A 69,434-nucleotide genomic window follows, 5' to 3' on the forward strand; every position below is an offset into this window, starting at 1 on the left:
AGTCTCTGTTACACATGCTAGGTCAAGTCCTCCATCCATGATCAAGTCATGGATGGCAGTAGTCTTATGAATCATTGACCTGGCATTGCACAGCAGCACCTTCAGGTCATGTGGGTATCCCTTGCTGATTCTAGTATCCATCCGGTCAGGACCAGACCCGGAGGCAGGAATAGTCCTCAGACAACGACTAAACCTGCCTCCTCTGTAATGACATGGTCTGGTCTTAGCGTAACTCCTCCTCCTACCCGTGATCACTGAGATCGGTTGTCCCAGTGCATCCCCCCCTGTGGAACATGCCCCAGCCATTTTGTGGGCTGGGGCCCACTCCCCGGCAGCCCTGAACCCTCCCCCTAAGAACAAAATAACACCTTAAACAAACAAAACCAGTAAAACAATACAAACAAAAAATGTAAAAATTACAAAACATAAAAAAAATTAAAAAATAATAATCCCCAAACCCAACCAAACATCCATCCCACCCCCACCCCCCACATGTAAAATTTTTTTTAAAAACATTTTAAAAACACTCTGCCCCTCCGGCAGTAACAACAACTGTCCTAGTGAGGCCTGTCAGGCCCCGCCCTGGGCCAGGTGGTAAGTGGCAGGAAGGAGCAGGACCCTCAGGCACTCAGGGGAGTCCTCCTGGGCAGCAGGCAGCAAGCAGCAAGCAGTCCTTGTGAGGCTTCAGGCCCCGCCCCAGGCCAGATGGTAAGTGGCAGAGAGGAGCAGGGCCCTCGGCACTCACTCAGGGGAGTCCTCCTGGGCAGCAGGCAGCAAGCAGCAAGCAGTCCTTGTGAGGCTTCAGGCCCCGCCCCAGGCCAGATGGTAAGTGGCAGAGAGGAGCAGGGCCCTCGGCACTCACTCAGGGGAGTCCTCCTGGGCAGCAGGCAGCAAGCAGCAAGCAGTCCTTGTGAGGCTTCAGGCCCCGCCCCAGGCCAGATGGTAAGTGGCAAGAGCAGGGCCCTCAAGCACTCACTCAGGGGAGTCGTCCTGGGCAGCAGGCAGCAAGCACCACGCAGTCCTTATGAGGCTTCAGGCCCCGCCCCAGGCCAGATGGTAAGTGGCAAGAGCAGGGCCCTCAAGCACTCACTCAGGGGAGTCCTCCTGGGCAGCTCATTCTTTCCCTTGTGCCACTGCAGCTTGAAGGAGTGTGCCTTTGGGGTGAATGTATGATGCTAAGAAGTTTATAATTTTCATTTATATACATCATATTTTGCCAAGTTTAAACATTTTCAATTTCGACTCCCTCCCCCTCTGCAGTTCCTTTCATTTATTTCGGTCCTTTCCTGCATGCACCAAATTGTCTTAACTTATTCTTTTATATGTCTATTCTAGTATATATCTCATATATATTTTAAAAGCTGCAGGTTTTTAAAATAGTCCTGTCAATGTCTTGATCTGTTTACAGTTTGTTTATAAATATTCAATAAACAACTACCATTCCTTTCTAAAAAAATTGTTGTCTTGATTTCTTATTCTTCCTGTAAGTTTCACGATTTCTGTATGCGCCATTCTTTTCTGTTTCAAATTTTCTTTCATCGGGACCTCTTCATCCTTCTGCTTTGGGGCAAATAGCATTCTTGCAACTGTAGTCGCATGCATAAATCAATTTCTATACTGCTTGGGTAGTTCTAATCCTATAATTCCCAAGAGAAAAGCTTCTTTTTGTTGTTGTTGTTTCTTTATGAATATTAACTTAAACATCTTTTTGAATTAATTATACAGTCGTTCCTTGGTTCTCAAACACCTTGGTACTCATACGTTTTGGCTCCTGAACACCCAAAAAAATGGAAGTAAGTGTTCTGGTTTTCGAACGTTTTTTGGAAGCTGAACGTCCGATTTGGCTTCTGCTTGAGTACAGGAAGCTCCTGCAGCCAATCGGAGGCCACGCCTTGGTTTTTGAATGTTTTCAGAAGTCGAATGGACTGTCAGCATCGCCCTTGAGCCAGTGTCACCAACTGGACTCATGCACTTCAACCCCGACTGGGCTAGGCGAGCTGAGTAGCACTTCCAGAGACCACCAGGTCAAAGTGCTGTGGACTCACAGCTTAGAGTTGTGAGCACCGGATTCACTTCCACAATACCGTCGTCGCACAGCAGAGTATAGCAGAGTCTGGCAGTGTATAAACAACTCGGAGAGCAGCTCTGTAGAATATCTCCTTTTATTCTATAACTACAACTATAACACAAAACTATATACAGAGCTAAATAGGTCTAAGCATAAATGAATGCTGCACTGAGTGTCTGCAGCTGCTCTTAGCAGCAACCTTATCTCTACACATGATCTCTAACACTCAGTCTCTCTCTCTCTCTCCAACACACTGACTGACTGACTGACTGACTTGGTGCTGGAGCTGAATAAGTAGAAAGCAGAACACTGCTCCTCCTCTCTGGAGAATCAGCAGACTCGTCAGGAGATTCTTGGATATGGGAGGGGTGAAATCTCCTCATCCTCCCCCATTTCATCCGACCATTTCAAGAATCTTTAATATAACTGCAATTTACACACACACTCCAAAAGTTGTTCTCTGCTTACAACCTTGGTTTACATATCTGTAGGTATCTCTCTCCCCCTTTATCTAAGACACTTTAGTAATACCATTTAACAGTTACTGCAACCACTCTGTGTCCATTAGGAAAGAGTTAAAACATAAATCTCAATCTGCAGTTTACACAAAATACACATTGTGAACACACAAATGAATAAGCAGCTTCTAGAAAAATCTTCACACACATTTCTTCCTCTCAAATACAAATTGACATTTCTAATTAGGCAGATTTGAACAAACCACTTTCAGTACTCAAACACATGCTTGCTCCTTCAATCCTGATCCTTCAGATGTCAGGTAAGGAAATAAATGAAGCGTTTTGTGCTACTACTCTCAGCACACTTCATGCTAGGTTTTAAAACCCCACCAGAGTTGCATGTGACCGCAGCCTTAGCGAACTCTTCAGAAAACCTTTTCGGTGGTACACCCTTGGTTGTTCTCTCGGATCTGCACAAAATTCTTTGATCCTCTTGTTCTGGTGCTTCCTCCTCTCTGGGAGAATGGGGAGCTAAAGTATATGAAGCTGCTAAGTCTGAATCAGCGTCAGACTCACCTGAGGCTTTTGGGCTCTGATAATCTGTGCCATCATCTGGATCTACATTGGCATCAGGATTATCAATCACATCAGAACTTGCCTCCCTCTTAACTGTCTTTGCCCCTTCTGCATCATCATCACAAATGGGATGGCACTGAAAAATGCCAACTCTGTCCCATTGTGGATTGTCGTCAATCCTCCTGGTCAGCCTTATGGTTTTCGTGTCTCTGATCAGGACACGATAAGACCCTTTCTCATATCCTAGGAAAACACCATGTTCTCCACGCTTGCTCAGTTTGTCACCCTGCAAGGTGTGCACCCAAACCTCCGACCCAAAATTTTTAAAGTGCTTCACACATGGCTTCCTTCCATGAAGCATCTCATATGGGGTGCAATTTACTGCGGACTGGTACCTCCTGTTATACACATGACAGAAAAACGAAAGAGCTTTGGCCCAAAAAGGATTGGGCAGCCCCGAATCATGTAATAGTGTTCTGATTCCTTTCTGCAGGGTCTGGTTTATTTTCTCACATAAACCATTCTGCCAGGGTGATCTGGGCGTGGCCATCCTATGCTCAATGCCCTGTTCAGAAAGAAAAGCCTCAAACTCTTCTGAACAAAACTCTCCACCCCTGTCTGTGAAAATACAACGTACATTCTCATTATGTACATTCCTGAGCCATTTACAAAAATGACAAAACTTAGTAAAGGCTTCAGACTTTTTCTGCAACATATAGACCCAAACATACCTTGAATAGGAGTCTATCAAAACCATGAAAAACCTTGAATTGCCTCTAGAGAGCGCTAGAGGCCCCACTAAGTCTGCATGAATGACTTTGTATGGTTTCTTGGCCTCTCTCCCAGACTCTGTACCTTTGGGAGCTTGCCTTGCCTTACTCTCAGCACAAGAAACACATTTCATGTGGTAGGGACATTCTTTCAACTTCATACCCTGAACCATATCAGGCATTTTTGCCACAGCCTGGAAATTCAAATGACCATAAACACGGGGGTAATAATGAATACATTGGTCATGCATCTTCTCATTCTTATCAATAGACAAATTGCAACACTCTTTCTCAGTTGCTTCAGCAGTACCTGTACCTGAAACAAAAGGCAATTGGTACAAACCATTAACACATTTTGCATATAGAATGAGCTTGCCATCTCGACGAATTTCACAACGAGATTTAGCAAACACCACCTTAAACCCCTGACAATCAAGCTGGGAAACACTCAACAAATTGTCCTGAATATCAGGTGCATACAGGACATTCTTAATTGTTGCATTCAGGCTCTTTAAGAACACAGTTCCCTTAGCCAAACTCGTGAGAACAGTCCCATCTGCTTGATGAATTTCTTTCTCTTGCTTCTCAAGCTGAACAAAGAGATCCTTATCTTTGGCCACGTGGTTGGTACAGCCAGAGTCGATCATGAAGAAACTCCACCCACGCTGATTGGAGCAGCGAGAGATCAAAGCCTTTGAAGTAGCAGGTGCTTGGGATTTCGTCCTCCTCCCCCTCTGCCTCTGAAGTTTCCCTTCTTCTTTGAAGATTTCTTGCAGCACTGAAAACTCAAATGGCCTTGTGCTCCACACGAAAAGCACTGCCTCAACTTTAGTGCTTTAACAGCAGCAGTTTCACTTTCACTTTCCCCTGCTGAAGACTCAGGCACATTTTCAAGCACATTTTCAACAGCACAGTCCCGGCTTTCTCTAACAGCCTGTCTGTGATCCCACTCATTCAAAAGCACGCTAGACACATAATCTTCTGTTAGCCGGTCAGCAGGCATTGTAGAAATCTGGGCAGAATGGATTACATTCGAGAACCAGGCTACAACTGTATATCATTTCCCAGTAAGCTTTAAACTTATCACAATACCATCACATGTGAAAAAGGTGCCTTCTTTCTCTTTACATTTCCAACACTTATTTGACTTTGATTTATACCGTATTTTTCGCCCTATAGGACGCACTTTTTCCCCTCCAAAAATGAAGGGGAAATGTGTGTGCGTCCTATGGGGCGAATGCAGGCTTTCGCTGAAGCCAGGAGAGCGAGAGGGGTCGGTGCGCGCCAGGAAGCTATCAGGAAGCTATCCGCAAGTCTTGCAAGCCCGGCGGGAGGTCCCGCGGGCTCGCAAGGCTTGCGGGCAGCAGCCTGCAGCTCAAAAGCTCGGGGGACAGCGGGGAGGCGCAGCGCTGCCACCCCGCTATTCCTCGACCTGGTCTGGAGGCTGGCGGGCGGGGGGGGGGGAGAAGCAAGCTTGCTTCTCCCCTCTGCCAGCCCCACAAGCTCGGGGGATAGCGGGGAGGTGGAGCGCCGTCAGCCCGCTATTCCCCGACCTGATCTGGAGGCTGGCGGGGGGAGAAGCAAGCTTGCTTCTCCCCCCGCCAGCCCCACAAGCTCGGGGGATAGCGGGGAGGCGGAGCGCTGCCAGCCCGCTATTCCCCGACCTGATCTGGAGGCTGGCAGGGGGGAGAAGCAAGCTTGCTTCTCCCCCCTGCCAGCCCCACAAGCTCGTGGGATAGCGGGGAGGCGGAGCGCCACCACCCCGCTATTCCCCGACCTGATCTGGAGGCTGGTGGGGGGGGGGAGAAGCAAGCTTGCTTCTCCCCCCCGCCAGCCCCACAAACTCGGGGGACAGCGGGGCAAGCCGCTGCCCCACGGAGGCTAGAGAGGCTGTCCCTGAAGGCAGAAGAGAGAGACGGAGCGCTCCGTCTCCCTCTTCTAGCTTGGGGATGGCTGCGCAAACCTGGGGGGGGGGGAAATAAAATTTTTTTCATTGATTTCCCCCCCAAAAAACTAGGTATGTCCTATGGGCCGGTGCGTCCTATAGGGCGAAAAATACGGTACATTTTTTTGCCAACCTACTAGGTGTTAGGTACCGTCTATATAGCATTGTCATATAATTTTCTTTTAAACAATAACATGCTGTAAATGTTATATCCGTATTCCATAATCATTCCCATGCTTCCACTTCTATATTATGACCAACATCTCTTGCCCAGTACATCATTGAAGATTTCACTTGTTCATCCTTTGTCTCCCATCCCAATAACATCTTATACATTTTAGACATTACTTTAACATTACAATTTAACAGGTCTCTCTCTAACTGTGATAATTGTCCCCCAAACCCCCACTTCATATCATTTTTAAATATTTCATGATGCTATTGTAACCATGTTGTTAACATTCCTGGTAAATCCTTAAACTCTTTTAATTTAAATTCTCCACCCTCCACTCTTACTAAATTTCTATAAGTCACCTGACTTTCCATCATGTCCCCCCCACCCATTGCTATGGCTTTCAAAGGTGAAAGTCAAAGTGGTGTTTTAGTTTCCAATAATTTTTTATATCTGTCCCATATTCTATACATTTTTTCCTAATTACAGCGGTACCTCGGATTAAGTACTTAATTTGTTCCGGAGGTCTGTTCTTAACCTGAAGCACCACTTTAGCTAATGGAGCCTCCTCCTGCTGCTGCGCCGCTGAAGCACAATTTCTGTTCTCATCCTGAAGCAAAGTTCTTAACCCGAGGTACTATTTCTGGGTTAGCAGAGTCTGTAACCTGAAGCATATGTAACCTGAAGCGTATGTAACCCGAGGTACATGGTTTGTAAAACCTTTACGTACTTTCACTTTTTCATACCACAGATAAGCATGCCAACCAAAAATATTATCATGACCTTCCAAATCTAAAATATGCAGATTCTTCAATAGCAACCATTTCTTCAACCAGCACAGACAAGATGCTTCATAATATAATCTCATATCCTGCAGGGAAAAACCTCCTCCATCTTTTGTGTCTATCAGTATTTTATATTTTATTCTTGTTTTTTTCCCCTTGCCAGATATATTTAGAAATACCTTTTTGCCATTTTTTGAAGCAATCTGTCTTGCTGATCACTGGTACTGATTGAAAAAAAAAATTCTTGGTAATACATTCATCTTTATGGTCGACTCTCCTCCCAGCAACGAAAGTTTTATTCTACCCCATAGCCTCCCAGGTTTTCAAATAGTTATCTTTATATAGATTTGTATTTTTCACTGTTAACCATACACCGAAATACTTAACCTTCTTTTTGATCTTTGCACCTGATATATTTTGTCATTTATTTTTACTCTCATCATTCATGTTTTTTACCAGGAGCTTGGTTTTATCTTTGTTAATTTTCAGACCTGTTATCTCTCCAAATGATGTTGAACTTAACGACCTCCAAGCAGGGGTGGTGCATCCCATTTCACTGCTTGAGGCAAAACAGCAAGTCCTGCCCTGCTGCCAATACCTGCTGATTATGGTGCCACTTCTCTGCCAGCCCTGCTGCCTCTGCCACTGGCAAAAAAATGGCACTGACATAAGTACGAATTTCAGGGGAGAGTTTGCTTAATTTGGGTGAGATCTCACCAAAATCATACAAAATCTTGTGTGCTCTGCAAGATCTCATCCAATTTTGGTTGAAATTGACACCAATACCAGCACAGTTTCTGTACTAGTGGTGGGGCACTGACCGCCCCCTTGTGCCCAAGGCCACCACTTCAGTCTGCCTAATGGCAGAGCCAGCTCTGCCTTCAAGTCTCTTCCATCTCCATGATTCTCTATGAAAGCTTGAATAATGCAGATAAACTAGGAGAGCTAAACCAGGATACTGTTAAACTAGGAGATCAGCAGTATATTTGGATTACCATGATAATATGGACTCCGATCTGAATTTTAATGTAATAGGAGGGTTAAAATAAAAAAAAAGAGTTTCTGGAATTTTATTTAATCACATGTAATGTGTGGGTTATAATATTAAACAAAATATGAACAAGGAGCTTCTGGAATTGTCTAGTATAATTATAAGATTGTGTAATGTATCATGGCTCAGAAGTGTTACTAAGTGTGTGTTGCAATGATAATATGCAATTAAGGACTTTGAATAGTTATAGGATTACACAATTTATTTTAGTTTCAACAAATTATGGGAAAGTGTGTGGAATTAATGTTATGCAGGTTTTTTAAAAAAGTGCTTAGATAGTGAGTTATGAGCAACTGTATATTTAAGATGCCTGTGCATTTATAAGGCTGAAATACTTGCACAGTGTTGGTGTCTATAGGGTGTTAGTTTTTAGAGGTTTCTGCAATATATTCAAGCCCTTGTCAATTCTGAGAGACTATTTATATTTGGAGTGTTGTTGTTGTTTAGTCATTTAGTCGTGTCCGACTCTTCGTGACCCCATGGACCAGAGCACGCCAGGCACTCCTGTCTTCCACTGCCTCCCGCAGTTTGGTCAAACTCATGCTGGTAGCTTCGAAAACACTATCCAACCACCTCGTCCTCTGCTGTCCCCTTCTCTTTGTGCCCTTCATCTTTCCCAACATCAGGGTCTTTTCCAGGGAGTCTTCTCTTCTCATGAGGTGGCCAAAGTCTTGGAGCCTCAGCTTCACGATCTGTCCTTCCAGTGACCACTCAGGGCTGATTTACTTCAGAATGGAGAGGTTTGATCTTCTTGCAGTCCATGGGACTCTCAAGAGTCTCCTCCAGCACCATATTTGGATTAGATTAGGACAAAATAAGCCTATTATGAATTAATATGTAATGGGCATGTTTGAGTGAACATGTAACAGAATAGAGACAGAATCAATGGGAAGGTTATTTACAAATTATTTCAAAGCATAGTAATACTTTTTTTTTAAAAAAAGGTTTAATAACAAACTTGAGAAAACTAGGAATAGAACAAAAAACTATCTGGGATGGAGTAAGCTTAGCTGATGCTGCTAAATTGTTCAAGCCTGGGTAGTGTGTATGGAGGTCCTGGACTCCCCAGACGACTAGACCTCCCTCTCGGCCTCACTGACGTGGTTTTAAAACGACCAAACCAATACATTTAGCACCAGCCTTGCAGCAGGAGTTGCCAGAAGGAGGCATACAAGACACTATCCAACCACCTTAGGGACTCCACTCCGGATTTATATAAATTGTTCAAAATGTAGTTAAAAGAAAAATAGATTGTGAGTGGCTCCAAAAGGACCTCTCCAAAGTGAGTGAATGGGTGGTAAAATGGGAAATTGGATTCAATGCAAACAAGTGTAAAAGTGATGCATGCTGGGGTAAAACAGTCTTAATTTCACACATACACTCATAGGGTTTGAAATGGTGATGGCTGATCAGGGTCAAGACCTTAGGGTCTCAGTAGATAGCTCAGTGAAGATGTTGACCCAGTGTGCTGCAGCTGTGAAAAGGGCAAATTCTCTATCCTTTTTCTCCATGACATGCAGAAGCTCATAATTACCATCGTCAGATTTTATTGGTCAACCAAATGCAGGTTATAGCACAAACACAAACAAACAAAAAACAGACAAGTCTCAAAAACCTATTATAAAACCTATGGTTTCCTTTCACTTCCTTTCCACAAGGTCTACTGAGCTTCTGGACTGGGTTTCCTTGCAGTGCCCTCTGGTGTCACATGTTAAAGGTAAAGGTACCCCTGCCCGTACGGGCCAGTCTTGACAGACTCTGGGGTTGTGCGCCCATCTCACTTAAGAGGCCAGGGGCCAGCGCTGTCCGGAGACACTTCCGGGTCACGTGGCCAGCGTGACATCGCTGCTCTGACCAGAGCCAGAGCCGCACACGGAAACGCCGTTTACCTTCCCGCTGGTAAGCGGTCCCTATTTATCTACTTGCACCCGGAGGTGCTTTCGAACTGCTAGGTTGGCAGGCGCTGGGACCGAGCAGCGGGAGCGCACCCCGCCGCAGGGATTCGAACCGCCGACCTTTCGATCGGCAAGCCCTAGGTGCTGAGGCTTTAACCCACAGCGCCACCTGCGTCCTGTCACATGTTAATAATGCATTATTAATGTTTCAAAAAGAACATCATATGGCCATATGGTTATCAGAACCATTCCTCAACTCTCTTTTTTAGTGTTAAAAACCATGAGTGTAGATCTACCCACAGTCCATGTAAACTGAGCTGGCTGGACCAATGGTCTGATCTGGCATAAGGCCAAATACTATGTTCAGAATGCTGGGGAGTTCCCCCCCAAAAACCACAATATTAGACACTCAGCTAGAATGTATACGAGAGATCAGGAAAGGTATCACCAGGGCAAAGAAGTTGCCAGCATGCTTAACAAGCGACATCAAAGTGTATGCTTTAGCTGAGATTCCTGCACCCCTGGATCCCTTCCAACTCTACAATTCTATGATTCTGTGATTCAAAGAAGCTATCAGAAAAAAGAAGTCTTCCTTCAGAACATGAAAGCCCCATCCAAATGAGGAGAAGAGATACCTGTGAAGAGATCCAAGATTTAGAACCTCAAAGCCAAAGTGAGAGCATTTGGGTCAAAATTAAGGGAGAGAAGAATAACAGGGACCTCATTGTGGGAGATTACTATAGATCCCCAAGCCAAACGGAGGACATAGATGATGCCTTCCTGGAACAGATGGCCAAGCATGCAAAAGGAAGGGAGATAGTAGTAATGGGGGACTTCAATTACCTGGATATTTGCTGGATGTCAAACTCAGCCAAGAGCATAAGGTCAAACAGATTCCTCACTGGCCTTGCAGACAACTTCGTTGTCCAGAAAGTGGGAGAAGCAACAAGAGGAACAGCCATTTTAGATCTGGTCCTAACCAATGTTGATGACCTGGTTATTGGGGTAGAAGTGGAAGGATCATTAGGTGCGAGTGATCATGCTCTTCTGAAGTTTACTATACAGCGGAAAGGAGCAGCCAAGCATACTAGGACTCAATTTCTTGACTTTAAGAAAGCCAACTTCATAAAACTTAGGGAAGTGCTGGGTGAGATCCCATGGACAGTAATACTAAAAGGAAAGGGAGTTCATGATGGCTGGGAGTTTGTTAAGAGGGAGATAGTAAAAGCACAACTTCAGGCAATACCAATGAGACGGAAACATGGAAGGTGCCTAAAGAAGCCAGGGTGGCTATCTAAAGAACTTTTAACTGAGTTAAGATTAAAAAAGGATGTGTACAAAAAATGGAAAAGGGGGGAAACCACCAAAGAGGAATTCAAACAAATAGCCAGCACGTGTAGACACAAAGTCAGAAAAGCTAAAGCACAGAATGAACTCAGGCTTGCTAGAGAGGTTAAAAGCAACAGAAAAGGCTTTTATGGGTATGTTCATAGCAAAAGGAAGAACAAAGAAACAGTGGGGTCACTCAGAGGAAAAGATGGTGAAATGCAAACAGGGGACACAGAAAGGGCTGAACTCCTCAATGCCTTCTTTGCCTCAGTCTTCTCCGATAAAGAAAACAATGCCCGACCTGAAGAATTTGGAGCAAATGATTCAGCAGAGGAAACACAGCCCAGAATAACTAAGGAGATAGTACAAGAATACTTGGCTAGTTTACATGTATTCAAGTCTCCAGGGCCAGATGAACTGGCAGATGTGATCTCAGAACCACTGGCAGTCATCTTTAAGAATTCCTGGAGAACAGGCGAAGTCCCGGCAGACTGGAGGAGGGCAAATGTTGTCCCTATTTCCAAAAAGGGGAAAAGAGAGGACCCAAATAATTACCACCCAGTCAGTCTGACATCAATACCAGGGAAGATTCTGGAGCAGATCATTAAGCAAACAGTCTGTGAGCACCTAGAAAGGAATACTGTGATCACCAATAGTCAGCATGGATTTCTGAAAAATAAGTCGTGTCAGACTAACCTGATCTCGTTTTTTTGACAGAATTACAAGCCTGGTAGATGAAGGGAACGCAGTGGATGTAGCTTACCTTGATTTCAGCAAGGCATTTGACAAGGTGCCCCATGATATTCTTGTAAAGAAGCTGGTAAAATGCGGACTTGACTATGCTACCACTCAGTGGATTTGTAACTGGCTGACTGACCGAACCCAAAGGGTGCTCATCAATGGTTCCTCTTCATTCTGGAGAAGAGTGACTAGTGGGGTGCCACAGGGTTCTGTCTTGGGCCCCGTCTTATTCAACATCTTTATCAACGACTTGGATGATGGACTCAAGGGCATCCTGATCAAATTTGCAGATGACACCAAACTGGGAGGGGTGGCTAACACCCCAGAGGACAGGATCACACTTCAAAATGACCTTGACAGATTAGAGAACTGGGCCAAAACAAACAAGATGTATTTTAACAGGGAGAAATGTAAAGTATTGCACTTGGGCAAAAAAAAAATGAGAGGCACAAATACAAGATGGGTGACACCTGGCTTGAGAGCAGTACATATGAAAAGGATCTACGAGTCTTGGTTGACCACAAACTTGACATGAGCCAACAGTGTGACGTGGCAGCTAAAAAAGCCAATGCAATTCTGGGCTGCATCAATAGGAGTATAGCATCTAGATGAAGGGAAGTAATAGTGCCACTGTATTCTGCTCTGGTCAGACCTCACCTGGAGTACTGTGTCCAGTTCTGGGCACCACAGTTCAAGAAGGACACTGACAAACTGGAACGTGTCCAGAGGAGGGCAACCAAAATGGTCAAAGGCCTGGAAACAATGCCTTATGAGGAACGGCTAAGGGAGCTGGGCATGTTTAGCCTGGAGAAGAGGAGGTTAAGGGGTGATATGATAGCCATGTTCAAATATATAAAAGGATGTCACATAGAGGAGGGAGAAAGGTTGTTTTCTGCTGCTCCAGAGAAGCGGACACGGAGCAATGGCTCCAAACTACAAGAAAGAAGATTCCATCTAAACATTAGGAAGAACTTCCTGACAGTAAGAGCAGTGGAATTTGCTGCCAAGGAGTGTGGTGGAGTCTCCTTCATTGGAAGTCTTTAAGCAGAGGCTTGACAACCATATGTCAGGAGTGCTCTGATGGTGTTTCCTGCTTGGCAGGGGGTTGGACTCGATGGCCCTTGTGGTCTCTTCCAACTCTACGATTCTATGATTCTATGATTCTATGAAGAAGAAAGGACACAAACTTTGGCAAAATAAATGCAAGCTCCACAATAAGCAATGCTAAAAGCATAAAGACCAGCAACAACATTCTTTGCACATGTAACAGGAGACAGCAAAGGATACTGCAGAAGTGGGGACTGATAAACATGAATTAAGTTGCCTGCAGGCTGAGTTAACAAGTATCCCTTAATGGTTGCCACTCTATAAAGACAGGGTGTTGGAAACTGGCTAACTCAACAGTAGCCCCCAAACCCCTTTGGTTGGTCTTAGACTGCCTCCAATGCAGTAGCACCCCCCTGTGGGCTGATGCCAGGGACTGGACTGCAGAAGAGGCTTGGGAACCGGCCCCTCCTTCTCCTCTGCTTCCCTTGGAGGAGGAGTGGGAGTGGGGGGATCAGCCCCCCTTCCCATGTAGTTTCCAGAGAAGAGGGAGACAGGATTGTTTTACAGCAGAATGCTGAGCTGCCAAGTTTTGAGATCTTAGGCTGTGGGTAGGCAAACTAAGGCCCAGGGGCTGGATCCGGCTCAATCACCTTCTAAATCCGGCCCGCAGATGGTCCGGGAATCAGCGTGTTTTTACATGAGTAGAATGTGTCCTTTTATTTAAAATGCATCTCTGGGCCTCGGTCCAGTATATCTGAAGGAGCATCTCCACCCCCATCGTTCAGCCCGGACATTGAGGTCCAGCACCGAGGGCCTTCTGGCGGTTCCCTCACTGCGAGAAGTGAGGTTACAGGGAACCATGCAGAGGGCCTTCTCGGTAGTGGCACCCACCCTGTGGAATGCCCTCCCACCAGATGTCAAAGAGAACAACAACTACCAGACTTTTAGAAAACATCTGAAGGCAGCCCTGTTTAGGGAAGCTTTTAATGTTTGATGCATTACTGTATTTTAATATTTTGTTGGAAGCTGTCCAGAGTGGCTGGGGAAGCCCAGCCAGATGGGCGGGGTATTAATAATAATAATAATAATAATAATAATAATAATAATAATAATAATTTGTGGGGCATAGGAATTCATTCATTCCCCCCCCCCAAATATATTCGGTCCCCCACAAGGTCTGAGGGACAGTGGAATGGCCCCTTGCTGAAAAAGTTTGCTGACCCCTTTCTTAGGCAAAGGAGGGGGAGTTGGAGAACTGCCAACAGAGAGTTCTTTGGACAGCATAGAAGCTTGCACTCGTCACTGACTCAGAATTCAAGAGCAAAGGGCCCAAGGACAATGGACTCCTGAAGCCTCCTATAGAGCCACAGGCTGTTGCTGGGGAAGAAATGGGAGGGCTCAGAGTGAGCAACGTTACTGTGGAGTTAAGACGGAGCTGTTTGTCTAGCTCTACAATTGCTGAATAAAACGCCCACAAAATACGAACTTTCTTGTTTCTTCTTTGATCCTTGATGCTGCCGGGGGAGGAGAGAACCCTTTGAGTCTGACAGGTGATCACATCTCCAAAAAGCAGTGCCAAAGACATCAGACCTGCAGCTTGCCATCAATTCTCTGGGGCAAAAGGCTCCATAAAATGCCAACAAGGCTGCAGTAGAAATCATAAACTCTCATAACCAGATGAATACAGTTCCTGGAATTGCTGGAGAAGAAGCAATAACCAAGTGAGTGTAATAGGTTTGCACCTGTGGCGTTTGCCTCCTAGGTGGGTCATAAGGAAAGGGTTAAATGAGTGTGATGTGATTGGCCAGAGAGAAACTGATAGGAGGGGTTAGAGTTAGAGTGGGAGTTGTGTGAAAGTCAGTTGAGAGTTGGGAGTTGAAGAAGGAGGAGGGAGAATAGTCTGTGGGTTGGTTGAGTTGTGTGGTGAGAGAATGAGAGGTGGAGTCAGATAGATAGTTGGAATAATCAGTTTGAAGTTGTTAGGAACGCATAGGACAGTTAAGGAACTAAGATTAAGAAACTGCCAAGAAAAATTAACTGAAACCATAAGCTTGTTCATGCCTATAAATAAACTTGATTATTAGTTAATGTTAACAACTGTCTGGACTCCGTGTGTTAGATTTCGACCAGCTTCGGCCCATCTGAAGCCGGCAAAGGCTCGTCCTTATCTTGAGCCCAAGCAGAGCGTTCTGGCAATGAAAGGATAAGCAGGTATTTGTGCTACATGCTGAAGTTTATTTCTCAACTATACCGAGAACACACAAACAGACATCTTGCAACTCCTCTCGAAACAAAGAACCGAGAGAACAGGAAACCAGTGTACTTCACATCCAGTCTTCCATTCCCGTGGGAACCCAACAGTAACTCTGACTGTGGAATGTAAACAATTGTCTTGTGACAAGCATTTTGCTGCACAGTGAGGGAAACAGAAACCAACAGGGAAATGGGTTGGTGGCAGTGAAGAAAGCAATCGCAGTGGTGGCACAGGGTCAATAGACCGTCATTCTTTTCCAAGCCTCTGCCAAGCCTCTGGAGCCTCTGCCATGGCAAATGGCTTAAAAGTTCAAAGTCCAGCCCTAAAGCCATTAATTAGGAACTGGCAGGCTTCCCATAGTAAGAGCACATACCTCTCATCAATCTTCTTGATGCGCAGAGCAGATAACGTCCGATCCGTTCCTCTGTTCCTCTGCCAGCAGCCATTAGTCCGTCCGATTCCATTTTTCTGGGCCCGGAACAAAAAATGTGAGATTTCGACCAATTTTGGCCCATCTGAAGCTGGCACAGGCTCGTCATTATCTGGAGCCCAATCAGAGCATTCCGGCAACGAAAGGATAAGCAGGTATTTGTGCTACATGCTGAAGTTTATTTCTCAGCTATACCGAGAACACACAAACAGACATCTTGCAACTCCTCTCGAAACAAAGAACCGAGAGAACAGGAAACCAGTGTACTTCACATCCAGTCTTCCATTCCCGTGGGAACCCAACAGTAACTCTGACTGTGGAATGTAAACAATTGTCTTGTGACAAGCATTTTGCTGCACAGTGAGGGAAACAGAAACCAACAGGGAAATGGGTTGGTGGCAGCGAAGAAAGCAATCGCAGTGGTGGCACAGGGTCAATAGACCGTCAAACATCCGGGGACCCTGTGTGATCACTACAGAAGTGGTGGTACAGTGGTGGGATAACATCAATACCTGCAACCACAAAAGTGGTAGGCAAGTGTTGAGATAACATCTATATGCCGGTGGGATCCAATCAATACCCTATGGTGAGATATTTAGGTTGTTGCGCCTAGCCATCACAAAAGTGACAGCAGCAGCGGGATCCAAATCCAAATCAAATGCTTGAGGCGGGATCATATAGAGACACCTGTCTTGGGGAAAACAATACACCTGGAGGGGGAAGGGTAAATCAGTGAAGTGATTACCTAGCCCAAGTGTGTAGTTGTAAGCAGAAACCAACATCCTCCCCGTTTCTGTGAACATCACTGGGCAGCATGTTCGTACAATATTAGTGCAAACCCAACTTCTGCACATAGGTACAGTGTTGATCCCTTGATACAACCTTGGACAATACATCAGCAGGAATTTCATTACCTGGCATATAGGACACCTTTACAAGTCCCTTCTGAACACATTCCCTAGCATGTTGCAATTTCAGTTGCAAATGCTTCGTGCTTTGCTTACAACCTTCAGAATTCAGCAAAGCCAAACATGCTTTGTTGTCCTGGTAAACCTGGATTGGACATTTGACAGGAATTTTCATGTCTTTGCACAATTGTAACAACCATTCACAATCTTTAAGTGAATAAGACAGTGCTTTCAGTTCAGCTTCACAAGTACTTAAGCTAACTGTTGTTTGCTTCTTGCATGACCAAATAGACCCTGATTGTACATGTAGCAAACTCCAGACGTACTTTTCCTGTCTGTAGTGTCACCACCAAAACTTGCATCTCAAGACCACCAGACTTCTGATTGTTAAATCTCAGTCTGTAATGCATAGTGCCTTTCAAATAGCGAGCTATGCGTTTCAGAGCTTTCCAATCCTTAACAGTAGGATTGTTGACTTGTCTGCTTAGCAAATTACAGCTAACAGCAATGTCAGGTCTTGAACATCTGGCAATGAAGTTTAGTTTGCCTAGCGCACTCCTGTACAGTGTAGTGTCAGAAAATGCTCCTTCAGTGTCATCTACCTGATAACCTGTTGTCATCGGGCCGCAAGATGAGGCTGAGATTAAACAATTTTTGAAAAAGAATGGATTGCCAAAATTGTCACAAGAAAACAGATCAATCCTGAATTGTAAAATAACACGCCAAGAGATCGAACAAGCCATTCAGAACATGAAATTTGGCAAATCTCCAGGGCCAGATGGGCTGATCTCCAAGTACTATAAGACATTGAAAGACTACTTGATACAACCATTGATGGAGGTTAGCAATGAAATTATGGAGGGGAAGAAGGCGCCGGAATCGTGGAAAGAAGCTTTTATCACATTGATACCAAAATCGGAAGCTGAAAAGACACAACTTAAGAACTACCGTCCCATCTCTCTCTTAAATGTGGATTACAAAATATTTGCAGACATTTTGGCAAGTAGACTGAAAAAAGTTTTGAATGAAGTAATTCACAAGGACCAGGCAGGGTTTCTCCCAGGTAGACATTTGTTTGCTAATACAAGGAACATTATTGATATTTTGGAACTCTTGCAAACAAATATCAACACAAAAGCAGTGCTAATTTTTATAGATGCGGAGAAGGCCTTTGACAATGTCTCTTGGAAATTTATGAAGGGAAATTTAGAAGGGATGGGAGTGGGACGGGGTTTTGAAAATGGGATTGATGCAATTTATTCAGAACAAAAGGCTAAATTGATAGTTAACAATGTGGTTACAGAAGAATTCAAAATTGAAAAAGGAACACGACAAGGCTGTCCTATCTCCCCACTGTTATTTATCTCGATTCTGGAGGTGCTCTTGAATATGATTAGAGGGGACCGGTTGGTGGAAGGAATTCAGGTCGGAGTGAAACAATATAAACTTAAAGCCTTTGCAGATGACCTAGTTTTGACCTTGCAGGAGCCAGAATCTAGTACGAAAAGAGTATTACAATTGATTCAAGACTTTGGTCGGGTGGCGGGATTTAAATTAAACAAACAGAAAACAAAGGTACTGGGAAAAAATTTGACAGATAGGTTTCAGAGAGAGACAGAACTAAACGTGGTTAAAAAAGTAAAGTACCTAGGGGTAAACATAACAGCAAAAAATCTGAGTCTATTTAAGGACAATTATGATAAATGTTGGTCAGAAATTAAGAGAGACTTAGACAGTTGGACAAAACTGAAACTTTCTTTGTTAGGCCGAATTGCTGCTATCAAGATGAATGTATTGCCAAAAATGCTGTTTTTATTTCAAACATTACAGATTGTGGACAAGGCGGAGTGCTTCCGGAAGTGGCAGAGAGATATTTCCAAATTTGTCTGGCAGGGCAAAAAGCCCAGAATTAAGTTTAAGATATTAACTGATGCGAAAGAAAGAGGGGGCTTTGCCCTGCCAGACCTAAGGTTGTACTATGAGTCAGCAGCTTTCTGCTGGCTAAAAGATTGGTTACTTCTCGAAGACACTGATGTATTGGATCTGGAAGGTTTTAACAATGCTTTTGGTTGGCATGCATACTTATGGTATGACAAGGTTAAGATCAATAAGCCCTTTAAGAACCATATTGTCAGAATGGCAGTGTTTAATGTCTGGATAAAATATAAAGACTTATTGGAAAACAAAACTCCAAGGTGGCTCTCACCTTTGGAAGCAAAGGCCCGAAAAAGACTCAATATGGAGGCCAAATGGCCAAAATATTGGGAAATACTAGAAAAAGATGGAGACAACTGGAAATTGCAGAGTTTTGAGAAAATGAAGGATAAAGTGCGAGACTGGTTACATTACGCTCAGATTAAAGAAATGTTTAAAAATGACAAAAAGTTAGGATTCCAGGTGGAGAAATCGAAATTGGAAACAGAACTGTTAGAACCTAGGACTAAGGTACTTTCAAGAATGTATAACTTGCTGTTAAAATGGAATACACAAGATGAAACGGTCAAATCGGTCATGATTAAATGGGCACAGGATATTGGACATAATATCATGTTTGAGGACTGGGAAAGGTTGTGGACCTCTGGGTTGAATTTCACTGCATGTAATGCTTTGAAAGAAAATGTTATGAAAATGATATATAGATGGTACATGACCCCAGTCAAACTCGCAAAAATATACCATTTGTCTGATAATAAATGTTGGAAATGTAAAGAGAATGAAGGAACATTCTTTCACCTCTGGTGGACCTGTCCTAAAGTGAAGGCTTTTTGGGAAATGATATATAATGAGCTGAAAAAGGTATTTAGGTATACCTTCCTTAAGAAACCAGAGGCCTTCCTTTTGGGCATTATCGGTCAGAGGGTGGCAAAGAAGGACCGAATTTTTTTCCGGTATGCAACAACGGCAGCAAGGATACTTATCGCTAAATACTGGAAAACCCAAGATCTACCCACACTGGAAGAATGGCAGACGCAACTGATAGGCTACATGGAACTGGCAGAAATGACTGGCAGAATCCGAGACCTGGGAGAGGAGAGGATGGAAGAAGACTGGAAGAAATTCAAGATTTATTTGCAAAAACATTGTAATTTGGTTGAATGTTAAGAAGGATGCTGGATCATAAATAATTTGGCACCACTAAACTAGATGGAGTAATGAAGATAAGCTATGTAACAATTTAAAACAATTAAAATTTTTTTGAATAATTATTAAATTATAGTTAAATTTCTAAGATTTGGTTAAAGGGGATTGGAGACCAGAAAATTAGATATAAGAGTAGAATCAAGATGATAAATTGCTGGCAAATATTATTGGAATGAAGGTAGGAGCGGGAGATGAGAGGAAGTCCAAAGAAGTGGTGAAACTATGCTGAGATATATGTTATACTTTTTATTCTTATGTATTGTATTAAAAAATCTTAATAAAAAATTAAAAAAAAGATAACCTGTTGTCATCGGTGTATCTACAGGGTTAGCATCCATCAGGTTTAGTTTGCTTAACACATCAGCAATTTTCCGTGACTGGTGTACTAGAATGTTACCATCTTGATCTCTCTCTATCTCCAGAGATAGGTAGTTGTTTACCTCTCCAAGATCTTTCATGTCAAAGTGCTCTTTCAGTTGAGCTAGGGCGTCATTGTACATCGTGATATCTTTCCAAAAGAACAAAATATCATCAACATAAAACAAGCAATACAGCTTCTTTTGCCCCTCCTCTTTGACAAATACACATGGATCAGCTTTCCCTTGCTGAAAACCTAGAGAAAACAATACTTCAGTGAGTTTAGTGTGCCAACACCGTGCACTTTGTTTGAGACCATAAAGGGATTTCTTCAGAGAACAAACAAATCCCTGTTTTACCTGTACGCCATCAGGTGGATGCATATACAGTGATTCACCTAGAGATCCGTACAAAAATGCTGTATTCACATCGTGGTGAGAAACGTGTAGATTCTCCTCTGCAGCAAGCTTGAGCATAAGCCTAATGCTCTCATACCTCACGGTGGGTGAGTAGGTCTCGTGATAGTCTTCACCTGGTACCTGTGAAAAACCAATCTGGCTTTGTGTCTGACTATCTTGCCATTTTGATCTGTCTTCGCTTTGAAGACCCATTTGCTTCCAAGCAGTTTCATTCCTGGAACTACTGGAACTAGCTCCCATGTTTTGTTCCTCTCTAAGGAATCAAGCTCAGCCTTCATGGCAGTTAACCATGGCTCAGCATCCTTTGAATCCAAATCCTGGATTTCATGGAAACTTGAAGGTTCAAATACCTTCTTGGAGCTTTTAACAGCTGCTACTGCTGTTTTAGCAAATTCATCAGCAAATCTCTTTGGAAGTCTGCCTTTAGTGGCTCTTTGTGACCTGCGAATTAGCCGTAGGTCTTCAACACTCTCCTCTTCCTTCTTAGGACAAAAGTGACCTATTGTGAACAATGGTTCCTCCAGTTCTTGATCAGAGCCTTCAGAGGGTCACATAGAGGCTTTCACACTCTTGAAATCCTCTGAATCATCTGATTCAGTCTCAGATTCAGGATCAGGACCTTCATCAGTGGGTGTGGGTTGTTGTGGCAGCTGTGGCTGTGGCTGCTGCTGTTGCTGTGGCTGTTGCCTATCCTCAGTCTCATCACTGTCATCAGGATAACATTGGAAAATTCCCACATTCTCCCCCCACTTGGCATTGTACTCAACACTTCTTGTGAGCCTAATTGTCTTAGAGTCGGTCATCATTACTCTGTAAGAACCTTTCTGATACCCTAGAAAGATACCATGCAATCCACGCTTGCCTAACTTGGAGCTTTGTGGTGTGTGAACCCACATGTCAGAACCAAAAATTCTCATGTGTTTGATGTATGGTTTCCTGCCAAACATCTTCTCATAGGGGGTACAACCAATCGATGATGATAACCTCCGATTGTAACTGTAAACAAAACAGGCCAAAGATTCCGCCCAATAACTCTCTGGAAGATTGGCATCATGCAGCAAGGTTTTTAACCCTTGAAGCAATGTTTGACCTGCTCTCTCGCAAAGTCCATTCTGCCATGGTGAGCGAGGACTAGACAAATCATGCTGAATTCCTTTCTCAGTCAGAAAAGCTTCAAACTGCTGAGAAGTGAATTCCCCCCCACGATCAGTGAAAAGAGTTTTTATCCTCTTACCATGCACATTTTCCAACCAAGCACAGAATTCCTTGAACCTTTGAAATGCCTCTGATTTCTGCTTGAGATTGAACACATAAATATACCTGGAAAATGCATCAATGAGAACCATGAAGTACCTGTTTCCACCCAAAGAGGGTGATAGTGGACCAACCAAATCAGCATGAACAACCTGGTATGGTTCTGTAGCTTGCCTACTAGACACCTTACCTTTCACAGCCATTTTCACCTTGTTTGCTGCACATGCCTTATACTTCATGTGGTACCTGCAGGGTTTAATAGTCATACCTTCAACCAAGGCAGGCATTTTAGATACTGCCTCAAAATGCAAATGACCAAATTTCCTGTGAAAATCATGAATACATCCTGCATGCAAACCTTTGTTAGAACCTGCAATGCAAAAAGTTTCATCCTGCACATCATCATCAAAATACAAAACAAACAAACGATCAACATATTCAGCATGCAATACATAATCGTTTTTCTTTGTGATGGTGCACTTCTTGTTCTTGAAGGAAACGTCAATTTTCTGTTCATTCAGCTGCGCAACACTGAGTAGATTGTGTGTGGCATCTGGAACGTAGAGCACATCTTGTATCGACAAGTCCAAACTGTGAAGAACAACAGTTCCGTAGCCTTGACTGGATATCGTGTGGTCATCCGCCTGGTGAATCGCACCTTCCTGTGGTGTAAAAGACACGAACAGTCGCTTGTTGTTGCATAAGTGGCGGGTTGCTCCTGAATCCACAACGAAGAAAGATCTAGACGTCTTGTGGACCTTTGGGACTTTTGTAGTGAAGCGTGAGACCATCACCTTGTGCTGCGTTGTCCTGGACACCAGACCTTTGCCTTTGCCTTTGCTTTTTCCACACGATGAGCTTTCGCTGTGCTGCTCTGTCTTGGCCCTGGGATATCTGCATTCCCTCTTCATATGGCCTAGACATCCACACAAGTAGCATTTCACTGCCTTCAAAGCTTTGGCGCCATCTGGTGGTTCCACTGCATTCTGGGATGACGTCTGTGAAGAATCCCCCTTACCGATGCAGCTAGCACCCCGGTGGTCTGCTTCATTGAGAACAACAGCAGTAACATGGGCTACCGTGAGCTGAGCAGTTGGTAGAACAGCAATCTGTGTGGCAACGGACTCCCAACTTGAACCCAAAGAATGTAGTATCATGAAGGAATACACAGCCTCTGGAAAAGTGAGACCTCTCTGTTGCAGCTCATGTCTCAGATTCTGCATCTCCATCAGATGAGTACGCACATCTGCACCTTCAGCATGTGCCATATCATGCAACTTGGCATAGTAGAACAAAGAAGCACCAGCCTCTGTTCTCAAATGAACATCTCGCAAAGTGTCCCAAATTTATTTGGCTGAGGCCTTATCACGCAATAGGCATAGCTCTTATGGGGATACCAGCAACGTAAGAGTTCCCCTTGCTTTTGAATCCTTAGCTCTCCATTCATCTGTCAACGGAGCTGGGGGGGTGCCTGTTATGACATCAAACAGACCCTCTTTTCGCAGAAGAGCCTCTGCATACAATACCCACTCTGCATAATTCTTTTTATCGAGCTTTGGAATCCCAAAAGCATCACGAAGGGCTGCCATGACTATGGCATTAGCCTTCTGCATCATCAATCAAGCTGCTTTTTAGCCAGCTGCGTCTGTGTACAGCAGCTGCATCCAAAAGTACATTCTTTTCCAAGCCTCTGCCAAGCCTCTGGAGCCTCTGCCATGGCAAATGGCTTAAAAGTTCAAAGTCCAGCCCTAAAGCCATTAATTAGGAACTGGCAGGCTTCCCATAGTAAGAGCACATACCTCTCATCAATCTTCTTGATGCGCAGAGCAGATAACGTCCGATCCGTTCCTCTGTTCCTCTGCCAGCAGCCATTAGTCCGTCCGATTCCGTTTTTCTGGGCCCGGAACAAAAAATGTGAGATTTCGACCAATTTTGGCCCATCTGAAGCTGGCACAGGCTCGTCATTATCTGGAGCCCAATCAGAGCATTCCGGCAACGAAAGGATAAGCAGGTATTTGTGCTACATGCTGAAGTTTATTTCTCAACTATACTGAGAACACACAGACATCTTGCAACTCCTCTCGAAACAAAGAACCGAGAGAACACTGAAAAACAGGAAACCAGTGTACTTCACATCCAGTCTCCCATTCCCGTGGGAACCCAACAGTAACTCTGACTGTGGAATGTAAACAATTGTCTTGTGACAAGCATTTTGCTGCACAGTGAGGGAAACAGAAACCAACAGGGAAATGGGTTGGTGGCAGCGAAGAAAGCAATCGCAGTGGTGGCACAGGGTCAATAGACCGTCAAACATCCGGGGACCCTGTGTGATCGCCACAGAAGTGGTGGTACAGCGGTGGGATAACATCAATACCTGCGACCACAAAAGTGGTAGGCAAGTGTTGAGATAACATCTATATGCCAGTGGGATCCAATCAATACCCTATGGTGAGATATTTAGGTTGCTGCGCCTAGCCATCATGAAAGTGACGGCAGCAGTGGGATCCAAATCAAACGCTTGAGGCGGGATCATATAGAGACGCCTGTGTTGGGGAAAACAATACACCTGGAGGGGGAAGGGTAAATCAGTGAAGTGATTACCTAGCCCAAGTGTGTAGTTGTAAATACCCAAGATAAGCCGCAAAGCCAAGATAACAAAGAGAAAGAGAGCTCAAAGTCTGTTCTGGTAGAGGGTTTAGGCTCGTGGTCAGAGGAAGTGAAGCTTGAAGGGTTAGGGAGAAAACCTATAGCAGAACTTTGGGACCAGAGTCTTGAGAGAAGCCTAACCAGAAGGAACAGTACTGAGAGGAAATTTCTCTTATTTTGTTAATTTACTGATAATTCTCACTCACACAATATGCCACCCAAAAAGTTAAGAAACCCTGTGATGGAAACAACTTATGAAAGCTCTGAAGGAGAGGAGAATGGAAATCCTAAGAGGGAAGAGCAGAGTTTAGAAAATGTAACTAATATTCAACCTGAGGCAAGAGATCCAAAATTCTCTGAAGAATTTGTAAAGTGGAAGTTAGAACAAGAATATAAGTTGGAATTAGAAAATATTAGATCTGCACAAGAAATAGAAAGAATTAAAGCTGAGAGCGAAAAAATTAAGGCTGAGCAGGAGAGCAAAAGAATTAGGGCTGAGCAGGAGAGGGAAAGTGAGAGCGAAAGAATGCAATTTCAGCTGGAGATGAGGAAACTGAAATTAGCAGCTATGGAGAATCAAAATAATAGTAATAACACCAGTAGTCAAACTCAAGTGAAGGTAGATTTAAAGCATTTTCCTGAGTTTAAGGAAAAAGATAGCCCTGAGGCTTTTATTATATCATTTGAAAGAGATTGTCAAGATTTTCAAGTGAAAGATGAAGTTAAGATGAAGATACTTAGAGCCAGGATAAGTGGGGCATTAGCTGAAATCTATGCTCAAATGGCTGAGGACGAATCCAAAAACTTTGATATAACGTGTTCTCCTTCATGGAGAGCACGTGTTGCGGTGGGGGCCGCCAGGACACGCCAAAGTTGTGGGGCAGGCTAATTGACTGTTGGCCACTGATGCGATTGGGCTTCCCTTGTCGTTGGGAAGAAGTTAATGTTGCCATTTGTTGATTGACAGCCAGAAATGCTAAAACTCCTTGCACGAGGCTAGGGCTTCCTCTTTTCACCCGTGCATCAGATTGCCCGTCCCCCCTCCCTAGAATTAGGGTTGTTTGCTTGACCTTGCTATGCCTGTCATGGGGTCGTCTGCATTTGGGGCAGGGGCCCGGTAGGAATTTTGTCCATCTGGCTGACTGGCTGGTGCCATTTGGTTTTTGCCTATTGCATAGCAAATCGTCACAACTTGTAAGGTTGCGGTTAGGCATTGGTTTATGATTTGGTTGGTTGAGGGGCATGGATTGGCTGTGCCTGCCCCTCTAATGCTGCTGCTGCAAGGGATTCCGTTAAAGGAATCGGGGGCTAACTATTGCTTGTCCACCCTGTCAAGGGGGCTCAGGCCACTGCAAGAGCTCCTGGCTGCATTTGGGGTGGGCTGAGGGCAGGTTCCCTGCTCCGTCGCTAGCCCCAAGTGTATTCCCCTTTTCTGACTTTCGCAGGCGTGCGGAATGTCAGACTGTCCCCCATGCTGGGGGCAGCTAGTTGCAACCAATGCCTAAGCAACCACTCACATGTTTGTATTTTAATAAAGTTGTGGCCAAAATTATGCCAAAAACCTTAAACTAAATTTTTGGTGTGATGTGTGAGTTATTGGGGTGGCCCTGGGGACCTCGACATGCAAATTTAAGCAACTAATATACACCAGGTTTGGGATTACCTCAGAACAACTGAGAAAGAAATTTAGAAGTGTGACTAAAGTGAGACAGGAGACATATGCTCAGCTTGGGGCTAAAATCTCAAACTACCTCACAAAATGGTTAGAACAGGAGAGGACAGACTCTGTTCCAAAAATCAGAGAAGTGTTTGCTCTGGAACAATTTTTTGAAACGATAAACGGCCAATTAAAATATCATATAAAGGAAAGACACCCTCAAACGCTTCAAGAAGCCACTAACTTAGCTGACCAAATAAATGAAATAAGGGACCATAGGTTTGATGAACCAAGTTTTGGCGGGAAAGTGTGGGGGACTAACAGAAATAAATTCCAACAGTCAAAGGGAAACCCATCTTCAGAGAAAGACAAGGGGAAAGCCTCTCCTCCCTCCAAGAGGGGAGGTGTTGTGGGCGGGACGCGATTTCTGTGCCATGCAGGGGGCGTTATGCCCCCTGCCCCACTCACCTGGCTGGCGCACCCATGCCCCACAGGTAAGCGCCCAACCAGGCAGCTTGGAGGGGGTGTGGATTGCAGTTTAAGTTACTGCTGCGCCAGCCCTTCTGCCTCATTTTCCGCCTTCCAGTCACAAGTCACAAAAGTTTTAATTGTGGAGCTGGAGGGGAAAAGTCTGTCAGTATTAGCCCTCAGAAAAAAATGTATTGTATCAAAGCAGCTGAGGAGAGCTAAGCTAGTCAGGATAGGCCAAAGCCTGCTGAAGTGGTGGAGGCTAAAGTGGCACATTGCTATGCTATAAAACAAGACAATCTTCTTTTGAAAAATGCCGGGGAAGATATTTGGATTGAAGGGAGGAGATTTCTAGGGTTAAAAGATACAAGTTCACAAGTCATTATTGTCCACCCAGAGATCATCTGTCCCACCAAAATAATTCCAGGGAAAGTTATGCGATTAAAAGGAATTTCAAAAAACCCTGAGGTATTACCAGTGGCAGAGATCCATGTTAAGTTCCAAGATTGGTCAGGACAGTGGCAGGTTGCTATTTCTGAGGAGATTCCTACTGCTGTGCTGATCGGATGGGATCTCTTAGAGCATGTACAGAGTTCTTTTGGAGTTACTTGCTCCAAGGGGGGTCAACAGTCACCCGATGCTGAGGGGAATGCTACTGTTGCCAAAGGAAACAGAGCTGAGGAACAGAACTCTGAGGGGAGAAATGAAGCCCTGCTGGTTCCTTTATTAAAAAACCAAAAACATAGTTTTGCCCAAGAACAGGAAGAAGATGCTGATTTAGTTAATTGCTTTGAGGCAGCCAAAACTGACATGCCTTTAACCCCTGAAAGACCTGAGCGATTCTGTCTAAGCAATGGACCATTATATAAAGAAGTCCTTGCCATACCATCGAGAGGGGAGCAATTGTGCAATCTACAAGAAATAAAGATAGCTCCTACATTATCCTTTAACCAGCAGGTGGAGGTTAAACAGATCCTACAAGATTATAAGGAAATTTTCAGTAATACTCCAGGTAGAGCTAAGGGAGTTGTACATCATATCAACACCGGGGATGCCAAGCCCATTGCTGTAAACTCCTATAGGATAACTGGAGAATACGTGGGGAAAGTTAGAAATGAGGTAAGGGAGATGTTGAAGGCAGGGATCATAACCCCATCGGAAAGCCCCTGGGCAGCACCCATAGTGTTATTGTAGCACCCTGCTTGTGGTTAACGCTTAGCTGGAATGAAATATTCAACACAGCAATAGAGAAATTAAAATAATAATTTATTTGTCGGACAAATAAATATGAGGCACAGTGGTATATGGTTACCAAGCTCTGGCCTGGCCTCCTGCCGTTATGGCCAGCACTTATATTTTCTCAATCCAGCCCCCTTTCTCCTCCTTTGTCCATTCAGCCTGGTTGAAATTCCTATTGGCTGTTTGCTAGAACCAATCATAAAAGATACACTCATTTCCTTTTGCCTTTTATGGGAAATAAAAGCTATATATTCTTCTATCTATAAATGACAAATAAGTAGTCATTTATCTTACATTTGTCTCAGCAAGGAACCTTAATTACCAGCTCACCTCTTGCCCTCCTTGCCCTATTGCCCTCCGAAACAGATGGATATTAGTTTTAAATTTTTATCTTATCTTGAGTTCACATCAACATTGAAAGATCTCCTTCTTTTGGAGGTCTTTAAACAAAGGCCTGACAACCATATGTGTGCTCTAATGATGTTTCCTGCTTGGCAGGGGGGCTGGGCTGGTGGCTGACTTAATTTCAGGATAGTTACAACTCTTACAACTATATGAAATAAGAATCCAACATTTCTTAAATCCTTTGCATAATTACATTTGAGCCAATATATTTCATACATTATCATAGGTAGCTTTTTAGAAGAATAAACCTTCTCAAAGTAAAAAAGGAAGGAACATTTTACAGTCTCAAAATAAAAATAGGAAGAAAACCTCTTCTTCTGTTTACACTCCCTTCTCCAGCCAAGCCAGTTGCTTTTCTATTTGCTCTTGGCCTTTTAACCTTAGGAAAATATGGCTCAAGTTTAATGGGAGGCACATGGTTTTATTTTACTATTTACCAACTCTTAATTATGTTTTTCTCTGCTTTTTTTTATATATTCTGTAATATGTAGGGTCAGTGTAACCTTGGCTCTCAGCCTGTAATTCCCTTTTTACGACTTTGAGAATTGTTTTCTGCTATAAATCAGGGGGCCCCCTTGTCCAGGAGGATAAACATCTTGCCAAAGTACTTAGGCAGCTGGTCTTCTGCCTGGCATGAAACATTTGTGAATTTTAAGCTAATTTTTAGAATACAGGAATCTGATCAAAATATAAGCCTTGATATAGATACAGGCTATGATCAGATGCCTCATTATTAAACAAACCTGATGGATCTATCAGATTTTGACTGGATTATAGGAAGCTGAACCATGTCACTAAAGCAGATGCATATCCAATGCCGTGTTTAGATGACCTGATTGAAGCTATAGGCCAGTGTCATTACATCACCTGCCTAGACTTAACAAAGGGGTACTATCAAGTAAAAATGGACCCTAGGGACAAGGGGAAAACTGTGTTTAGAAGTCCCTTAGGGCTGTTTGAGTTTAAAGTAATGCCCTTTGGATTAAAGAATGTGCCAGCAACTTTTCAACGATTGGTGGGTGAACAAAATTCTGAACGGATTAAGAGAGTTCACAGTTGCTTATTTAGACGATATTGCTGTGTACAGTCCAACTTGGGATAAACACAAAGAGCACTTAGGGATAGTGCTACAGCGAATTAAAGAGGTGGGCTTAACCATCAAAGCTAGCAAATGCCAGATAGGGGGCTCGTTCAATACCTGGGACACATGGTGGGAGGAGGAGTGATGAAACCTTTAGAGACAAAGGTAGAAGCCATTTCAAACTGGCTTACCCCTACCTCCAAGAAGAAAGTCAGAGCTTTCCTAGGCCTAGCCGGTTATTATCGAAAATCTATTCCAAATTTTAGTGAGTTAGCAGTGCCTTTATCTGACCTAACTCAGAAGAAGGAGCCAGATAAGGTCAAATAGACAGCAGCGTGTCAGCAGGCCTTTGATGCCTTAAAAAGCGCCTTGACATCAGATCCAGTCCTTGTTGCTCCTAATTATGATCGTGAGTTCACCGTCTTCACTGATGCATCCAATGCCGGGATCGGGGCCGTGCTGTGCCAACAAGGAGAGAAGGACGACCTGCATCCCATCACCTTCATAAGCAAGAAATTACTTCCAAGGGAAAGACATTTTTCGACCATTGAGAAAGAATGCCTTGCCATCGTGTGGGCATTACAGAAACTGAAGCCATACATCTGGGGCCGAACTTTTATCTTATGTACTGACCATTCACACTTGCTGTGGCTGAGAACAATGAAGAAGTAAGTTGATGAGGTGGGCCCTATCACTGCAAGACTTTAATTTTACAATTAAAAATGTGAAAGGGACCCTGAACACCGTTGGAACTTCTGGGTTTACACCTGCTTTACATTCTACTTTTGCATGAAGCAGTGATGAAATTTCTAAATTATAAAAGGCAATAGAAAGTGAAAATCTCCAGGAAGGTGAGATCCTTGGTTATACCGCTCCCCTGCCAATACAGTGGGACCTTGGTTCTCAAACGCCTTGGTTCTCAAACTCCAAAAACCAGAAGAGTTCCAGTTTTCAAATGATTTTTTGGAAGGTGAACGTTTGATACGGTTATCGACTATTCAGGGGCACCTTGGTTTTCAAACATTTCAGAAGTCAAACGGACTTCTGGAATTGATTAAGTTTGGTGCTTTTGTTTTTGCTATTTATTTTGCATTATTATTGGGGCTTTCAGACTGACTGTTCCTGTTCTTTGGAACAGCATTCTGAATATGACAAGCACCCACTCACTGTACTTTCCAGAAAAAAATGAATACACTTTTTTTAACCCATATTTAGGGTCAGTCCCCACTCTCTCAGATGAGCCCCCTCCAAAGAGAGAGATAGATAGATAGATAGAGAGAGAGAGAGAGAGAGAGAACCAAAAAAGAATCAGAAAGAGAGAACGTACACATGCACCCTTTGCTTTTCCTAAGGGTTGGGGTAAAAGTTGAGCAGTACATATTGAGCAGAAAGAGGAAGTAGGAAAGACTATCACCCTTCCAAATTTCTCCTTCAGTTCTGTGCACTATTCAAGGGAGAACAGAGACCAAGGAGGCAGCAAGAGGGAGGAGGGGCTGAAGGGCTCAGGCTTCTCACTGCACCCATGGACAGCACTGGACTTCCAGTATCAGACACTTCATGCTTTTCTGCACCCAGTACTGGGGAGCAATAGTGGGTGAGGTCTATAGTCCTGCCTGAGAGCTTCCCATGGGCATTTGCACTAGAGAGGATTTTGGTGTGATCTGGCAAGGCTTTTCTCATATTCATTTTTATTACATGAACGGTTGGTACAAAACCATTTCCCAAATATTTGTGCCATAAAATCGGTCTTAAGATAGCCTGGATTCTAACTGCAATTCATATAAATCAGGTATGTCCAGACGATAGATCCCCTGCTGAACCTGGTTGATCGCGGGATGAATCAAAGTGGGCAATGAATGTCTGTATCCCCCCCAAAAACCTGGTCAATCCACCCTCCAAAAATCTCAACAACTCTGGGCAATCCTCCCCTTCCACCCACCCATCCCAGACGTGCACCTCCTCTCTCCAATGACAATGGGTAGATCACTGCCAGTTATTTTATACTGGGAGTAGATCACAGTCCCTTGGAAGTTCAATGTGTCTAATATAAATCACACATCCTCTCATTTGCATGACACATATTAAAATGCTTATAGTGTTCAGTTGTATTACATGACTTGCAATCACATTCCAAGGCTATTAGCACATGGTATCACACCCCTTGTTGCTTATTTGTTTTTAATAACTGAGCATATATAAGCAGAGAGTACTGCTGATGTTTCTGAGGAAAGCAAAAAGCCCTTAGAGAAAGAGAGTAGAACCTGACCAGGCAACCTAGAAAGAATTAAGGAGAAAGAGACAGCAAGAGAAGGATGGAGATATGGGCACTTTTGATTGCTCTGCTGGTGGCTCTTCTGATTCTGAACTTCAAGAAACTGCTGTGGTCAAACAGGCATTACCCTCCAGGCCCTCTTAAGCTTCCTCTCATTGGAACCTTGTGGATCCTTGGATTGAAGATTCATGAAGATACTCTCATTAAGGTACTTACATCTTAGTGATAATTCAGTCTGATGCCAGCAATTGTTTTATCTATTTCCCCCAACAATTGTGATGTTTCAGTTTCAACAATAGCATGGGTTAAATTGGTAAATGCCATAAGCCTCCGTTGTCAGAAGCTGTAAGCAATACAAATAATAGTAATAATGTAAAATAGTATTATTATGAATAATATTGAAAAGCACAAAACCATACACAAGTTGAAAATACGCATTAAAAATTACAGATCAAAAATATTTATTGTATACTGTTAAACTGAGGAAGGAGGAGAGAACACCCTCAAAAGAAGAATGGTTTATGAAAATCTTGGAATATGCAAAGATGGCAAAAATTGAAAAAAGATACAAATTTAGAATCTTTTAAAGAAGATTGGAAAACCTTTCCAGTCTACAGTGGTACTTCAGGTTAAGTACTTAATTGGTTCCGGAAGTCTTTTTTTAACCTGAAGCATTCTTAACCTGAAGCACACTTTCCCATTGAAAGTAGAATCATAGAATCATAGAGTTGGAAGAGACCACAAGGGGCATCGAGTCCAACCCCCTGCCAAGCAGGAAACACCATCAGAGCACTCCTGACATATGGTTGTCAAGCCTCTGCTTAAAGACCTCCAAAGAAGGAGACTCCACCACACTCCTTGGCAGCAAATTCCACTGTCGAACAGCTCTTACTGTCAGGAAGTTCTTCCTAATGTTTAGGTGGAATCTTCTTTCTTGTAGTTTGGATCCATTGCTCCGTGTCCGCTTCTCTGGAGCAGCAGAAAACAACCTTTCTCCCTCCTCTATGTGACATCCTTTTATATATTTGAACATGGCTATCATATCACCCCTTAACCTCCTCTTCTCCAGGCTAAACATGCCCAGCTCCCTTAGCCGTTCCTCATAAGGCATCGTTTCCAGGCCTTTGACCATTTTGGTTGCCCTCCTCTGGACACGTTCCAGTTTGTCAGTGTCCTTCTTGAACTGTGGTGCCCAGAACTGGACACAGTACTCCAGGTGAGGTCTGACCAGAGCAGAATACAGTGGCACTATTACTTCCCTTCATCTAGATGCTATACTCCTATTGATGCGGCCCAGAATTGCATTGGCTTTTTTAGCTGCCGCGTCACACTGTTGGCTCATGTCAAGTTTGTGGTCAACCAAGACTCGTAGATCCTTTTCACATGTACTGCTCTCAAGCCAGGTGTCACCCATCTTGTATTTGTGCCTCTCATCATTTTTTTTGCCCAAGTGCAATACTTTGCATTTCTCCCTGTTAAAATTCATCTTGTTTGTAATGGCAAAGTGGATTGATCCATTCCAGAAGATGAAAAACACCCCCTAAAACAGCAATCTAACATGAATTTTACTGTCTAACGAGACCATTGATCCATAAAATGAAGGCAATAATCAATATACTGTATTATAAAATAAATAGATAGCATTGTAGATGAAAAAATTAACTTTTATGATTTTCTTACATGCTGATGATTGTTTGGATGGGGGGGGGCTTTTATCCATTTCTGCAGTCACGCAGTCAACCAGTAGCTCCCCAAACAAGAACCTGAACCCCAAACCCCACACGATCCCCAAAAGAATGGCAGAAGACAGAGTCCCCCAGAAGTCCCCCAAACAAAGGAGCAAAGCAGAGGCAAAGGCACAGGGCACGCACACATAAACAAATCCCAAAATCCCTTGCAGAATCCCAAAATTTTCCACTCTCCGCTCCCACAGGGTAGATGGGCTTACCTGGCTAGGTGCCACCCATCTTGCTATGGCTGGGGGTAGGGCAAGGGTTGGTAAAGGGCTTTTTGGCCCAGGCTCACCTTTGTTTTCTTAACAGCTTCATTGCTCTTGGTCTTTGTTTGGTAAGTGTTCCTTACCTAACTTTGGGATTGGGATGCGACCTGCTGGGCATCCTACGGATGTCGGGGCCTGGCTCCTGGCATTCGTGGAGGCCTCCGAGAGCTCGGAAAACTTACTTCCGGGTTAAAATCATTCATAACACAAAATAAACTTAACTTGAAGCGTTTGTAACTCGAGGTACCACCGTATACAAAAAGTTATTTCCCATATGCAAAGACCACAGCGGGGTTTGAAGTGTAAGAAAACAGCAGAATATATTAAGAAACATGTTAGAGAGTGTTAACTTTAAAATGCAATTGTATGTAATTCGAGTTATAAGCATTGATGTTGGGTGAGAGGGCAATAGCTTGTTTTGTTGAAATGGAATATAATTATTGAGCAACAAATATAACGTTCTGAGGCATCTAATCATAGCCTGCATTTTTATTGAGGTTTGATCAGGGCCTGTATTTTAAAATGAGCTTAAAGATTTTCAAATGTTCATGCTAGGCAGAAGACCAGCTGCCTAAGAACCTTGGCAAGATGTTTATTCTCCTGGATAAGGGGGCCCCCTGATTTATAGCAGAAAACAATTCTCAAAGTCAAAGGGAATTACAGGCTGACAGCCAAGGTTACACTGACCCTACATATTACAGAAGATAAAAAAGCAGAGAAAAACATAATTAAGAGTGGGTAAATAGTAAAATAAAACCATGTGCCTCCCATTCAACTTGAGCCATATTTTCCTAAGGTTGAAAGGTCAAGAGCAGTGAAAAAGGCAACTGGCTTGGCTGGAGAAGATAGGTTTTCTTTCTTTCTATTTTTGAGGCTGTAAAATGTTCCTTCCTTACTTTGTAAAGGTTTATTCTTCTAAAAAGCTATCTATGTTATGTATTAAATATATTGGCTTAAATGTAATTATGCAAAGGAATTAGAAGCTAAGAAATGTTAAATCCTTATGCTAGATTCTTATTTCATATAGTTGGAAGAGATCACAGGGGCCATCAGCCACCAGCCCAGCCCCCCTGCCAAGCAGGAAACATCATTAGAGCATACATATGGTTGTCAGGCCTTTGTTTAAAAGACCTTCAAGAGAAGGAGATCTTTCAATGATGATGTAAATTCAAGATCCTTGACATCTGTTTAAGATAAAAATTTGAGATTAAACCATTTGTTTTGGAGGGCAATAGGGCGAGGTGAGCTGGTAATTAAGGTTCCTTGTTGAGACACATGTAAGATATATTACTACTTATTTGTCATTTATAGATAGAAGAATATATATCTTTTTGTTTGTTTTTTTTATAATAATTTTTATTCTTTTTTCAAGCAGATAACAAAAGCAACACAAATCAACAGAATTTCCAACTGATCGTTTCATACCCTTCTTTCTTTTGACTTCCCCATACCTCCCCATCCCTGCATCCTTGTTTATTGATTCTTTAGCAACCCTTAGGTCCATTATCTTAATTCCCTTTCATAAAAGTTCATTTAGTTTTTTTTGATTACTGCTGCAATTTCTTTACCTCTTACCCCCTGACATCTTAACATTCATCAATTTTACAATTGTTCTTAAGATATATTTTAAATTTCTTCCAGTCCTCTTCCACTGTCTCTTTCCCCTGGTCACGGATTCTGCCCGTCATCTCGGCCAGTCCCATAAAGTCAATCACCTTTGTTTGCCATTCTTCCAGAGTAGGTAGTTCTTGCGTCTTCCAATACTTTGCCAGTAGAATTCTTGCTGCTGTAGTGGCGTACATAAAAAAAATCCTATCCTTCTTTAACACCACTTGGCCAACCATGCCCAAAAGGAAAGCCTCTGGTTTCTTAGGAAAAGTCCACTTAAGGACCTTCTTAATTTCATTATAGATCATTTCCCAGAAAGCTTTAACCCTTGGGCAGGTCCACCAAAGATGGTAGAAGGTGCCTTCAGTCTCATTACATTTCCAACATTTATTATTAGGCAAATGGTAAATTTTTGCAAGCTTGACTGGGGTCATGTACCACCGATAGATCATTTTCATAATATTTTCTTTTAAAGCATTACATGCAGTAAATTTGATACCGGTGGTCCATAACTGTTCCCAGTCAGCAAACATAATATCATGACCGATATCTTGTGCCCATTTAATCATAGCTGATTTCACCATTTCCATTTCAACAGCAAGTTATACATTTTTGATAAGTTCTTAGTATTGGGTTCCAACAGTTCTGTTTCTAGTTTTGACTTCTCTTTCTGAAATCCTATTTTTCTGTCCTGTTTAAATGTCTCATTAATCTGATGATAATGCAACCAATCTCGAACCTTAGGCTTTAGTTTCTCATAACTCTGAAGCTTCACCCTTTCACCATCATATTCTAAAATTTCATGATATTTTGGCCATTTAGAGTCCATATTAAGCTTTTTTACTTCCCTAGCTTCCATTGGTGACACCCACCTAGGGGTTTTACTTTCCAGCAGATCTTTATATCTAATCCAAACATTATACAATGCTTTCCTCACAATATGGTTTTTAAAACTTTTTTAACACCTTTACCTTGTCATACCATAAATGTGCATGCCAACCAAAGCTATTGTCGTACCCTTCCAGGTCCAAAATGTCAGTGTTCTCAAGAAGTAGCCAGTGTTTCAACCAGCAGAAAGCTGCCGATTCATAGTAAAGTCTTAAGTCCGGCAGGGCAAACCCCCCTCTATCCTTTGCATCAGTTAAAATCTTAAATTTAATTCTGGGCTTTTTGCCCTGCCAGACAAATTTTGATATGTCTTTCTGCCACTTCTTGAAACAATCCATCCTGTCCAAAATCTGCAACGTCTGAAATAAAAATAGCATTCTAGGCAATACATTCATCTTAATAGTAGCAATTCGGCCTAACAAGGAAAGTTTCAACCTTGACCATATTTCCAGATCTTTCTTTACCTCTGCCCAAGTTTTTCCATAATTATCCTTAAATAAATTCACATTCTTGGATGTTAAGTTTAACCCCAGGTATTTTACCCTTTTTGTTATTTCCAGGCCTGTTTCATTCTGAAAACTCTCTCTTTCTTCCATCGTTAAGTTTTTTTCCAACACTTTCGTTTTTTGTTTGTTCAATTTAAAACCTGCTACTCGACCAAATTTTTCAATTAGTTCTAATACTCTTTTAGTACTAGTATCTGGCTGTTGCAAAGTCAATACTAGGTCATCTGCAAATGCTTTTAACTTGTAATGTCTAACTCCGACCTGAACTCCTTTAACCAACTGGTCCTTTCTAATCATGTTTAACAAAACCTCCAGGACTGATATAAAAAGCAAAGGGGATATTGGGCATCCCTGCCGTGTACCTTTTTCTATGGGTATTTCTTCTGTAACCACATTGTTTACAATTAGCTTGGCCTTTTGTTGAGAATATATTGCACCTATACCGTTTTCAAAACCTTGGCCTACCCCCATCCCTTGGAGATTTTTTTTCATAAAAGTCCAGCAGATATTGTCAAAGGCTTTCTCCGCGTCCACAAAAATCAGGACTGCTTTCCTGTTAATATCAACATCTAGCAACTCTAAAATGTCTATAATGTTCCTCACATTGTCTGACATATATCTCCCTGGGAGAAAGCCTGTTTGGTCCTTATGAATCTCCTCTATCAACACTCTTTTCAATCTTTTTGCCAAAATGTCTGCAAAAATTTTGTAATCCACATTAAGCAAAGATATAGGGCGGTAGTTTCTAACCTGGTTCTTCTCAGCTTCTGTCTTCGGTATAAGTGAGATAAAAGCCTCTTTCCACGATTCAGGTGCCTTTTTCCCCTTCATGATTTCATTGCAAACTTCCTTCAATGGTTGTATTAAGCATTCTTTCAGCATCTTGTAGTATTTAGCCATCAGGCCATCTGGTCCTGGTGATTTTCCCAATTTCATATTTTGAATGGCACCTTCTATTTCTTGTTCTGTTATTTCCTCATTTAAAGTCCTTTTACTTTGTTCTGGAATTTTTGGTAGGCCGTATTTTCTGATGAATTCTTCTATTTCTTGTTCATTAATTGGCCCTTGTGCATACAATTTCTTAAAAAAGCTTTGAAAACAATTGTTTATCTCATTAGGTTTGTGGATAATTTTTCCATCCATTTCTAAACTGGTTACCGTGTTCATTTTCTGCCTTTTCTTCAATTGCCATGACAGAAGTTTCCCGCATTTGTCCGCTGATTCGAAGGTTCTTTGTCTCATTTGCTTTATCTTCCATTCTATTTGTTGGTTCATGAGCTCCATGTACTGCATCTGATAAAACTTTATTTCTCTCAGAATCTCATGAGACTTTGGTTTGGACCTCAATTTCTTCTCTCCTTCTTTTATTTTTTCTAGGATTTTTTCCTTCCTCTCATTTTGTTGCTTCCTCTTTATAGAGTTCTGTTGAATTAGGAAACCTCGCATCACGGCTTTGCTTGCGTCCCAAATTATTCTTTTCTCCACGTCTGTTTTCCTGTTAATCTCAAAATAATCTTTTAATGTTTTAAGGGCCTTCTCGTGAATCTCTTCATCCTTAAATAGGGTGTCATTCATTCTCCATCTAAAGGATCCAGTTGTTGTTAGTTTCATCTCCATCTTCACCGCATTATGGTCGGAGCAAGTTTTTGGGCATATTTCTACTTTTTTTGTTCTTGACGCCAGACTGCTAGAAATCCAAATTTGGTCTATTCTTGTCCATGTCATTTTTGCCTCGGAGAAGAAAGTTCCCTCTCTCTCTAGAGGATTCCTTGTTCTCCAAATATCAATCAAGTCCATAGTTTCAGTCATTTCAAAAAAGATCTTTGGTAGTCTCCCTTCTTTTGAGATCACTTGTCTCTGTGCCTTATCCATGTTTGTTGAGACAACTCCATTCATATCCCCCATCATTACGATTTTATAGTCTATGAAATCAACTAGTGTCTCATGCAACTTCTTAAAGAATTCGGCCTTCCCCTCATTTGGGGCATATACTCCAACAATCAGGATTTTTTCTCCTTGAATTTGTATTTCAATTGCCAGGTATCTTCCTTGTTCATCTTTAAATATCAATTTTGGGACCAATTTTTCCTTTGCATAGATCACCACACCTCTTTTCTTCACTTTGTCTGATGAAATAAATTCTTGACCAAGTCTCTTATTTGTCAATAATTTCCTGTGTATCCTGGCAATATGGGTTTCTTGCAAACATATTATATCTAATTGTTCTCTCTTCAAGATGTGAAAAACTTGTCGTCTTTTTCGAGGAAGGTTCAAGCCATTACAGTTCCAACTAAGAAGTTGCAGAGACATTTTGTATTTAGGTAGCTGTTCCTCCAACTGCTCCAAGCTTCTGTTCTTCCTCCGATGGTGGTGGTAAAAGTCCAAATGATAGGTTTGCTATATCAGGTGGTTCTTTCTCCTCTGCAGTTCCTTTCTGCAAATCCTCCAGGTATCTCTCCAGAAATTGTTCTTTGTCCTGAATTGTTTTTATTTTGATCTTTCTTCCTTTAAAGTTAAAGGATAGTCCTTGTGGGAACTCCCATCTGAATGGTATGGTATTTTTCTTCAGCAGGTCTGCTAGGCTCTTATAGTAGGTCCTCACCTCTAAAATATATTTAGGGATGTCCTTAAAAATCTGTATTTGACAGTTTTGGATCACCAGTGCCTTTTGGTAATGCAAGTTCAGTATTCTATCTCTTTCTTCTTTTGATCTCAGTGTAATTAGACAATCCCTTGGTTTCTTGTCCTGCCTCCTGCCCAGCCGAAAGGCTGTTGTTATCTCAAATTCTTCATCTTCCGCCCATTCCTCATGCCAAAAGGCTGCAAAATTCTCTGTAAGGAATTCCACAAGATTTTCCCCTTCCCCTTCAGGAACCAATCTAAGTTTTAGGTTCTTCTCTTTCCTCTGAAGTTCCAATAAGGAGAGGGCTGCATCATGCTCATTAACTTTCTTAATAATAGGCCCAAACTTTTCCCTTGTCTCTTCAGCCGTGGTTTTTGCACTTTCTGCAATCTTTCGTGTTTCAGCGTTCTCCTGGATTAATCTATTTATAGAATCTGTGTTAGACTTTACACTAGCTGTATTAGCATCTAGTCTTGTTGTCAATTCTGTTAATTTTTTGGAGTTCTCTGTCGATAACTTTGTCAATGCTTCCAGAGATTGATTTATTTTAAGGAGTTCCTGTGTCATAGGATCCATAGAAGCTGCTGTTTTTTCCTGTGCAGCTGGTACAGTTCCTGATATGGAGCCCCTTTTCTTGTGAGATTGTTTTGCTTTAAGCCTTGTTACTATCTCTTCTGTAGGGCCACTCATATCCTCAAGGTCGTTTTCACAGAGTTAGTTTCCAAGTGGAAAATCCCACTGTTGCTTCTCCTAATGCAACAGTTTCACTTGAGGCCCTCTAGAGGGAGCATTCAATTGTATCCAAATGGCAGAGAAAAAAGAAAGAAGCAGGAAAGTATAACAGTAGCCATTAAACTCCGATATCCAAACCACAAAGTCTCTGTCTTCTATGCAACCAAAATGCAACAGGGTGAAATCTAAGTTCCAGTAACTTTGTTACAAACAAGCCCCCACTTTAAGGAGTTTGACAGTTTGACAGTTCATACCCCGGTGTCTTGTTTGGGCAGCCCGTCCTGGGGGGGGGGGTTGACAGTGGAGGGTCTTATTTTCCCAGTAATTTTCCAGCAGGTTAAAAATGTCTCAATCTCTTCCCCCCTTCTCCTGCCTGTCGGGGGGGAAATTTAGTCCGATGTCAGTTTGACAGCTTAAAAAAAAAAGAAAAGTTCCCTTCAAATGCAGCTTGATTTTTCGTTGCTTTGTTTCTCCTGCAGCTCCGGGGAGGCAGACTTCCTTAATTTATGCCTTTCCCGTTTTCAGCCAAATTTCTTATTTTAATGTCCCGTCAATTTCCGATCTTACTCACGGGTGTTGTAGTCAATTTCCAGTTACAGGAAGGAATCGGCGCTCTCCGTTAATGGCGACGCGGCTTCACTCCGCTAGCTGGGTGACGACTCTCAGCACCGCGCTTACCCCGATGCCGCTCAGAAGCCTTTAAAAAGGCTCCTTCACAGTGCCGGGGGGCGCAAAAGGTGCCCACCGAATCTCCTTTGTTCACAGGCTCCGCGCCTGTGATTTTAGGGGTCCCCCGCTTGCCGTAGCGGGTAAGACCCGAACTAGCGAAGCAGTCCTGCCTCGGAGCTTGAGGCTTGGACCGCCATTAAGCGCTGGCGCCGACCGGAAGTCCCGAATATATATCTTTTTGTTTCCCATAAAAGGACAAGAGGAAATGGGTGTATCTTTTGTGATTGGTTCTAGCAAACAGCCAATAGGAATTTCAACCAGGCTGATTGGACAGAGGCAGCCACAGGAGGAGCAAGGGGGCTGGATTAAGGAAATATAAGTGCTGGCCAGAATGGCAGGAGGCCAGGCCAGAGCTTGGTAACCATATACCACTGTGCCTCATATTTATTTGTCTGACAAATAAATTATTATTTTAATTTCTCTATTGCTGCGTTGAATATTTCATTCCAGCTAAGCGTTAACCACAAGCAGGGTGCTACAGTTCTACAGTGGTACCTCTGGTTGCGAATGGGATCCTGAAAAGAACGCAACACCCGTCTGCGCATCTGGGCATGTGCGGGTTGCGATTCGCCGCTTCTGAGCATGCGCATGACATCATTTTGTGCATCTGCGCATGCGTGAACAGCGAAACCCGGAAGTAACCCTTTCAGGTACTTCTGGGTGGCTGCGGAACGCAACCGGAAAACGTGCAACCTGAAGCAAACGTAACATGAGGTATGACTGTATATGGAAAAATTCTATATTCCGATTGTTAATTGGAATATTATTATTATTATTATTATTATTATTATTATTATTATTATTAACCACCCAATAACACCCCCCCGCCACAAAAAAGAACCACATTTTAAAAGGGCATAGGATGTCAATGAAATCAACTAGTTAAAAAAGAAGGTTTTTGTGTTATTGTGTTATTGGCAACTGCGGACGAGGCAGCATTTTCCCATCCCCTGGGAAAACTCGGGAGGCTAATTTACTCCCATCATCAGCCTCTTAACCTGTCCGTTCTTACCCTGAAACTGTTCTTAACCTGAAGCACCACTTTAGCTAATGGGGCCTCCTGCTGCTGCCACGCCGCCAGAGCATGATTTCTGTTCTCATCCTGAAGCAAAGTTCTCAACCCGAGGTACTATTTCTAGGTTATCAGAGTCTGTAACCTGAAGCGTATGTAACATGAAGTGTGTGTAACCCGAGGTACCACTGTATAATTGTTGAGTAACAAATGTAACTTTCTATATGGAAAATTTCTATATTCCAATTGTTTTGTTAATTGGAACATTATTATTATTATTATTATTATTATTATTATTATTATTAACCACCCAATAATACGCCCCCACAGAAATAATCAGATTTTAAAATGGCATAAGATGTCAATGAAATCAACCAAAGGCCTAGTTAAAAAGGAAGGTTTTGCCAGGTGAACTTCCCTAGCGAGAGAATTCCACAGACGGGGAGTCACTGCAGAGCAGGTCCATTCTTGTGTTGCCACCCTCTGGACCTCTTATGGAGGAGGAACACAAGGAAGGGCCTCAGAAGATGATTTCAGGGTCTGGGTAAGATCATATTGAAAGAGGCGGTCCTTGAAGTATTGTGGTTCTGAGCCATTTAAGGCTTTCTAGGTCAAAACCAGCACTTTGAATTGGGTCCAGAAACTAATTGGTAGCTGGTGCAGCCGGACCAGGAGCGATGTAATATGCTCTTGTTCCAGTGAGCAACCTGGCCGCTGAATTCTGCACTAGCTGAAGTTTCCGAACTGTCTTCAGAGGCAGCCCTATGTACAACACATTGCAAGTAATCTTACCTTGAGGTTACCAAGGTTAAGAAATGTAACTTTCTATATGAAAAAAGAATAAAATATTATTACAGAAAAAAGACAGACCACAGCATTCATTCACAGCAGCCTCTCAACAGGTACTAACCTCCATGCCCTATTCAATCTTTTTCACTCACACCAGAAGCACTTATAAAAAACAAATTATAAACTAAAATACCAAAATCTTCTTAAAGGATCTCTGCGGTAAACTAGGGTTGCCATTTTTTAGGAAATTGTTGAGCTTTTTCCATTGGGTTGCCATACATCTGGGTGTTTCCTGACATTTTGCCGATTCCTGTCAGGACATGTCAGGAATATGGCAAGCTTACAGTAAGTGCTAATCTCCAGGTTGTAATCTCTCTCCAAGATTACAAGGACAGGGCTGTGAAATCAGCTTCTGAGAGTCATTTAGAAAGCCGTGAAACTAATTTCACTTGGAAAGGAAGTCTTGCTACCACTTACAAGTTGACCCATAGAAAATACAACAACGTTTTATGTTGCCTTGTGTTTTCCCCTGAATTCACATAGCTACCCATGCTGCCATTATCCTACTTTGTATGCTTTTGTGCTTTTCAGTATTAATCGGAATCTTGCCCCTTTATACTAGTTTTAATGTCTTATGTGTGTTGTTTATAGCTGCTGGTTGAAGGGCACTCATCTCCAAAACACATTGTGTAGCACAAGAAGTTGAATTAATAAAACCGCTTATTACAGTATGTTCTTGATCTTGTCTTCCTTTTGTTCTATTGCATGTTGCGACATGGCCTAGAACAGGTATGTCCAACTTTCAAGAGACTGAGATCTACTCCCACTATAAAGAAACTGGCGGTGATCTACCAAATTTGTTGAGCTTTTTTAGGGAGCCAAAGTTATTGAGCTTTCAGGAGGGTGTGGGGGCCCCCCAAGATCTACCACAGACACACCGCGATCTACCAGTAGATCCCGATCTACCTGTTGGACATCCCTGGCGTGGAATACTGTGTACTTCTCCCCTTCCAACATACGGAAGGGCAACGAGTTCTACTGGCAATGAAGCCGGAGCACATCAGCCTTTCTCAGCAGCAGCTCACGTGTAACCAGAGAAGACGAGACAAACAGAACAGGCACCTTTCCATTACTTCCTCCGCAAGCATTAACTCTTTGTCAGGCCATAGTTTATTTTATTTGTTTCTTAAATACAATTCTGAGCTTTTTCAGCAAAAACTCTTCAAAACATACAAAATTACTCAACCATCAGATATGAACATATTAACCTTTAAAACATTGGAATTGGTAATAATCTCTAGCCCAGACATGTATCATCTTAATTCCTTCCCATATATTTTTATGGTGGTGATGCTCCTGCTGTGACCCACCGTGGGTCTGAACACTGACCCAGGGCTCTAGCCCAGCCTATGCCAACCTGGTACCCACCAGATGTTTTGGACTACAATGCCCATCTGCCCCAACCACCATGGCCAATAGTCAGGGATGGTGGGAGTGCTAGTTTAAAAGCATCTGGTGGGCTACAGGTTCCACATCCCTGCACACACAAAGATTGTGGCAAGATCATTTTCTGGCAATGACTTGTGCATATTCTTGTCTGTCACAGGAGGGCTGGTTACTATGAAGTGTCTCTGCTGCTCTGATCCTAGGCAGAGGCAACATGGCTTGGAGGGAGCAAAACAAATGGGTTGGGATTATGGGAGGGAGGGAGGAAGGGGACGGGGAGGAGGAGGAGGAGGGGAAAAGATGATAGCAAGAGAACTGCACATAGTGAGAAACTGCAGAGGTGAGGGAGGATGACGTTCTCGTATTAAGTTGAAATCTCCAACTGCGTTTTTTGAACACATCATTCCTCTCTTCTCTTTTGAACCAAATGGTAGCTGGGAAAGCAACATGGAAATATTTACACCATATGGTTTGGACATCTACCCATTGTAGTACTGTCTGGATTCCAAGCAGTGAAAGAAGCACTCATTGACCACTCTGAAGAATTAGATGAGCGACCAGAGACTCCTTTACTTAGGACTCTGATGAAAGGAAAGGGTAAGTAGTGAAGAATAAGAATTTCTACTGGTATTTTCCCAAGATGAGACTTTTAAAGGGCTGTCCAGAAAAACAGAACAAAGGTTCTCTATTACTGCTGCACACAACGGGAAATGCTAGGACCTAGGGCCTGAGGTCATTCAGAGTGGCTAGTCCTCATGCTATCAAATGACACATTCGTTTGGGTCCATGAAAACCTGGCTTCAGCACATGTGAAGATTTGGTTGATTATGACATCTCTAAGAAACACAACACACTGCTTCTCTCAACAAGCTCTTCCAACATATTTGGGCATGGACTCATGTGGCAAATATAACATGTGAACTTTGCAATCACATAGTTACTATCATCATTATAAATTATGAATTGCATTTTGCATGTATGCCTCAAGGTAACTTACAGAGATATAAAAACAGTTTAAACTATGAATAATCATAGTTTAGAGGTCCCGGGCCCTAAGTAAGTCAGATTATCCTCCACCAGGGCCAGGGCCTTCTCAGTGATGGCTCTGACCTGGTGGAATGCTCTTTCCCATGAGACCAGGGCCCTGCAGGATTTAACTTCCTTCCGCAGGGCCTGTGTTCTTTTTATTATTATTTTTTAAGCAAATTTTTTATTATATTTTTCATAAAATCTCCAATCATACAAATTTCCACATCACATATTTTAGCTTATTGGACCTCCCTCAACTTCTCTGACAATCATCCGTAGTTAAATTTCTATCTTCACATTCCTTAATATTAGTATTGCCTTTAAGTACATTCTTTCTATCCTCATTTACATTCTTGCAATATTCCTTATTTTTTTCACAAAGCTTCTTTAAAACACACTAGCGTTGTGTCTTCCTCACATACCGTTTTCAAATATTCTCTAAATTTTCCCCAGTCCTCTAAAAACTTATGATCTCTTTGGAATCTAATTTTTCCAGTTAATTTGTCCAGTTCTGCATAGTCTGTTAGTTTTGTTCTCCATTCTTCCAAAGTCAGTACTTCTTCTTGTTTCCATTTTTGAGCCATCAATATCCTCGCTGCTGTTATTGCGGCAGGGCCTGTGTTCTTGTTGTTTAGTCGTTTAGTCGTGTCCGACTCTTTGTGACCCCATGGACCAAGGCACGCCAGGCACTCTTGTCTTCCACTGCCTCCCACAGTTTGGTCAAACTCATGCTGGTAGCTTCAAGAACACTGTCCAACCATCTCGTCCTCTGTCGTCCCCTTCTCCTTGTGCCCTCCATCTTTCCCAACATCTTTTTTTAAAAAATAATAATATTTATTAAGATTTTGAAAATTACAAAAAGAAAAAAGAAAGGTTAAACATAGAAAAACAGAAACAAAAACAAAAAACACTACATAAAACATTAAATTAGCAAAACAAAACAAAAACAATTAAAAACACTTCCAATCTTTTCGATCTTAACTTTCATACCCTTATTTCATTGACTTCCTCAACGCCTCCCTTTTTGTATTCCACTTCAATTAACTATTTCAGCAAGTCCTTTCCATCTTCATCTATTTTCTGTCTTATAGTTAATTTTAACATATTGCAACCTAGTTTTCCCCCCCTTTTAATACATTAACCATCTATCTATGCCTAGTTCCTTCTAACATTTCTGCCAAAGCCATATAACTTTATTCCACCTTTTTTCTAAAGCTCCTTAATTTTACAATATTTCTGTAAATAATCTTTACATTTTTTCCAATCTTCCTCCACCGACTCTTCTCCCTGGTCTCGGATTCTGCCAGTCATTTCCGCCAGTTCCATATAGTCCATCAACTTCATCTGCCATTCTTTCCGGGTGGGTAAATCTTGTGTCTTCCAGTACCTCGCCATGAGTATTCTTGCTGCTGTTGTCGCATACATAAAGAAAGTTCTATCCTTCTTTGGCACCAATTGGCCGACCATGCCCAGGAGAAAGGCCTCTGGTTTCTTCAGGAAGGTATATTTAAATACCTTTTTTTTTCTTTCTTGCAAACACTGTATGCAAACAGGGCCATGCATCTGCAATGGCAAGCAAATTATTTTCAGGATGCAATTGCATTTTTAAAAAAGAAAAGAATTCAGGGTGCAATTGCATTTTGAAGAGAACAGATGTAAAGCAGTGCTTGCCATTCAGGTGTGCATTGAAGCTGTTTGCATTCGTTTTTTTTTTTTTAAATAATATTTATTCAAAGTTTAAGAGTTACAGAAAGAAAAAAAAGAAAAATACAAAATACAAAAAAATACAACAGCAACCAAAAAAATACACTCACTTGGAAAAAAAACGAAAAGAAAAAAAAACCAGATTAAACCTTTGCAAAACTTTCTTCCTTTACTTATTTCCTTGACCTCCTCACACCTCCCATTTTTGTATTCCAGTTCAAATAGTTATTTCTGCAAATCCTTCCAACCTTATTTTCATTTAAGTAATTTAATTTGTTTTAAAAACCACTTTTACTTTATCCAATCTTAACTCTCATCCAAACCTATATATCAATACTTATTCTTGAGACGTTTCTCTAAGGTCGAAAAAAATTCCCTTCCACGAATTTCCCAACTCTCATATAAAACAAAAAAGCAAATTATATTGTATACCCTTTGAGTTCCCAATTTCCATTCCACCCATACCCCCTTCCCAGTTTCAGTCCCCAACATAAGTCCATCAATCTCAAAAAACCATTAGCCCGGAGATTTTACATCCGAGGCTCTCAAGTCTCTCTCATGTCCCCTCTGCCCGTCTTTTTGATAGTCCTTAATATTGAAAGCCAAATCTCGGGGAAGGTCCAACCCAACAGCATCCACATTCCTTCCAGCCAAACCTCCGTACTTAAAAGTAAGGCCTATGGGGTATTCCAAATCTTGTTTCATTCTCCTTTCAGATCCAAATGTCCCCAAAGCTCCAACTTCCACCTGAATCAAATTTATAATCCTAGGGTCATCTGATCTCCACATAAGGAGATCTCTCCATCTTTCACTTTCCAATTCAGGCCAAACTTCCATCTTCAAAAATTTATTTCCCCTTATTGCCATCATGTCAGGCCTCAAATTGCAGCTCTCCTTTCACATCTGCAGGGTTACGGCTCCCCCTTTCTTCTCTTCAGAGACAACATAATTCTCCTCAAATTTCCCTGTTTGTTCAGTTGAATAAAATTCCTGTGCCGAGTTCTTATCAAGTTCAATGATGGTACTCAGTCTTGTGTCCAAAGTTGTAACATTTGTAGTCAAAACACCAATTTGACCATGCAACTTTCCCAAGAGAAAAAATGCCCTATTCAGTTCAGACTGGATTTCCTTTCCAACAGCCATTCTTTGCAATATCCCAAAGCTCCCTCTAGGGGAATTTAAGTTTCTTTTTACTCCTTTCAGCACAGATCCAAAAGTCCAGTTAAATTGTAACAGTCCTTCCTTCTTTTCAAAAGCAAGCTCGTAACAAGAAAGGGGAGGCGGACTTCCTGTTTGGACCTTCCCCGATCGTGCCGAATTTAAAAATATTTTTAAAAATCCAATTTCCGTACTACTCACGGGTTGTTGTTTGAAATCCGAATGTCCACAAAAAGAAGTCAGCGCTCTCTGACAATGGCTGTGCGGCTTCACTCCGCAAAAATAGCAGTCGATTCGAGACACCTCGCCACTCACCCTGCATCACTTCGGAACCCCCAAAAAGGGGTTTCCGTGTGAGTAGGGGGCGCGCTCCTGGTGTGAGCCGAATCCCACATTCCCAGGCTTCCTCCGCCTGGGATTTTTAGAGGGTCTCCGCCTTCGCCGCGGTGGCCAGACCCGATTTTGGCGGAGCGGGTTCCTCTGATTCAGAGGAATTCTGCCATTGCCGATGGTGCTAACCCGGAAGTCTAAATACCTTTTTCATTTCATTATAAATCATCTCCCAGAATGTCTTAATCCTTGGGCATGTCCACCAAAGGTGAAAGAATGTACCTTCAGTCTCATTACATTTCCAACATTTATTTTCAGGCAAGTGATAGATCTTTGCAAGCTTGACTGGCGTTATGTACCACCTGTAAATCATTTTCATTAAATTCTCTCTTAGGGCATTACATGCCGTAAATTTCATACCTGTGGTCCATAACTGTTCCCAGTCAGCCATCATAATGTTATGTCCAACATCTTGTGCCCATTTAATCATAGCAGATTTCACCGTTTCGTCCTGAGTATTCCATTTCAACAGCAAGTTATACATTCTTGACAGATTCTTAATTTTAGGGTCTAACAATTCTGTTTCCAATTTTGATTTTTCCACCTGGAAGCCAACTTTTTTATCCAAATTATATGCCTCCATTATTTGATAATAATGGAGTCTTCCTGGTACTTCTCTCTCTCATTCACGGTTAAGTTTTTCTCTAGAACCTTAGTTTTCGTCTTGTTCAACTTAAAACCTGCTACCTGACCAAATTCTTGAATCAATTCCAGTACCCTTTTGGTACTAGATTCTGGCTCCTGCAAAGTCAATACTAAATTGTCGGCAAATGCTTTCAATTTGTACTGTTTAGCTTCCACTTGTATGCCTTTAACCAATTGGTCCTTTCTGATCATATTTAACAAAACCTCCAGGACCGATATAAAAAGCAATGGAGAGATTGGGCAACCTTGTCGTGTTCCTTTCTCAATCTTAAACTCTTCTGTCACTACATTATTCACAATTAATTTTGCCTTTTGCTCTGAGTTAATTGCACCTATAGCATTTTCAAAACCTTGGCCTACCCCCATCCCCTGTAAATTCTTCTTCATAAAACTCCAAGAGATGTTGTCAAAGGCCTTCTCTGCGTCCACAAAAATCAAAACTGCCTTAGTATTAATATTCACTTGTAATTTTTCTAAAATATTAATTATATTTCTCGTATTATCAGACAAATGTCTGCCCGGGAGAAAGCCGGCTTGGTCTTTATGAATTTCTTCTATTAACCCCTTTTTTAATCTTTTAGCCAAAATATCTGCAAAAATTTTGTAATCCACATTAAGCAACGATATGGGGCGGTAGTTCTTAAGCTGTGTCTTTTCAGTCTCTGTTTTCGGTATAAGTGTAATATAAGCTTCCTTCCATGACTCTGGTGCCCTTTTTGTCGGTTTGCAAGCCCCCTCCATAGAGGCTGGCCCCTCTCACTGTCCTCGGAGCTTGCTTACCGGTAACCTCCTCTGGCTGATATCCAGATAGACCAGGGAGATTTTGATAGGCGACATTTTCCCAAGCATGGGCAAAATGCACAACCCCTCCCTCCTGCTTCCGCAGGGGACAGAAAATAAGTCAGAAATCTATTTACATGATGTTTATTTCTGACATTACAGCACTAGAGAAAAACACGTCCTTTCAGTTCAGTTCTTCCAGCAAGTCTGACAAACTTTCTGAACATGCGCACACAGAAGGTTTCAAGTTACACTCTTCACAAAGACTTATCCAGCCTGTGAACGTCCTGGGAAATTTTTCTTTCCCACAGATAAGCGCATCATGTGGTGTCAACAATCTGGCTGTCTGCAGTGGTGATGTTTCCATATACTGACACTTTTCCCCTCCAATATTTCGTTACAGACTTCCTTCAGTGGTTGTATTAACCATTCTTTCAGAGACCTGTAGTACCTTGAAGTCAATCCATCCGGTCCTGGAGATTTTCCTAATTGCATATCCTGGATGGCCCCTTCCACTTCCTGATCTGTTATTTTATAGTTCAACATTAACTGGTTTCCCTGAGAGATTTTATGTAATCCATTTATTTTCAAAAATCAATCAATATCCATTTCCTTCTACTTTTCCTGTGTATAAAGTTGTTTAAAATACCTCTGCAAACACTTCCTAATCTCCACTGGGTTCTGGATATTCTTTCCTTCCACTTCCAAATTCGTAATAGTATTAAGTTTTTGTCTTTTTTTCATTTGCCAAGCCAGCAATTTCCCACATTTATTTGCCGATTCAAATGTCTTTTGTCTCATCTGTTTGATCTTCCATTCTATTTCCTGATTCGTCAATTTTATGAATTGTACTTGATATAACTTTATCTCTTTCAGGATCTCCTGTCATTTTGGTTTTCCTCTCAACTTCTTCTCACCTTCCGTTATTTTTTCCAAATTTTATCCTTTTTTTCATTTTGGGTTCTCTTCTTAACTGCATTCTGTTGTATCAGGAATCCTCTCAGGACCGCCTTGCTTGCATCCCAGATTACTCTTTTTTCCACTGTTGTGCTCATATTTGTCTCGAAATAGTCTCTCAAGGTTTTTTGGGCATTCTTGATCACTTCTTCACTCCTAAACAATGTGTCATTCACCCTCCATCTGAAGGAACCAATTGGCGTCAATCTCATTTCCATCTTCACTGCATTATGATCAAAGCAAGTCTTGGGGCAAATCTCCACTTTACTGGTCTTCGGAGCCAATCCTCTAGTTACCCAAATCTGGTAAATTCTTGTCCATGTCATTTTGGCCTCAGAGAAGAAAGTTCCCTCTCTTCCCAGAGGGTTCTTCATTCTCCCAATATCAGCTAAGTCCATATTTTCAGTCATGTCAAAAAAAGTTTTTGGTAGATCTTAACTCTTGTCTCACACAGAAGGGAGTGGACCCTCCCAGCTCTCACCTGGGTGCTTCCCTTTCTTCCCCCAGTCTCCCACCCTGGGAGATCTTTCCTTCTCTGCCTCTCACACAGGGTCTTTCACCAGCCGGCTATCACCTTCAAGTGTGTACCCAATAGTCCTCCTCCATTCCAGTATGGTGACTTTATCTCCCAAAAAATTCCAACCATTCCTCCATTTTTTTTTTTATATAAAAAACAAATTCTTCATTTCTATTTAAACAGGAATCTCTGCACTGTAGTCATATACAGTGGTACCTCAGGTTAAGTATTTAATTCGTTCCGGAGGTCCGTACTTAACCTGAAACTGTTCTTAACCTGAAGCACCACTTTAGCTAATGGGGCCTCCTGCTGCTGCCGCGCCGCCAGAGCCCGATTTCTGTTCTCATCCTGAAGCAAAGTTCTTAACCTGAAGCACTATTTTTGGGTTAGCGGAGTCTGTAACCTGAAGCGTATGTAACCTGAAGTGTATGTAACCTGAGGTACCACTGTACAATATTGAAAAATAACCCATAGTTATTTACTTGTTGTATATTCATTATTTTACACCCAGTTTTATATCTTGTGATCCCATTTCCTGTAGGCAGTGATTTTCCATCCTAATTTAGCAAGAGAGAAAGAAAAAAGCTCCTTCCATTTCCACCACTTCCATTCTTTTCCCAATAGCATCACCAGAAGCTTGATAGATAGAAGTGAAATTTGATCGTGATGGCCTTCCATGGAAAGATCTAAACTTGTCGACATCACACTGTATCAGATACCAGGTTTCTCTTCAAAAATCAAAACGGTAGAGCTGTCGAGAAATCTCACTTTTTGCTGATACTGTAAAGTGAGCATGCCTGTGACGTCATTCTGAGCATCTGCACATGTGCGAGCAGCAAAACCCTGAAGTAACCTGTTCCGTTACTTCCGGGTCGCCGTGGGAGGCAACCTGAAAAGATTTAAGATTTAACCCGAAGCGACTTTAACCCGAGGTATGATTGTTGTTATATCTCACTGATTTTCAATAGGTATTGCATTATCAAATGGTCACACCTGGAGGCAACAGAGACGCTTTGTTGTAGTTACTCTGCAGAAGCTGTGGCGGGAAAAGAAAGGCATGGAGCAGCAAGTAGCAGAGGAGGCCCATCAGCTCGTGGAGGCTTTTGCACGTTCAAAGGGTATGTTATGCTAAGTGATGGTGCTGAGCTGGCATATGGAGATATATTTGTGTCCTACCTCTGTCCATTTTAGAAAGGAATGTGATATGCCTTTCTTGGTTCCTAATGGAGATCCCAGCAGTTTCTCTTGGCCACCATGAAACCCCACTCTCATTATGAACTGGACCAGCTGAGCTAACATTAGTATAACTTTATTTTGCAGGACAGCCACTTGACCCTTCCATGCCCATCGCTACTTCAGTCTCCAACGTGATATGTGCTGTGGCTTTTGGGCACCGGTTTGCTCTTGAAGATGAAAGGCTCCAGAAGCTGATAGAAGCCATAGAATTTTCCCTACAATTTGCATGTAGCTTTGGTTATGCTGTGAGTAGTCATTTCCATTCCTCCCAAACAGGTCTCCCAAGGGCCTTAATACCACAAATCAGTATTCTGATAGAGGGTTGGAGAAGTGAGATCAGGTTTAAATTGATCTGAGATAAGGGTCACTTACTATCTCACAGCTTGATCCATTGCTCATGATTATCATTGAGATAAAAAACACGTACAACCCCCCCCCCCCCATAAAACAGCAACAAAAGAAGACTTTGTCCACCACAGGAGACTCTTTGGAGGGAAGATGGGACAAAAATGGAACAATGACCTTCAGAACAGGTCATCTAGAGCCCACCAATGGGAAGAGAGGTGAACAAAATAATCTTCTCAAGAAGGGAATTACATAGTTTTGTTGCCATCATGGAAAACTAAATGTGTCTACTCTATACCCACCTAGCAGTGGCAATCATGATGGCGTCCATGGTGAGGCCCCTGCAGCCATCACTTGGCTGGAATTTTTTTTAATGAAAGAGAGACCAGCAACTCAAGCACTATCGCTATTGCTGAGGAAAGCAGCCCCCTTCTGGATGATCAACTAAACCCTTTCCTCAAATTTAAGTTCAGTTCTCCACATTTCTACATCCATTCCTAATCTGTAAAAAAAAAAAGAAAAAGTACTCATGAAACTTACCGTACTTGAATTTCCCCCCATCCCTATTCTCCACCCATGTCCAACTAACACAAACGGGCACTAACTTGTTCCAGGAGAGGTCCTGAGATTGTGCCCAGTTTTGAAATTATGCTGGGAAGCTGGAAAAATATTTTGAGCCATACTTTTCTTTCACATGTTCAGCTAGGGATAATTCACAGAATCCAGTCATTGTGGGATTCCAGAGAAGCTATAGACACCTTCCTTCTTCTTAGTGAGACTCAAACTAATATGCTTGCCCTGAAGAAGAATGCAGATCATGTTTTATAAGTGCAATTCCAAAGCACAAACGGTTTGAACAAGCTTCCTCATGGTAATGGCAATATTTCTGCTATCTTTCCTTTAGCTTTATGAAATGCTCCCATGGCTCATGAAACATCTCCCAGGACCCCACAAGAAGCTTTTCTCCTGCGTGGAGATGGTGCTTTCATTTGCAAAGGAGGAGATAGAGAATCATAAGGAGAATCAGTCTCTGCATGATCCACAGGATTTCATTGATTTCTATCTATTTCAGATGGAGAAAGTAAGTATGTGCTTGAAACCAAATGCTGCTCATCCAAGGAATCATCATATTCCATGTTATGAGTGAACAGAGAGAGGAGCTGAGGGAAGTCTGGGGGGTGGGGTGGGAGGGCTGGTTTTCTTTTTGGGGAGGGGAAAATAGGGGGGGGGGAATGAGGATGATATGTTTTTGATTAATTGTTATGTTGAAATCTTTAACAAAAAATAAATATAAGTGAATACTAATCTCTTGCCAGGACACCAATATCTCTCTCTGCCCCCCCACAACTCCCTCATAGTCATTTTAATTGCTAAAGTGAGTTGACATCCTTCCATAGGCATCTACTAAAATAGCTAGGAAAGGATAGATATTTTCATGTACAAATGTGAATGCAAATGAGTATCTGCTTCAAAACTGTAGGCCAGCGGTGTAGCATGGGTTGTCAGCACCCGGGGCAAGGCAAGTAATTTGCGCCCCCTAACCCGGGGCAAGGCAAGTAATTTGCGCCCCCTAACCCAGGGCAAGGCAAGTAATTTTCGCCCCTAACCCCTAACCTGCCGCCGCTGCCAGCTTCTTTTTGCTGCTGCCTGGGTTGGGGTATTTACGGTAAGGTAGCCACAGCGGCGGTGGCGGGTCCGTGTCAGGTGATCTGAGGCGAGTTGCCGCTGGCGCTGCCGCCCAAACAACACCGCTTTCCCGGAGGAGGAGGGCAGAGAGGCAAGGAAAATGCAACATGGCCCAGCAGCTGCAGCAACAGCGGCGGTGGCGGGGTTGTGAGGAGGGGCTGCCTGGCGTGTCCTCCGCGGCCCTGACGTGCAGGGACCGCGGCGAGCGCTGAGAGCCACTTTCTGCCGGACGCCTTCAGCCCGGACGCACGCACAGCTCGTCGGTTCCGCGAGACATGGGGCTCTGCTACAGCCTGCGCCCGAGGCTCTTCGGCGACTCCGGAGGCGGCGAGCGCGCCCCCCCAGATGTTGCGCCCGGTGCGGCCGGCCCCACTGCACCCCCCACACTATGCCACTGCTGTAGGCAGCTCATTCAAGGAATCATTATATTCCCTGTTATATGTGAATACTAATCCCTTGCCTGGAAACCAGTACAGTGGTACCTTGGTTCTCAAACTTAATCCGTTCCAGAAGTCTGTTCCAAAATCAAAGTGTTCCAAAACTGAGGCATGCTTTCCCATAGAAAGTAATGGAAAATGAATTAATCCATTCCAGACTTTTATAAACAACCCCTAAAACAGCAATTTAACGTTAATTTTTCTATCTAATGAGGCCATTGATCCATAAAATGAAAGCTGTAATCACTGTACTGTACTATAAAATAAATAAAACAGTATTGTGGATGGATAAAAATTAAAATTAAAATTCTTTCTTACCTGCGCTGATGATAGTCATTGTTTGGATGGTGGGTTTTTATCCATTTCCATAGTCACACAATCAATCAATCAATCAATCATAAAATGAAGAACAAGCTACAGTCACAAAAATGAAAAAGCCACACAAACAAAAACGCAAAAAATAGCAAAAACAAAAGCACCAAATGCCTCCATGAAGTTTTACATTTATTTTTCTGTCAAACGAGTGTGTTGGTAATAGTAGCCTGTTGGTTTTTGGTGAGTTTACCAGAAGTCTGGTAGGGACTTCTGACAGGAGCTTTACAAGATTGTTTTTGATAGTGAAGCCTACCTCATATATTTGACATTCTTGTTCAGATAGACCTTTCCAGAAGAATGTGTAGCCTCCTTTTTCTTCCTTCAGTTGCCCCTTGCCTGCTCTTTGAGTTTCTTGAAGCACTGCAATATTGATGTTAAAATGTCACATCTCTCTTGCAATGATGGCAGTTCTGCGTTCAGGATGCTCATTGTCTGTGTTATATCTGTCCATATATTCCATGTTCCAAAGTTCAATTGTCTTTTACCACCGCTGGGTGGTGACCCCACTGGGCGTGGTAATCCAGTCAGGGAAAAAGAGAGGCAGACTATGTTTAGGGCACCTTTTCTAGCCCCTCCCCCATTTTGGAGTGAGCAGAGTAGATCCTAAAAAGGGCTGCTCAGTCATGGATACAGCTGCCAAGCTGCTCAACTGCCTTGTTCCTTGAGTCAGAATGAGTGAATCTGTATCCACCGCCCATGTGCTGTTTCATGACTAAGGGCTTCCAGATTTCACAATCCTGCCCCTGTTACCATATGCTGATCACCATGGAACTTTTGGTGTTTGGGTTTGGGATGGGTTTTTTGGAAGATGCCTGTACGTGAATTTGTTTTATGTCTGTAAATCAGTGCACACTGACCAATGAACAGTCTTCGCAGTAAGGCTCTGTTCTGATGGCATGAGTTGACATGGCAACCGGTAAATTCTTATTTGCTGCAGCTTTCATCCACCTTTACAGCCATTGTAACATAACGCTTGTTATCACCCACCTGTTCTGCCGTTGATGACTTCTTGGGTCATTCTTTGTCTAGCTGCTCCCCTTTGACCTTACCGCCGTGGGTGACCCTGCAGGGAGTATGAGATTCCCAATGGCTTCACTCACAAGGGTCATAGGAATGTGCAAGCCCACTCACCACGAAAAGGTGATGATCCAGCGAGTGAGGGCAGCAACAGTAAGGGGGGGTGGCAGCAGCTTCCCATTTCACCTTAGGCACTATAAGAGGACACCCCACCTCTCATGAAGCATGTGTGGCCACCCTGGTATGGTAATAAGTGGGGGAAGGAAGATAAAGTGCTGAAGGACAGAATGTAATGCATGTAAATGACATGTCACTTTCCCCATTTTCAACACCAGAGCAGGAATGATCCAGAGTCCACCTATGATGAAGAAAACTTGGCCCAGTGCATTTTTGACCTCTTTGTAGGAGGGTCGGACACAACTGCGTGTTCTCTGAAATGGGCACTTCTCCTCCTGGCAAGTCATCCAGATATCCAAGGTGAGAGAGGAGAGCCAGGACTTCTCTTGACCACTAGGGTGGACCATAATTCTTTAAAGGTTTCATAAGGAAGCCTACAATAGTAGGGTTGGAAGGGACCCCAGGGGTCTTCTCATACAACCCCCTGCAGTGCAGGAATCAGCACATTCCCCCCTCCAGTTTGATTCCATTCCACAACCTGTTTTGTTTTGCAAATCTGCTAGCAGTTTCTTTATGCAGCAAATGTACAAGAATGCCCCTGCTGTGAAATAAGTAACTGAGCCTCATTCCTGCCTCTCCATGCTCCATTACATGAGGGATGCGGGTGGCACTGTGGTCTAAAGCACTGAGCCTCTAAGGATTGCTGATTAGAAGGTTGGCAGTTCGAATCCATAAGACAGGTGAGCTCCTATTGCTCTGTCCCAACTTCTGCCAACGTAGCAGTTCGAAAGCATGCCAGTGTTAGTAAACAGGTAGTGCTGCGGTGGGAAGGTAATCAGCATTTCTGTGTGCTCTGGCACTCATCATGGTGTCCAGTTGTGCCAGAAGTGGTTTAGTCATGCTGGCCACATGACCTGGAATGCTGGCTGTGAATAAACACCAGCTCCCTAGGCCTGAAAGCGAGATGAGCGAAGCACTCCATAGTCTCCTTTGATTGGACTTAACCGTCTAGGGGTCCTTTACCTTTAACTTTATATGAGTGGTGCTAGCCAAAGATCAGATGAGGAAATGAGTATTAGTGAAACTAAGTAGGAAATATTGAGGGCTGGGGGTGGAGAATGAATATATGACAGCCTTTGATCCCAGTCCTTCAGCAAATCCAGCCAGCTCTGGTAACCAGAAACAACTGCGATGAGCTTCACTTTCAGCCTTTTCACACCTGGGATCTAGAGTGGAGAAGAACCATGTACACAGACTTGAGCTCCTTGGAGGACCAGGTGACCTAAAAATGCAAGAAACTGGGACTCATTCACAGAGATTTATGGAATATGTTCAAGGGAATTAAATGTCCATCTGAAATAAAATGCAGTATTCACAATAAACCTTCTGTTTCCATCATTCTCTTCAGATAAAATGCACAAGGAAATAGAAGATGTCATAGGTTCTGCTCACTCAATCTGCTATCAAGACAAGAAGAAACTGCCCTACACCAATGCTGTGATTCATGAACTACAGCGCTTTAAATTTGCCAGTTTTTTGGGGTTCCCTAGGCAATGTACAAAGGATTTCAAGCTGCGTGGTTTTCTCATTCCCAAGGTATAACAGTGTGATATAGCTGCACTCCTGTAGCCCAAGAGCAAAGAGCAGCAGAAGGTTTCATATTGAGAGATGCAGCCATCTCTTCCTGTCTAGTCAAAAATCTGAAGGGCAAGAGCAGGAGCTCCATCTGCAGACATGTTTCACCATCAGCAAGTGCCATTCCATGGGGCAATTGTGGCAGGGGAGAAGCATGTAGTGGCCAGAGGTCTCAGCCTGCTTGTGAGCGTTCATTTTAAAAGAGGTGGGGGAAATTCTTCTTGTGTTCCTGCCTGTACAGAAAGTTTTTACAGTGATGAATACAAAGCCACCCACCAAAATAATAATAATAATAATAATAATAATAATAATAATAATAATTCAGATCAGTCTCAGCAATGATTAGTCTTGGGATAGTGTGGGACAATAAAAAAAAAGCATTGATGTGAATGCATTCCAAGTCACTTGTTTCTTATTTGCAGGGGACTATTATTGTTCCCGATCTGCGCTCTGTTCTTCTTGATCCAACACGATGGGAGACACCTGCAAAGTTCAACCCAAATCATTTTTTGGACAAGGATGGACAATTCGTGAACAGAGAAGAATATCTCCCATTTGGTGCAGGTAAACACAGAAGACCAAGCTACGTTGCGATCTGTAGATGGGCTTACTGGTCTGCTTCCAGGAAATGACACCAGCAGCAGCACAGGAGGGAGTGGGCCGGAGCAGAAGCAGCGTCTTTCTGGCTGGAGTGGCACTGCTGGTCAGCAGAATGGGGCAAGGCACTGGCAAGTTAAGGGGATCTCTAGGTTGGTGGCTTGGGACCCACACATGCACACACACTTATGTGGTCTCCATCTGCACCTCCCAACATTTGCCACCCCTGCCCTGTCCCTGAGAGAGGCAGCACTGCCAGCACCCGGATAGTGCTCTTCCCTGTCACACATCACCACTGCAAGCCACCCAACTTCTCTTCAGGCAGCAATGCTAGTTCCTACCAAGGTGAAGTAAACCTGGCAGGAGAGTTTGCTCCATGGTCTTAACCCCTTTCTGCATTGCTGATTTGGGCAGTTGACCAGTTTTCCTTTTATTTTTTAAAATCAAGTTTTATTAAAAAGCTTTATACATAAGACACAATAAAAATCATACTAATCTAAAAGGGAAAATAGAAAAAAGATTAGGAAAGAAAAAATAGAAATAGAAAAGGAAATTACAGAGTCCTCTATCAAAATTAAATCTTCACCCTTATTCTGCACACAGAAAAGTGAGCCCTCCCAGTTCTCACTGGGAGCTAGATCCTCTTACACTGGCTTCTAGCCCTGGGAGATGCTCTCTGCCCTGCCCCTCCCACAGGACCCTTCATCTTCAATCCATCCTCTTCCTGAATGTATCTTCCTTGATATGAGATAGGGAACTTCAAATTACAGAACAAAACATAAGTATAACAAGAAGAAAGGAAGGTTAGCACTGACCAGGCTAGAAAACTGACAGCAGCCTTGATGTTTTCCCTATCCTAACTATGTCTATTTTGCCAAAGTGTTATGCAGAATGCTTATAGCTACAAAGGAATGAACACGGGAAAGTAAATTTTTGCTCACTTGCTGCCTTCTTCTTGTCTCCTCCTCAGGGGCTCGCATTTGTTTGGGAATGCAGATGGCAAAGATCGAAATATTCATCTTCCTGACCAGCCTGCTGAGGGCATTCAGTTTTCAGCTGCCAGAAGGAGTCAAAGAGCTCAATCAAGAGGCTATACTAGGGATTATAGCACATCCCTATCCTTATAAACTCTGTGCTATTCCCTGTTGCAACACATAAGAAAATAGGAAAATATTAGGGGCTGCACCCCTGCTTCCTGCACTTGGTGACCCCTTGGCCACTCCTGACACATGAACCCCCTAGCATTTCCCCTTCCCTTCCCATCTCATCCCATGCAACTACTGAGGTCTCTTTTCACCTTCACAGCTCCATTTCTGAAGCCACTTCTCTCTTATCTTCTGCAGCTCTGCTTTTCATCTGTTTTCCCCTTCATTCCATCTCCTCCTTTTCTTTAGGCCCTTTCATGCCCCTGCTTTCATCTTCATCCCTCTCCCAATGCCTCCTTACTCCCTCCTTTTTGACAACTTCCTTTGCATCCCCATTCTTACTCTTGCTCCCTTTTCTCCTCCCCCTCCCCTTCTTTTCTCAAATCTCCCTTACACACACATTCCCACACCTCCTCTCCCTCTTCTGCAGCTCCCATCTAACACCCCCCATGCTATGTTATTGTATCTTTAAGATGAGTAAACTCCTAAGAGCAAGGCTATCAGCTTCTCCAGTTGAAGAATGTTAAGTTTCTTTGATGGCTGCTGTACATGTGTGCTTGTTAATAAAATATCTCTTCTAAATCACTACATTGAACCCGGAACACAGAACCCGGACCACGCAAGGTATCAGGAGTCCTTCACAAAAGGTGACTAGAGGACTGAAACAGCCAAATGGTGGTGTTGTGATGTTGGAGGAGTGGAAGGAAGCCACAGATGAAGAGATGAAGAGACATCAATTAGATGTTGGGGGCTCCTACTCCTTTTAACCTTAACTTTTTAATCTTTTAACCCTCTTCTTATCAAAAGTTTGGCAACCTGGGGTTTTATATCAGACAACTTGTGAAGTTGGCACTGTAAATTAGATCTAACAAAGTCAAACAGCTTAACAGCCACTGCCCAGCCTATTTCAAGGACTCATAACTCTAAACAATTTAATTAATCTTCTGAACTTTTTCCGAACTGACTCTGACTCAGGCTCGGCATTTTAAATGAACTAAGGGAGGTGAAGCTGTGTTGCAGGAGTGTTCCGCTTGTGCTTGCCTCTGCCCTCTTGGCTTGTGGGCCCAACTGTGCTGTGTGCCTGCTCTGTCTTCCCAGTTGTGGGTCCGGCTGTCCTGCATGCCAGCGGTGCTCCTGGACTGAGACAGACTGGTTGAGTGCTCGGCATGGAGCCTGGGTCAAGATATATTACTCTGCAGATGACTCAATTGAAAGACACCTAGGGAAGCCAGAGAGGGGGGTTCCACCCTCAAGACGCCAGAGACTCTTAAGCCACAGGGCTGGCAGCTGGTTGTAGCAGAGGAGAGGTATCATCCTGTGGCCCTGAGAACACCAGCTGTGGGGGAAACCAGAGGACTCCTGATGCCAAGAGGAACACTTTCTCTGCCACTACAAGTGCTAGCGCAACAGCAAGAGGAGGGGCCCCTGGGACCATCGGGCATGGCATTGACATCAAACAGGGCATTTACTGAGCCTGCCCTGCTTTCCTTTGCCCATCCCCTGAGGTCGCCTGGTTGTTCAGGTTGGCAGATTCAGAGATCATTCAGAGATCATTCGAGTAGACTCAAGCTGGCGCGTGATGCTACAAGAACTTCGTCTGCTACAAGAACCTTTTTTCTTTTCTTTTCTTTTTTTTCCTTTCCCCCCTCCCCCCTTCCTTTGCCATTTGTTTTAGTTTTTTATAGTTCATTGTTCCATGATAATATTTAAGTTTTGCTTGCTTACTGTTAGATGTTTGATTTTTGTTCTCCTGCTATTTAGGTGTTTTTTCTTCCCTTAATGTACGTTATATGGTAGTTCTGTTTAGCTGTGGAATGTTTTGGGGTTTATTTTTTAATTTAATTAATTGGTTTGTTTAATATTAGAATAGTAGGCTGACAAAGAATATAATAGTTTCATACAATCAGAGAGGTAGCTGATGTTTAGCTGGTTTGTTCTACTCGACTAATTAGAGTTATCGAGTTGTTGATACTATAAACAGAATAACTCTCTTGCGGGGACACAATTAGTGCCAGCACCGTCCGTTAAGAGTTTGGGTGTAATCTTCGACACCTCCCTTTCCATGGAGGCGCAGATTGCAGCTATAACAAAGGCAGCATTTTTTCATCTCCACCAAGCTAAGCAGTTGGCTCCTTACCTCTCTCGCCCTGACCTAGCCACTGTGATCCACACGACGGTCACCTCCAGACTGGATTATTGTAACTCACTCTACGTGGGGCTGCCCTTGAGACTGACCCAGAAACTCCAGCGAGTGAAGAATGCCGCGGCGAGACTCCTTACGGGATCCTCGCTGCGAGATCACATTCACCCGGTGCTATACCAGCTGCACTGGCTCCTGGTGGAGTACAGGATTAGGTTTAAGGTGCTGGTTTTAACCTTCAAAGCCCTATACGGCCTAGGACCCTTGTACCTACGGGACTGCCTCTCCTGGTATGTCCCACAGAAGAACTTACAAACAAAAATATCTTGAAGGTCCCAGGCCACAGAGAGGTTAGGCTGGCCTCAACCAGAGCCAGGGCTTTTTTGGCTGTGGCTCCGATCTGGTGGAACGCTCTGTCACAAGAGACTAGGGCCCTGCGGGACTTGACATCTTTCCTCAGGGCCTGCAAGTCAGAGCTGTTCCACCAGGCCTTTGGCCAGGGCACAGCCTGACTCCCTCCTTTGGCAATCCTCACAGAACTCTAGCCCAATGGTTGCCATTAATCTAATTTGAATTAATTTTATAATGAAATGAATTTAGAATGTTTTTTCATTTTACTGTTGTTAGACGCTCTGAGCCCAGCTTCGGCTGCGGAGGGCAGGAGATAAATAAAATTTATTATTATTATTATTATTATTATTATTATTATTATTATTACCCTAAGCTGGCAGAGTTAGAGTTGGGAGAGAAAGGAGTCTGCACACAACTTGGAGTGAATTTAGAGAGGACAGCTATCAAACCTCTGGAATTTTTCTTGGAAAAAGAATGGAAGAAGTGCAAATGGAAGGGCTATTTTTTTCACAACCAAGATGGAAACTGACAGCAAACACAACGGGTTCAGGTTGTGTCCTTCAGAGCAGGAGAAATCAAGCTTGCTCCCTCTTCCAAGTGACAGCCCTGGAGATATTTGAAGATGGCTCTCACTTCTCCTCTCAGTCTCCTCTTCTCCAGGATAAGGATGGGCAGATATTTCTATCTTGGCCTGCAACCCTTTAAGCAGAAATGCTAGAAATCGACCCTGGAATTTTAAGCATGCAAAGACTCTATGCATCTTTCCTCATGCCCTGCTCAGAATCAGTCTCTCATTTTGAAGGTATTCAGCTGGGTGGGTGGGAGGGAAGAGTGAATTTAGAGTACAAGCTGTCATGTCAGAACCCTCTCTTGGGCTCAAGGGAGAGAAACATATTGCACTCATGAATTTATATGTAAACAATGCTTGTTGTTTAACTGTTGCCAGCTTGACAAGTAAAGATTTATCTTCACCTATTTGTGTAAGACATTTTTTAAAATCACAAATAGCTCAGTCATGGCCAGCAGGTGGTGATAGAGAATGGCAAGAAGATTTTGAAGTCAATCCCAGAAACCAGCAACTCAGCACAGTAAAAGATATTTTTTGCAGATTTACCCCTTGATAAATGTCTGTTGAACTTCCTGGCACAACTTAGTCTCAAAGTTTAGTTCATTAAATTTTACTCTTTTTTTTCTCCAATTCATTAAATGTTTCCTCCCCCCCCCCCCAAAGGACTTTCATTGGTGATATTTTCCAATTCAAAATTCTGAATATGTGGCTTGTTTCCACTTTACACCTGTGAATTTTCACTTACAACACCTTCACTTGATAAGCCTTTCATTAGTAAGCCAAACGTTCCCTGCTCTTGAAGACAGGGAAGTCCAAAATCTGCATGCCAAAGCACACTAAGTGGTGTCTCAGTGCTTTTCGCAAGGAGAGCAGTAACTGCTGCTCTTTTAATCCTTTAGTCACGGGAGTCAGTCTTTCAAGAGGTAGGTTGTTGGCCTCCTCTAGCTATTCAGTTTCTGGCGGCCTGTCGTTTCCCCTTCTGTTTGCACATACACGGTTACAGTTCAAATGTCTCCCGGGGACGGGGAGTTCTGACTGCTTGCTTAGGGCATCTTATGAGCTTTTCTAAACAAGTTTCTTGGCTCAGAAACCTACCCCCCTACCTCCACCCCTTTGATGCTTCCAAAAAACCTCACACAACTGTTTTTACACTGGATTTTTATCCAGACAAATTTCTTTCTTCTGCTTGTCACCCTACAATAAAAAACAACTGCAGAGCAGAAAGAGACCCCGAGGGTCGCCCAAGCCATCTCTCTGTAATGCAGGGAATGCCAACCAAAGCATAGTAGTATAATGGTAGTAGTATAATAGTTGAAGGCAAATTCCCATTTCTTCCTCAAACAATCTCTGCTGAAAGCCTTCAATGAACAAGAGTCCACAATCTGGTTAAGTGTTTCAGCAAAAGTGGATCATTTAACTTTTACCAGAATGCTATTCTTTCAGCTCGTATCACTGGTGATTACTACCTGTTCAATCTCTGGGATAGAAATTTCAAGGTTGGGGGTGTTCCAAGAAAACTCCTTGGATTCTTGACCAGGGAACGGTGGAGCTATGGAGCAAATGAATTTGCCCTGGGCTGAATGAAACTTGCTGCTTGCAGTTTGCAAAGCACATTTGCAAAGCAACTTCCTCCTGAACATGTTATCAATGTACAGAAAGCTGGCAAGACATTGTCATGTCTCCTGTTTCACAATTTTGGGGCTGGAAAAAAAATATAAAGGTGTAAAAGAGTTTGCTTTTCTGAAACTCTCTGCAACAACACTGTCTCCTTCACTTGAGGTCTTCTGTGGACAACATGCTTAATATGAGTCAGCAGTGTGATGCAATTACAAAAAAGCTAATGCTGTTCTAGGCTGCACCAGCAGATATATAGTGTCCAGATTAAGGGAAGTGATAGTTTTCTCCTGGGACTAGGCTACATTTGTAAAGATAAAGCTCTTTCTATGCATTATAACACTATGACACCAGATGGCGCAGTGGAGTCCCATTTTTTGCCAAAGGAACTTTCCCAAAGGAAAACTTTGTGAGAATGATGTATCGTGGTAACTAGCACCTACTAAATTAGCAAAAATGTATAGAACTGCTACAAATATTTGTTGGATATGTAAAGATAAAGAAGGCACCCTCCGCCATACATGGTGACCTGCAAGATAAGAAAAGCATTTTGGGAAATGATATATAATGAGTTGAATTTTTTTTATAAAATAACCTTTGTAAAGAAATCCAGAAGTGTTTTTACTAGGAATCTAAGGTGCAGAAATACCAAAGGAGCAGAAACGACTATTTATGTATGCGACGACAGCAGCGCCGATACTTTTGGCTCTGAGAAGGAAAAAAGATAAAGTCCTTACCAGAGAGGAATGGTTGATAAAAATGATGGACTACGCCAAAATGGCAAAAATGACCGGAAAGATTAGAAACCAAGAAGAATAACTTTAATAAGGAATGAGGAAAATTTGTAAGTTCCCCTGGAGAACACTGTACACAATTAAAAACATTGGCAGCATTGTAACAACACTTGTAATGTAACAAGAACTATGGTAAGAATGGAATTTTAGGAAAAACTGGAGAACATTATATGATGCTGTCAGGGAACTGACATCAGAGTCAGAGGTGGAGGCAAGGCTCCCAAGCGATGCTGGAGAGGGGGCCAGCAAGGAGATAGGGAGCTCATCGGCTGGGGAAGGGAATCAGCGCAACACCAGTAGAGAAGGGGGGCAGATGGGGGATTCGGAGAGGGGTCTCCAAGACTCTTCGCCCGAAAACAGTGGGGAGAGCACAGGCACTCCTCTGCCCACTCCCTCCCTGCGCAGAAGACTTCAGCGCAGGGAGAGTAGGAGGAGACTGGGCGTCAAACAACTTCTTTGCTGGAAGAGGTTCAAAAAACGCCCACTGACAGATACTGCTAGCGAATGAACAGCCACGGAGTGAAGGGCTGTCAGCCAGGACAGGTTAAACCAGGCAACCTGGCCCAGGAGTGGCGGTAACTTACGCACAAGCAACCCCTTATAACCATTACAGATGCAGTTGAATGGAATCCATGGAATCTCAGCTCAGGGAAGTCCAAGGATTCAGAGAATCGTATATGTTTATGATTATGACTTTTATTTGAATGTGAATGTTAATTGTAAAATTGAACAATAATTTTAAAAATACAATGTGTTTAACTGAATCGCTTCTCTGATGTGTCTTGATCCAGCCCTGCTCTGGAGGGTAGGACTCAAATCAATGGCTTCATGTTACAAAAAAGAAGATTCAGAAATAAACATATGGAAAAACTTACTGACAGTAAGAGCTGTTTGACAGTGGAATGGTCTCCCTTGGGAGATTGTGGACTCTCCTCCTTGGAGGTATTTAAGCAGAAGTTGGATGGCCATGTGTCATGGATGTCTTTAGCTGAGATTCCAGCATTGGAAGGAATTGGACTAGATGGCCCTCAGGGTCCCTTCCAACTCTACAATTCACTGGGACCCGGGGGAATGCCATGACCTAGAACCAAATGTAGACACCCACTGGGGTAAGCACAGCATGTAGGCAGTTCGGATCATACATTGCTGTCAGAGAGTGATGACAGTACGAATATTTCTGCTCAAAGTCGGTTTCTAAGAAGCACTGTCCTTGTCCTTCTCCACTGATGGAACTCTAACGTGGAGTCAGAAGCACTTTCCACCCACAACCCATCCCAAGAACCAGATTTACAAGGATTAAGAAGACCTGTGCTATTCAAGAAGGCCTGTAGCTGGCCCCCACTACCAAATCAACATGGCAAATTACAGTAGCATCTGATCTATAAGATGCAAGGCCAAAATGGAGGAGGTGCAATAATAATAATCAAAATATCTTTCAAACGTGGATGTCCCGCCCCCCAATGAAGTAGTAACCATAGTCGTAATTAGTACAATCTCTGTTTCTCATTGGAACCTAATGAACCATGAGTCAAGCACATATGTTATGGCCACAAGTCCATATGCCAGGGATCATTGAGGGTTTTGAGGCATGATGGCATGCACTGGCTGAACACCAAGGAATGGTGGGAGGTACAATCTGGGGAATTTCCAAGGGATGAAGACTAGGAGCCCGGGAATTGATGATCAGACAGGGACAGTGTGTGGCAGAGAGAAGTCCAGAAGCAGAAGCAGAGGCAGACGTAGGAGATAGGAGAAGCCAAGAGGCAGAGATGAGTCAGGCTAGTGAAGGAGCCAGGGTGTCCTCCCTCCTGCTGTGACAAGCTCCCCTCTCCTGGTCTCTCCCAGGACCAGAAGAGGGATGAAGAGGGAGGAGCAGAGAAGGGTGCATCAGTGGAGTCTTAGATAGCATGGAAAGGACCTGGGGAAGGAGGAGAGCTAAACAGCTGTGGGAAGGAGGCGATGTTCACCCTCCACAACTGCCTCATGGGGGCAAGACCTACTGAAAAGAGTTGCTGTGGCCTGGCACCTGTGAGCAGGCCTTGCTTCTTCTAATATTCTAATTATTCTAATAAGAGTTATCTTCTTGTTGTTGTTGTTGTATAGTCATTTAGTCGTATCCAACTCTTCGTGACCCCATGGACCAGAGCACGCCAGGCACTCCTGTCTTCCATTGCCTCCCGCAGTTTGGTCAAACTCATGTTCATCTCTTCGAGAACACTGTCCAACCATCTCGTCCCCTGTTGTCCCCTTCTCCTTGTGCCCTCCATCTTTCCCAACATCAGCGTCTTTTCCAGGGAGTCTTCTCTTCTCATGAGGTGGCCAAAGTATTGGAGCCTCAGCTTCACGATCTGTCCTTCCAGTGAGCACTCAGGGCTGATTTCCTTAAGAATGGAGAGGTTTGATCTACTTGCAGTCCATGGGAGGGACTCTCAAGAGCTCTCCAGCACCATAATTCAAAAGCATCAATTCTTCGGCGATCAGCCTTCTTGATGGTCCAGCTCTCACTTCCATACATCTCTACTGGGAAAACAGTAGCTTTAACTATACGGAACTTTGTTGGCAAGGTGATGTTTCTGCTTTTTAATATGCTGTCTTGGTTTGTCATTGCTTTTCTCCCAAGAAGCAGGAGTCTTTTAATTTTGTTACTGCTGTCACCATCTGCAGTGATCATGGAGCCCAAGAAAGTAAAATCTCTCACTGCCTCCATTTCTTCCCCTTCTATTTGCCAGGAGGTGATGGGCCCAGTGGCCATGATCTTCGCTTTTTTGATGTTGAGCTTCAGACCATATTTTGCGCTCTCCTCTTTCACCCTCATTAAAAAGTTCTTTAATTCCTCCTCACTTTCTGCCATCAAGTTTGTGTCATCTGCCTATCTGAGGTTGTTGATATTTCTTCTGGAAATCTTAATTCCAGCTTGGGATTCATCCAGCCCAGCCTTTCGCATGATGAATTCTGCATATAAGTTAAATAAGCAGGGAGACAATATACGGTAATTGGTAATTACATTTATTGTGATGATGGGTTTCAAGAGTAACTCTCACTGGCTTGAAATCAACAGGGGAGCAGAATTTGTAAACTAATGGGAGGCCAGAGCAGGGAAACTGAGGGGAGTAGAAAAGAGGCACATAGGTGTTTGTGTACAGCATATAGTAACAGCTAACCAATATTGCACCACGTACAAGTCTTTAAGTACATGTGGGAGGATTATAGAGAGCATAATCCCACTTAAGAGTAGACATGATAAAATTGCCTGACATGACTAATTTAGTTTCATTAATTCCAATGAGTGTACTGTGAGCATGATCTTACATAAATAAGCCCAAAGATCCCAAATTTTGTTACAGGACTTGCTGCTTCTGTCACTCGTTTGAAAGAATCACAATAGGTTCAGAATCCCCCAAGTGAATCAGGATGTCTATTCCTCATCAGCAGAAGCGTGTAGAAACCTTTTTGAAATTATGATTTAATCATATACATACGTTACAGCTCAATTGCCAGGAATTAAAAGAATAATATCAGCAGCAATCATTCTGTGTAACTTCTTTTTTTTTATATACATATTTATTAAAGTTTTTTGAATACAAATGCATAAATAATAAACAACATTACTTATATCATAACATAATTTCATCACTTCTTTGGACTCCCTCACGTCTCCCGCTCACACTTACATCGTTACAAAAAAAAAAAAGAGCCCACTTTATCATAACCGATTTAACCATTTCGTCTTGTGTATTCCATTTTAACAGCAAGTTATACATTCTTGATAATACCTTAGTCTTTGGTTCTAACAATTCTGTTTCCAACTTCGATTTCTCCACCTGGAACCCTATCTTTTTATCGTTTTTAAAGACTTCTTTAATCTGAGCGTAATGTAACCAGTCTCGCACTTTATCCTTCATTTTCTCCAAACTCTGCAATTTCCAATTGTCTCCATCTTTTTCTAATATTTCCCAATATTTTGGCCATTTGGCCTCCATATTGAGTCTTTTTCGGGCCTTAGCTTCCAGAGGTGAAAGCCACCTCGGAGTTTTGTTTTCCAATAAGTCTTTGTATTTTGTCCAGACATTAAATAATGCTTTCCTGACAATATGGTTCTTAAAGACCTTATTGATCTTAACCTTGTCATACCATAAATATGCATGCCAACCAAAAGCGTTGTTAAAACCTTCCAGGTCCAGTATATCAGTGTCTTCGAGAAGTAGCCAGTTTTTTAGCCAGCAGAAAGCTGCGGCTTCATAGTACAGCTTTAAGTCCGGCAGGGCAAAGCCCCCTCTTTCTTTCGCATCAGTTAGTATCTTAAACTTAATTCTGGGCTTTTTGCCCTGCCAGACAAATTTAGATATATCTCTCTGCCACTTCCGGAAGCACTCCGTCTTGTCCACAATCTGCAATGTTTGGAACAAAAACAACATCCTTGGCAATACATTCATCTTAACAGCAGCAATTCGGCCTAACAAGGAAAGCTTCAATTTTGTCCAACTATCCAAGTCTCTC

At 42.8% G+C, this 69,434-nt stretch overlaps 1 protein-coding gene and 1 long non-coding RNA gene across 2 annotated transcripts; one reads left to right on the forward strand and one right to left on the reverse strand.

Moving 5' to 3' along the window:
* Positions 1-14,064: 14,064 nt before the first annotated feature.
* Positions 14,065-30,361, reverse strand: LOC307217231. Its single transcript, XR_013839465.1, has 3 exons — positions 28,759-30,361; positions 26,847-27,569; positions 14,065-14,482 (listed from the first exon to the last, which is right to left on the reverse strand). It is a non-coding gene; the product is annotated as an uncharacterized lncRNA (long non-coding RNA).
* Positions 30,362-31,306: 945 nt separating this feature from the next.
* Positions 31,307-60,055, forward strand: LOC307217050 (cytochrome P450 2J2-like). The gene is made up of 9 exons (XM_079978063.1): positions 31,307-31,576; positions 44,135-44,297; positions 51,849-51,998; positions 52,201-52,361; positions 53,366-53,542; positions 56,312-56,453; positions 57,502-57,689; positions 58,151-58,292; positions 59,296-60,055. The coding sequence occupies exons 1-9, from the start codon at positions 31,409-31,411 to the stop codon at positions 59,481-59,483; spliced, it is 1,479 nt and encodes a 492-aa protein (XP_079834189.1). The 5' UTR covers positions 31,307-31,408; the 3' UTR covers positions 59,484-60,055.
* Positions 60,056-69,434: the final 9,379 nt, after the last annotated feature.

The sequence above is a fragment of the Podarcis cretensis genome (genome assembly GCF_951804945.1).
Source record: "Podarcis cretensis genome assembly, chromosome: 5".
In the NCBI taxonomy this organism is placed as follows: Eukaryota; Metazoa; Chordata; class Lepidosauria; order Squamata; family Lacertidae; genus Podarcis; species Podarcis cretensis.

Coding starts and splice junctions, on each gene's coding strand:
- LOC307217050 (XM_079978063.1), top strand. CDS start 31,409: ATGGAGATATGGGCACTTTTGATTGCTCTGCTGGTGGCTCTTCTGATT. Junction 44,298..51,848: donor GACTCTGATGAAAGGAAAGG/GTAAGTAGTGAA, acceptor GATTTTCAATAG/GTATTGCATTATCAAATGGT. Junction 51,999..52,200: donor GGCTTTTGCACGTTCAAAGG/GTATGTTATGCT, acceptor TTTATTTTGCAG/GACAGCCACTTGACCCTTCC.